A 72089-nucleotide genomic window follows, 5' to 3' on the forward strand; every position below is an offset into this window, starting at 1 on the left:
AGGCTGAATAAATAAAACAGATGGAAGAATGAAATAATATAGTAGAAAGATGGTTTGTATGAGCAGTGAACGTTTTGGAAGAGTTGCAAATCCATGTTATGTTGAGCTGTTGAGCACAGAGAAGGCCATAAGGGTAGCCTAACTGCATGGATCCCACACACAGGAATGAAAACATAACTAATTTAGTAAGTGGCTGGCCATAATTCATATCCAGAATCTCAGCCTTTTGCCCTTTTAAGAAGATAATCTGAAAAAGAAAGCTTGTTGAGAAACAAAATGCAAATAATGGAGCTAAGAAGAGAATATGTAACATGGATAGCTAAAATGGTTTGTAAATGATAATACTTAATAGCTTTTAACTGGAGTTTAGCTGATTCCAATGAGACAGGTCTTACATCCAGTGAAGATCAGGGTCAGAATTTTTTCCAAGGTGATTTTCTTCTTCCATGCCTGCTGCTGATCAGACTCCACACCATACTCTTGATCCCATTAATTTCTCCTGCTACTTATGGAGCTCCAAGCAAGGAGATGAAAAAAAAAAGAAAGGAAGTTGTCATCCAGGCAGTATAGAAGGTTGTTGCGCCTTCACTCACATCTTACAATGTGAGCAATGAATGTGGATATGTTTTAGGCTCTAGCCCCACAATTACTGGGTGGCACGAACATGTGCATCACACAGGAGCCTAATGCATGCTCACTGTGCATGCAAGTGCTCTCAGACACATGGTAACACTATTAACATTGGCTTGGAAGCAAAACTGACATCCCTGGTTATTAGCTGCAGCTTCATCACCTGCAAACCTCCACTGCATTTGTCAAAACAGTGAAAAGGACCACCATTGTCTTCCCACAGTAGAGCTGAACCAAAACTAGCCACTCTTTGTTTCTCCACCCTACCTGTTTCTTTAAGTGACTGGGCCACTCTTTGAACTTGCGTTGTCTGTGTTAGAGTTGTATGCCTCTAAGCCAAATAACCAGGAAGAGATAGATTTATTTTACAGGGGTACAAGTCTCTCACACCCATCATTCTTTGGGGCTTTGACCTCTACTTTTGAAACAAATTGAACCTACTGTAAAGTTGCATAATTTTGTGGTAACCTAAAATAGTTCTGCTGAAAACCTATTTAATTAAGAGGGTCTGATCATCCATGTTATTTATATAAGTGATTTGTGGACACAATAAAATACCACTGGAAAACAAAAACAGATGTCAAAGAATGGCCCACTCTGTTTTGTGTGTGCGCGCGCGCATGCGCATGTGTGTGTGTGTGTGTGTGTGTGTGTGTGTATGTGTGTGTGTGTGTGTGTGTGTGTGTGTATGTGTGTGTGTATGTGTGTGCATCAGCAGTGATAGAGATGATACTAATATGAGATTTATTAAAAGGCAATAATATTATGAAGCAAATTAAATTAATATAAAACTTGGTGCTGAAAGAATTGCAAAATATGTCCATAAGAGGCCAAGCAATGCAAATGATCCAGTTTGTGCTCATGTTGGGACTGCTGTATTTATTTATTTGTTTGTTAAAAGGCATGTCCAGTAAAAAATGTCTCTTTTCAGGATGAACGTGCTGTTAAGTTGCTTACTCACAGTCACATTGTTTGCAAGTAGAAACTGAAGGAATAAATCACAGGAATACAGGATGGAACACACTAACAGCTAACTGCCTTCATTATCTAAGGTAAACTGCCAGACACAACTGCTTTACATGAGAAAACAGATAAACTACTGTTACAGCTAGGACTTCAGAACAGGACAGCGGGCATCATGATGGTGGTGAACAGCTGACTGATCCCATGCATCCTTGCTGGGGTGATAGGAGCTATGATATCATCACAAAAGTCACATGAGATGTAAGTCAACAAAAATGTAGTAAGTGCAACTAAAGATTTGTAGAACACAATTCAAAGGTAAACAAATAACAAGTCAAGCACATCTGTGCTTGTTAGGTAAGAAAATCAGCATGTTGTATATCAACTAATTTGGTGTTTGTGAAATTAACATGGTTGTATCATTAAAATGTGTTGCAGCGGTATCACAATACATTGGCATGAAAATTAATACAAGGAATCTTGATCATGTTTTAAATGAAACCATGGAACCATCACATGTTCAAGTGTGCTGTGCATCAGTTCACCTACTATACATCCTCAGCTGAGTATTTTAAGACCAAGGATCGATCAGTCAGTAAGCTGAAACAGGAAAGGAAAAATACATATTAATTTGCTTAGCTGCTTTAAGTAGAAAAATATCACATCTGTTGCTTATTGCAAAAAAAAAAAAAAAAAAAAACCACCATGACTGAATAACTGTTTTTCACACTGGAAGCATCTTGGCTGTCAACTTTATGCCTTTCTCCTCTGAGATGTTTAAAATACAAATTGTCTATAATCAGAAATATACTTTATATGCCTTGTAGATTTCTGATAAAACTGTCCTCTTTTGTACAGAATAAAACAGAATTAGTATAATTTCTTTGAAAGACAAATCTTCAATATGAGGTTCTTATAAAAATAGTTACATGCATAATTTAAAAATCAATGGTAATTTTAGAAATGCTTAAACATAATTGATCTTCTGTGTATTACAAGAATATTAAAATGGCTGCATTGTTATCCTCCTTGGTGTTTCTACAACAGAAATGATTCAGAGCACAAATATGGTAGTTTGGCACTTTAAGATTAATAAAGGAAAGGTTTCTTAAAACATTGCCTTTTCAGCTGTGGCCAGTAATTGCATGAATGGAAATCTGTTTATTTTTGCCACAGCATAACACATAATACTGGCCTTTCACTAAATCTGACTTTTATGCAGTTGAATTCCTTTTCATTTTATATGAAATATTTTTAAGGACTAAAATTTGCTGAATAAATTGGAAAGTAATTTTCTTATCATCACTTAGATTAAAACATGTTGTTGTGTCTTTCGGCTTTTCCCGGTTAGGGGACGCCACAGCTGAACTCCGGTCTGCTAATGATTGTTAGTTGATTTTTACATACCAAATTGCAAGCCCTGATGCACAACCTTCAATGAAGGTACACCTATTCACGTATGTCTCCACACAGAAGACGCTCTAGCTGAGAGTCGAACCGGGCAGCATCTTACTGTGAGGTGACAACGCTACCGCAGCACCACCACAACGGATACATACACTTGTCAATTTACAAATTCTATCAAATAAGTATATCACTTAATTAAAGTACATATTTTTTCACTTGATACCAAGCATCATACCTCTCAACTGTCCCTGATTTTCAGGGACTCAAATTTTAGCTCTGTCCCTCTTAATCCCTTCTAAAACTAGTGACTTTTGGAGTAAAGGTGGTGAATTATACTTAATGAATAATGACAATAATTAAGAGTTATAGACTTCTTTTACTTCAGAAAATGTGTATTAATTCATATGCTCTGATTCTGTCAATGTTTCAAGTTAATAGCACTAATATTTCAAAAATGTCCCTGACTGTCCCTGATTTTTTCTTGACTTATCACTGATTCTGTTGAAATTTGTCCCCGATTGGTTGAAAGGTCTGCCAAGCATAAAGAACATGAGAAGAGAGGAAAATTAAATTTGAGATGCCACCAGATTCTTCTTTCCTTATAACTACATTCTGCTTTATTAACCCAGAATTAAGACTGCCTAAACAACTAACATTTTACATATACATATAAACAATTTGCTGACACTCTCAGATTAATTTGCTAAAGTTGTCTCAAAGTTCTAGCTCAGAGTTTATCATCATGGAAAACTTGTAGATTAAGCAAAACCTCATGTTGTGTTTGTAATGGCCTTACAGCTGTTGAACCATGTGTACATTTAAAAGACTATCATTTTAAACTTTTTTTCTGTTCCTCTTGCTTTAGCAGACTTGACAGTTTTCAAGCACTTTTAATGCATTATCTTTCTGAAGGACTAAAACATGTTCCCGAAGTTTGCTATTAAAAATATTGATAACCAGTAGGGCTGCCATGGTTTAAAACACACTTTAATAAAAAACAACAACCAAAGGATAAGCGCTGTTGTGTGCTATACGCGTCATCAGATCATAATGCGCATAATGAAATACAAATAAATTAAATACATTTAAGCAACCAGTCACAAAAGCCAATTATATATCCCATCCAATCAAACTACTGATTTAATCTGCACCCTTTAAGGGATGGTTTTAAACATACATTGGCATTGATACCTAGATATTTGTTAGCCTGTAATCTTAATAGCCACTGTAATTCTGCTTTTTCCAAATTGTTATTAACATCACCCCCCCTGATATTAACCTTTATACACTGTAAAACTTTAAACCTGTAGCTTCATTCATGTGTTTAACTAAACCATTATTTAAATTATTTGTCCTAATACCATACAAATGCCAGCTAATCCTATCTTTTAGCCTCTTCACTGTTTTCCCCACATAAAAACAAGAACAAAAATCACATGTGGCTAAATATACCACATGTGTTGTAGAACAATTAGCATAATGATTAGGTTTTAATATAAAATTCAAGTTGATATGCTGAGAAACATGTTGTTTAGAAATTACACTTCAAACTTTGCATGCACGACATGGATATGTGCCAGTTCTATGTGTGTTAGAGACCAATTGTGACCTGGAATTACAAAGTAAGTCTTTAATAGTTTGACAGTTCTTAAAAGTAAAACTGGAGGCAACTCTAACAATGTCAGCCATGCACTTATCAGTAGATTATGAATAAAGGCCAATTCTTATGAATAATGTCACAAATTAAGTTCACATCATTAGTATAGTTGGTAATAAACCTTAATTTATTGTGTGGTTGACCACTTCTATTGTCCTTGTTATGCTGTATATTAATATTGCCCATGAGGCTCCTATTAACTATGTCACCCTGAATTTTGTCTACATGACTTTTATTGTAACCTCTATCCATAAACTGTTCTGTTAATATGTCCGCAGCTTCTAAGAAGTCCTCTTCCTTGGTACACAACCTGGATAATCTATTAAACTGGCCTTTAACAATATTTGGGAAATTAAATCTGGGGTGCATGCTATCATAACTGAGTAATGCATTCCTCAAGAATTCCTTGCAATGTAATTTGGTGGAGACATGCCCAGAGTTATTCTTAATAAGTAACACATCCAGAAATCAATCTTAACATCAGAAAAGCTCAGGGTAAATTCAAAGAATTATGTGGTGAAATTCAAATGTTCATTAATTGATACAATAAAGAATCCCCACCAGACCATAAAAGAAAGATGTCATCCACAAAACATTGATAGAACATAATGTATTGTGAAAAAATACTATTCTTGAAAATGTGCATTAACTCCCAGGTATACAAAACAAGATTTGTGAGAATTCACACATGGAGTGCCCATAGTGACACCCCATTTTTGCAGGTAAATGTCATCCTCAAAAATAAAGATGCTATTATCAAAAATCAGCTCTAACAAAGTACATATTAAGTTCACCATGTCAGTATTAAACTCACTCATGGTAATTAAAATATTCTTGATGGCATCTATCCCATATTCACTGGGGATAGAAGTAAAGACGTTCTTAATATCCAAGGTGACCAACAAACAATCCTTAAAACCATTGCAACTAGAAATAAAATAATTTAAATCTATCAGAAAGTGATTGGTATCCTTTAAAACAATGGATATAGTCATCAAAAAATGTTTCAACTTCTCTTCAACAAATATTGACATGGGTTCTGGGGCCCAACCACCCCCTGCAACAATAGGTCACATGGGGGATTAAAGGATCCTTATGGATCTTGGGAAGTCCTTTAGTGATGGGTATGGCAGGATAATCCACACATATTAAATGGTGAGTAGTCTCATCTATAATTCTACACATTAACAAATCGTATAATGTGTCATGTATCTGTCTCAGCAACCTCTGAACTGTTAAGTGGTACACTTTAGAAAAACCTCCTCATTTAACATGTTCATCATGGCATTAAGATAATCAATGGCATTCAAAACAACAACAGCTCTCCCCTTGTCTGCCGGTCTGACGCATATATTGTAATTATGCATCAAATTAGCCAAAGCTTTCTGTTCAGAATAATTGAAGTTGAAGAAACTTTTTTTATGAGGAGCATATAATGTTCAACATAAATCTTCTTCATGTAATTGAACAAATAACTCAACATTGGGGAGCAGTTGTGGATAAACTACCATGAGTGAGTTTAATACTGATATGATGAGCTTAATATGTACACTAATCTTGTTTTGTAATTTCGCCTGAGCTTTTCTAATGTTAACATTGATTTTCTGGATGTGTTACTTATTAAGAATAACTCTGGGCATGTCTGCATCAAATTACATCTCAAAGAATGCTGGAGGAATGGGTTACTCAGTTTTGATAACATGCACCCCAGATTTATTTTCACAAATATTATTAAAAGCCAGTTTACTAAATTATCCAGGTTATGTACCAAGGAAGAGGACCTCCTAGAAGCTACAGACATGTTAACAGAACAGTTTGTGGATAGAGGCTATAACAAACATCCTATAGACAAAAGTTGGGGTGACATGGTTAATAGGAGGCTCATGAGCAATATTAATATACAGCATAACAAGGACAATAGAAGGGGTCAAACACACAATAAAACAAGGTTTATTACCAAATACACTAAGGAAGTGAACTTGATTTGTGACATAATTCGTAAGAATTGGCCTCTGTTAACTACTGGTAATTGCACGGTCGACATTGTTGGAGTTGCCCCCAGTTTTACTTTTAAGAACTTTCACACTATTAAATATTTACTTTGCAATTTCTGGTCACAATTGGTCTCTAACACACATAGAATTGCACATATCCATGTCGTGCATGCAAAGTTTGAAGTGTAATTTCTAAACAACATGTTTTTCAGCATCCCCACTTGAATTTTATATTTAAACCTAAGCATTGTGCTGATTGTTCTACAACTCATGTGGTATATTTAGCCACATGTGATTTTTGTTCTTGTTTTTATGTGGGGAAAACCGTGAAGAGACTCAAAGATAGGATTAGCTGACATTTGTGTTATATCAGGACAAATCATTTAAATAATGGTTTAGATAAACACATAAATGAAGCTGCAGGTCATCGTTTTTCTTTTAAAGTTTTACAGTGTATAAAGGTTAATATCAGGGGAGGTGATATTAATAATCATTTGGGAAAAGCAGAATTATAGGGCTATTAAGATTATAGGCTAACAAATATCTAGCTATCAATGCCAATGTATGTTTAAAACCGTCCCTTAAAGGCCACAGATTAAATCAGTAGTTTGATTGAATGAGATATATAATTGGCTTTTGTGATTGGTTGCTTAAATGTATTTAATTTATTTGTATTTGATTATGTGCATTATGATCTGTTGCAGCGTCTAGCATGCAAAAGTGCTTATCCTTTGGTTGTTGCATTTTATTAAAGTGTGTTTTAAACCGCGGCAGCCTTTCTGGTCATCAGTATGTTTTATTTTTTGCTCTTCATTTACGGCTTTGGCTGCCATCTTGTTGCTGTTGTTTTTTCATTGAAGTTTGCTATTAATTACTGGAGGTGCAACATTATTGAAAATAACTAAACTAGGTTGCATATTATATGGGGTATACATTTCTTTAAAATTAGTGAACTATCAGAAGATAGTTGATTTTCAAGTGGTAAACATTTATTCTATTTAGTTAACCCGGAATGCAGATATTTAGGATTGACAACATTCTCAGCGTCATTGTCTCATGTACTTACCTTATGCTACCATGACACATATAACCCTCAGGAGGGCCTGGTGTAGGCAAACAACTTGTGCAAGTAATAAGGACTAAAATTAAATGTGAAAAAATGTATAATAGTCGCCTTTATAAAGATACCTATCCCTGGAAATTACCTCATTGATAATAAATCGCTTTAAGCAGAACCAGTGGCCAGAGATCTGGGAACACATATCAACAGTAACTTGATCTTTACTATCATTTGCCTACTGTGTTGTGAAAATCATTCTATGTTGCACAACTTATAAGTAAGGGCATAACATCCAGGTCCAAAGAGGTCATTGTTCCTCTGTACTCAGCTTTTATCTGATTAGTGATTGAGTACAGCACATTCTTCAGTATGCACCTGACTAGGTACTTGAAACAGTTTGAGAATTCACAGAGGTTCCTCACAAAAAGAATGCAGGGAGTAAGCAACAAATCCTATCCAGACCATCTCAATGTCCAATCCCCATACTTGTTCTCCTACAGACTACTGAGAGGTGTTCTATAACTAGCCTACAAGGCATTCTCTGACCCAGATGAATGACGTTATTGCATATTTGCAAAACAAATAACATCAGAAATACCCATTCTGATGGACCTAAGCCTCACTTGCGACATAAACAGGACATGCTGGAGGGACACGTATATGTCTCAAGAATTACCACTATAATGGAAAAGGCCTCCCATCCATGTGAAACAAATCTCATGCTTAATCATATTTAAATGCAACTTGGATCAATAGATGAGAAATTGCAAATTTACCCCCTGGTTTTGCACCAATGTCCCTAATGGACAAGGCAGCCTGTCAACGTTTGATATGTACAAGCCTGTTTGGTAACTTCTAATATTCCTTGGGATACTGACACATGACAGCAATGTTCTGGTAAATTTGTGATAAGCTTACCTAGGCTTAAACTATCTGTTGTGCTGATAACCTAGTAACAACCTGGAATTAATTTATCTGCAGAAGTGAATAAGAAAATACATATATTTGTATTCTGGAGTATGTATACTTGTTTTTCAGATGTGGAACAATTTCTTAAATGAAATCATCAGGAGTTATTTTGCTGCATGGAAATATAGTGGAAAGCTTGACATGCTGGATCCAGAGCTTTGCTTTATACCTCAATTTAGGTGGTTAGCTGAAAAGCCTGCAAGATATAATGTGGTACATTTCTTCTTCTTTCTGCAGAGGACTACACGAAATTAATCTATAATTTATGTCCATCTAACCAAGGACAGTTGGGGCAACCTGGGATTAACATGGCTAGGCTTCTAAAGGATCTCGGGCTGCTAGCATAGTAACCTCCTATGAACCTATATATTTAACTTTTTTTTACTTTTCCTTAATTGCAGAAAAATGGCAAAGAAGTGATACAAGAGAACTGCTTTGTGCTCAGTGTTACGTTTTCAAAGGCACACAGTACTTCAGAGACTATAGATAGTTATATCACTGAGAAAACAATTGATGTAAAGACTATGAATTTGATGAGTTGCCTGTTTGATTAATAACAGACAGTTTTTGATATAAACAAATTAACTGAGGGAAAAAAGGTATGTGTAACATAAAGTGTGAGTCAAACAAATAAGCTAAATGAGAAATGAAGTGAGTTTGTTTTGCCAAAGAGAGAAAGAAAGTTATCTGAGCACATATTCCAGCAAAAATGGAGACCAAAGAAAATATGCAAATGAAATTCAAATCTTAGGTAAGGTTTGGCTATAATCAAGAAAGAGATTCTCTGTCCTGCTTTCCTACTTGTGGTACATTTTGCAGAGCTATGCAAGAAAATAATATATTTTTAAGTATGTATAAAAGGAGAAACAAGGAAATTCAAAGAAATTTGCATGTTGGTCAGCAAATGAAAAGATCAGTGCCAACATAGTGATGGATAACACTAAGAAAGTGATTAGAGTTGAGACACTGAAGTTGATAATGCCTCAGAAAATAATGAAACAAGAGTGCAGCTTAGACAGCTGGAAAAATGTTATGAATGAAGAAATAGTTTCTGTCTGGATTCTTTTAGGACACTAGATCTTTTTGGTTCTGATTATATGTCATATTTAAGATGTACTATGTAATCACTTAGGCTATGAGCTCAAAGATTACTGACATTTGAATTTAAAAACACAAGAACCAGCTCCAGTCTATCACTGTTTTAATGCTCCTGACAGTTTGAGAAAGTAAAGCATAAGTATGGAAACAATAACACACTTGAAAAAGGACATCTCAGATCTGTCCAGAGCCCTAGCAGTGATGTCCTGCATGACATTGTTTACATGATTAGAAAGAGTAGCAGGAGTGTATCACATATAAATAAAACCTGATGCTAAGGCACTGTAATATTTTCAAAAGAAAGTACTGGTAAGTCTGAAAAGTAAAACAGAGCAGGGACTGACGTAAATGGAAAGCATATAATTAAGAATCATTCACAGATAACATAATGGATGAAAGTGTGTAAACAGTAGTAAAGCAAGGCAGGAGATGCATTTGTATTGATGAGCAAGACTGGAATAAGGTCATCGTAAGAAAGCATTACACAAGTCTAGTAACTAAAGGCACAATGTCAAGAATTCTAAATTTTATCTGTATTCAATGCAAAATACAAATCACTGTTTTTTTTCTCAGATAAACTAAATGAAGCAATCTTCAAAATGTATATCAAAATAACTGCTCAAGGCTGGAAAATACGAAACCACAGACTAGCGTAACTTCCACTTTATTCAACGCTTTCGTAAAAAACTTCTTCAGAACCAAAAGAAATGTTACATCAAACATTCTTTTAAATACTGCACACAATTAAAATCAATTAATCAATTGCATTTTGTAAAATCGTAATTAAAGAGCCCTTTACAAAAAACAAACTCTTCATTCATCATTATGCACTATAGAATGGGCATAATTGAATGCATTACAATAACAAACATTATAAAACATATGCTTCACGATCTTTTAAGAAACATTTAATATTGATGGCTTCATTTAACCCAGGAAAACAATCTGCGTGTAATTTAATTTGCCATCTAGTTTCTCTTTGAGCCAAAAAATTCCTGTAATCGCCCCCCCTGTAATCAGGGTCACAGTGTTCCAGGATAGAAAACAAACATTTTTTAAAACCAATACATTCAACACTATGTCTGTAAAATATTTGGTTTTTGTCCTTTTTTCTAATATTATACATATGCTCCTTCATTCTAACATTTAATTTTCTAGTAGTCATACCAATATAAAATGATGAGCATTTGTCACACACTGCAATATAAACAACTCCTTTTGTTTTACAACAAAAATTACCAGGGACCCCTATAGTATTAAGTATGTGAGGAAGTTGAATATAAGGACCTTCTAAAATAAACCTACAAACAGAACAATCATGACATTTGTGCATACCCTTATTAATGTGCCCCTTCTTAATGCTACATATGCTTCTGTCTCTCCCCTTTTCAAATGCTCCTTTCAAACTATGTTCATTCCTATAAACAAACTTTGGTTTCCCCTTAATAGCTGCCATTAAATCAGCATTTCCTTTGAGGATCTTCCAATTATTGTTTATAATATTACTTATACCTATATTGTCAACACTTATGTTCATACTGAAACATTTTTACTTTTAATCATAGATTTTACAAGCAAGTTCAAGGAGTTGCGATGGGGTCCCCAGCAGCCCCAGTTTTTGCCAACTTAGTCATGGGGTGGTGGGAACATACCATCTTGGACTCCCTGAAAACTGAATTCAAGGTAATTTATTACAAAAGATTTATAGATGATTTAATTTTTATTTTATATGGAGGGGTTCGAGAAATGCAGTTATTCTGTAACAAGTTGAATGAGGTTTCTGACTTTTTGAAGTTTGTTGTGGGATGTTATGGGAATTCCATTAATTTTTTGGATGTAACTCTGACATGGAATGCATTGGGAGAAAACTTTACTAGTAGTATTTTTCGTAAAGAAACCTTTAAGAACAATTATTTACATGCAACCAGTCAACATCCGAAATTTATGCTGCATAACATACCCAAAAGCCAATTTATACGAGCTAGCAGGATGACGAGTGTTGATGAGACATTTATTAATGAACTTGAATTCATCATACAATTGTTTTTGGAGAGGGGGTACAGTGAAAGTTTGTTAAGGGAAGCAGCTAAGGACATTTCTAAGCAATGTGCAACTTTTTATCCACCCATTTTGAAAAATAGACCAACACCCCAAGTTAAGGAAACTGGAAAATATACTGAAATTTTATGTTTCAGTATGAACATGAGTGTTGACAATATAGGTATATGTAATATTATAAACAATAATTGGAAGATTCTCGAAGGAAATGCTGATTTAATGGCAGCTATTAAGGGGAAACCAAAGTTTGTTTACAGGAATGAACATAGTTTGAAAGAAGCATTTGAAAAGGGGAGAGACAGAAGCATATGCAGCATTAAGAAGAGGCACATTAATAAGGGTATGCACAAATGTCATGATTGTTCTGTTTGTAGGTTTATTTTAGAAGGTCCTTATATTCAACTTCCTCACATACTTAATACTATAGGGGTCCCTGGTAATTTTTGTTGTAAAACAAAAGGAGTTGTTTATATTGCAGTGTGTGACAAATGCTCATCATTTTATATTGGTATGACTACTAGAAAATTAAATGTTAGAATGAAGGAGCATATGTATAATATTAGAAAAAAGGACAAAAACCAAATATTTTACAGACATAGTGTTGAATGTATTGGTTTTAAAAAATGTTTGTTTTCTATCCTGGAACACTGTGAATCTAATTACAGGGGGGTGATTACAGGCATTTTTTTGGCTCAAAGAGAAACTAGATGGCAAATTAAATTACACGTGGATCGTTTTCCTGGGTTAAATGAAGCCATCAATATTAAATGTTTCTTAAAAGATCGTGAAGCATATGTTTTATAATGTTTGTTATTGTAATGCATTCAATTATGCCCATTCTATAGTGCATAATGATGAATTAAGAGTTTGTTTTTTGTAAAGGGCTCTTTAATTACGATTTTACACTATGCAATTGATTAATTGATTTTAATTGTGTGCAGTATTTAAATGAATTTTTGATGTAACATTTCTTTTGGTTCTGAAGAAGTTTTTTTACAAAAGCGTTGAATAAAGTGGAAGTTACGCTAGTCTGTGGTTTCGTATTTTCCAGCCTTGAGCAGTTTTTTTGATTTATTTTTTGTTCAGCTGCTTTGTCCACTTTTAATTTTGTCCAAAATGTATATGTTTAACACATTAGGAATAATAAAGATTCTTTAGACTTCTGTTTAGTATTCCATCAACAACAAAGGTATTTCAAAGATCTGTTGGACAAGTAGTCAAAGGACTGGAAGGTGTTTTAAACATAACTGAAAATCAATTGTTGTAGCATCCAGCAAAAGAAGAACATGACTAGAGATTGACAGCTGCTAAGAATATTAAGACAATATTTAAGTTAAATAAGAAAAAATGCCAGCAAATAAAGCTTCTCTAAATTGTGATTTTATTGTAAATTATGAGGGCATTACTTTCTTTTCAACAGACTTCTCTGACCCAGAGACTCCCCAGACTCTGGAATAGATTGTCCATACATGTCAAGCAGAGTGCCTCTTTGGCCCTCTTCAAAAGGAACCTTGACGATTGGATGGGAGAAAGGAAATTCACCCCGGGGATCATGTCAGTCGCCCTGCTAGACAGGGGTCCAGGGAAGTAAATAGTGTGGGAAGAAATAGCCAGGGAATTGTTATGGCTAGGCTTGTATAGGCCCTAAGGCTGATAGCCTAGTACCAACCTATGAACCTATGACTTCTTCAAAATTCAGTGCAACAAAAAAATACAACTATTTATATAATAATAAAATGGTTGTATGATAAAACCAGTCCAATTAAAAACACATAAATTATTTGGTTATATAATATAACCACTATATAAATTAATTTTACCAAACATCTCAAACACATGCAAGCAACATTTTAAATGACACAAAATATGGTAATGTAAATACACAACAATGAACAATATGGATTAATAAGATAAGATTTTAAATTGTAAAATTTAAATGGTCATTTAGACTTGGAGGTTTTAATGTCCCTGTTAATCTGCCAGTACAACTACCATGTCAGTAGCAGATTGTCAATAGCTCCAACATTTAAATCCCCTACAACTTCTTATAAAACAAACAAAAATATAACAGTGTTATTTTTTTTTAAGTTTCACTTTGAATTACTGCACAAATATAAAAGGGATGGAAAGAGGTGCAACTGAATGCAAGAAAAGCAGAAGAGCAAATTGAGGTTTGTACAAAATGGCAACATATAAGCATGTTGGATGGGAGAAAAAAGATGGGTCTCAACATGAAACTTGAACTGGTAAAATCACATGCTTCTGTACATTTTCCCCAGTTCCAGAACAACTGCATACCATGCACTTTTCTATAAATCCAAACCAGTGCATCAATATGAGAAATCCCATGGACATCTATATAATAATAATAATAATAATAATAATAAAAAATCTGATATAAAACTTACTAGAAATCCTTGTAATGCACATTCATAAAGTATTTGTACGAGGTACTTCTTAGATTTCAGAAGATATTTTTACATCCTCAGAAGTATGATCTGAACAGACATTATATGTACAGGATGGTTTAATTCTAACATATTTTCCAGAGAAATATGAAGAACTTGTGGAAAGATTACATTTACATTAAGCAACTTTGTAGTTAGCAGTGACAGAGGAAAATGGAAATAATTCCAGAGATGTACTGACACTGACATAGAAATGAAGTTACTGAAAGTCATTATCAACAAAAGTCTGGCTTCAGCAAAATTCAACTATAAGAAAATACACTCAGTCATATATTCCTTCAAGGAAAAAATATTTTCTACACAGTATATAATGTTAAAGCAAAATTATAAATCCAAATCAGCTTCAAAATGCTAATGATTCCATCCAAATATGAAAAATGTACAAGGGAAAAAAGAGAGACACTGTACTGGTTGCAATGTAAAGTTATATAAAACAACCAATGCTGATCTGTGGCTGCTATGTTGATTAGTATAACAAAATCAAAAGAAAACAGATGGTACTATACATAGTACCAGATCATCCAAGAAAGTGCACTGTTTTAGCTGGACTTATTTTAAACAAGCCATCTAACTTTTATGTGTGTATAATAAATGATTAATTTAAATAATAAAAAAATGGTGCACGATATGCACAAGTGGTAATATTAGTGCACTAAAGACTACACTATCAGGACAAAATATCCCTAATGCTGTTATATCTGACTATGGACTGTAATACAGAGTTCATTAATTTGTATTACATGGAAATGAGTAGGAATTCAACTATCTATACTGCCAGTCATGCTACAGACTAATGAAGAGAGCCACACAAGTAGTAAAGATGTACATGAGAAAGAGTTGTAGCAAAAAATAGTATTGTTATCTCATAATTGTAGAATATAGGAATGTTCCACTGTTGGACTTACACTATCTCTACCTCATTTGGTTATAAGCAGAAGGCTGTAAATCAGACTACATCAATCTGCCATGTTGATTACTTGAAAAAGTAAGCACAAAGTGTAGGGAATTCTACAGATAAATCATCAGAGAAAATAATATTACAATGATAAAAACTGCACAAAACTAGCAAATCAAAGTTATGAGATAACATAACAATACAAATGGCATGAGAAAATCCAAGGCCCGAAGATAAAACTGCCATTGAAATTGCAAAACCAAGATGCTTTGTTGTTCATGACAAAAATAGAAAACTGTGCAGTGAGACTTGCAGACCCCTGTTGAAGACAATTCTGGCAATCAAATATTCTGTAAAAAGTCTTGTGGTTAGTGTGGACAGTTAAAGCTGTGAGCTGTTTTTCCTGTGGGGCAAAATGTAATTCCTTTGCTTCTTATTTCCTTACTGTGCAATCTTGAGCTAGTCATTTACCCAGACATTACTCTTGGGTCACCCCTGAAAAGGGACTGTGTGCCCAGTGGGTTTACATGACAAACAAATGGGTATTAATGTTACTATTATTATTATTAATGAAGAAAATTAGACAACTCACTACTGGTCCCCTCAAAGAAACAAAGACAGGGAAAGCTGTTATAGTTTACAGCTGTAGGGGTTCCTCAAGTCATATCTCCAGGTAAATCTACAGTGTGTCTAGACCGTACCAAAAAAATCAGATGTTCAGTATAAATAGTCTTGTTAAAGGTTTTAAATGTGAAATACCGCTAAAGAAATCAGACAGATGGAATGTTTTGAGATATGATCATCATTCTAACACCAGAAAACTTTAATTTATTAAAACAATTAAATCAACCTTCAAATATGCACAAAATAAATGCTCCAATATAAAATGATAAATTGATCATGAATAGACAAATAGCCAATGGCATTCTTAATACAATTGTTTCTGTGATAGTGCATACATATGTGTGTGTGTGTGTGTGTGTGTGTGTGTGTGTGTGTGTGTGTGTGTGTGTGTGTGTGTGTGTGTGTGTCTGTGTGTGTATATATATATATATATATATATATATATATATATATATATATATATATATATATATATATATATATACATACATATACAGAGAGAGATGTAAGAATACAAATCCATTCTGTGATTTAAAAGGACAGCAATAGCTATAGGAAATTGCATGTCATATATAACACATTTCTTCTAGAGCACTCACTTTGAGTAAAGATCTCCTGGTGTGTTTTTTTCTACATTCTCTGTCATTTTACTTGCCATGTAAACTACCCATCTAACTTAACCACATGCTTTTTATTTTTAATGTTATTTTAACTGAATATTTATATGAAAGATTATATTTACATGTGGTATAGCCCCAACTTATTTAAATTTATACTTAAATACTCAACTTTTACAACTTTACCAGACAATACTACTTCCATATAGTGTATTTTATTCAATATTTTTTTCATTTTGCACAATCATAAAACATGTCCATGGGGGGGGGTGGCGGAGCCTGAATGGCTAACTGAAAAGCAGCATTTTTTGGAGCTCCATAGATTAGTACTAAATTCAGGAAATTAAATTATCTACTACTAACAAAACTACTACAAATATTTAGTTAATAGTCTAAAGCAACTAAATACAAATTTTGGTGGATTTCTAAAAGAAATTTCCTGTCAAATTACTTAGAAGTCTATACACAGCATCTGAAGAGATGAGCAACCTAAAGAATTCTCATGCTGACTTGACACTAAAAAAGGAACTACAACTGGTGACTACCACATTACAAGAATTATCAACAAAATGGATGATTTTAAGATTAATCTACAAAACCTAGAAGAGAACTCACAGAAGCAAACAGATGTCTTCAAAGAAATACTTCAGCAACACCAGTCAAAGTTAACAAACATTGAAACTTCTTTGACTGACTTTGATCAAAGGTTCAAAGAGGAGGAAACACAAACAGAGTTTCTCTTGAAGCAAAATACTTGGTTATCTAACAAACTAGATGATCTTGCAAATAGAGAGAGAAGGTCAAACATCAGGATTTTTGGTTTACCTTAGAAAACAGAAGGAGGGGACACTATCTTTCCTAAACTCTTGGATATCAGAGGTTCTAAATCTTAAAGAAGGTTCTTCCTTTGGAATAGAAAGGGCCCATCGTGCTCTGGGGAATAGAACTTCAGCAACAACTTCATCAACATCCATCATACCACCAAGATCAATTATAGTAAAATTCTTATCATTTATGGTCAAAGAACTGGTGCTAAAAACAGCTTGGAGGAAAAGTCCTATAAAATATAACCAGAACACAATAAGATTTGACCAATGAGTACTCCACTAAAGTGCTAGAACAGATAAAAAAGGTATGGCCTCTAATAAAAACTCTAAAACAGAATAATATTAAAGCTCAAATAGTCTTTCCTGCAAAAATTAAAATAATGCACCTAAGTGAGATGAAAACCTTCAACACTCTGGAAGAAGCCGTGCATTTCATTCAGAACAATAACATTATAACCATTTCTGAAGATATGGAATGGGCATCCCCATCCCTGAAGAGAACCACTGACAAGAATGGCTGGGCTGATGTAAAAAAAAAAGAAACATGAAAACTGAATCCAAAGTACCAACTTCTATGAAATCTCGCAAAGTGTCAACTGCAACCTAACTATTAAAAGCATCTAAATGGTCTCACTATGTATTAATACCTTTAATCTCATGCATTTATTCACAATATATATATATATATATATATATATATATATATATATATATATATATATATATATATATATATATATATATATATATATATATATGTATATATGTATATATATATATACAAGAAACGGTATGTTTCCTATAACTATTTATACATGTCTTATCATCCTATTAAGTTTCTCTTCTTCTCTTTGTTTTAATAAATAAATGTTAACATTTTCTACTACTTAATATAGCTATTTATTTCATCTAGTAATATCAAAGTTAAATTATTATGTTTTATAACTGTTTTTCAGCCTACTAGGTCATGTCTATTATTTAATTAATTAATTTTCCTTTTATTAAAATGCTTATTGTTATTTTCAGTCTGAGTCTCATACAGTAGCACTTATAGGCTTTTTTGACTATATTAATGAAATGTTCCTCGTAGCTACGAATCGTTCCCATTTTTAAATGGAGAAAAGCTATTGAGATCTGTCCATTAAAATTAAAGTAACAAGAAGGTATTTTCTCATTGCTGATGTGAATGAGGATGTTAAGAAAGAGACTTGTTTCGAGTTGCAGTTATTACATGTAGTAAATTGTCTATTATATAAATCTGGAGTTTACCTTGCTTATCATTTAGTAATGATAGGTTAAATATATATATGCTTTATCTGATTGGCTTTGATTGTTTCAAACTGGTGTGTGGTTGTCAGTCTAGGTGTGTATAAAACAGTTATTTTTTTTTTATTATTATTGTTTTTGCATTTTAAATATGCTACCTAAATTTTATTCCATGTTAAAATGTTAGATCAATTAGTAACTAACATACTGTGATCAGGAACAGTGTAAAATTATTTGAATTAAGTGAAATGAATGTCCTGCCTTTTGACGATGCATTAGAGTAATGTATGGAAAAGGTGATCCAACAAACTGCAAATACACACAGACTACACATTAATTTATATTCATTACAGTATTAAAACATCAACTTCCTTCCCTGGCATAAATGACAATTATTGCATACCTATTTATTTTGACCTTTGTTATACTGCCCACAGCCTATTGCATAATGTATACATTGCAGTCATTGATAATTAGCTGGGGTCTTCGCAATGGCCTTAAACAATTTGTATGCTTCTGGAGAGTATTGCCATAATCATCGCTGTTGATATTACGGCGAAAAACATTTTTTTTTGCTTCTTGCCTCAGATGCATTGATGAAGAAAAGTTGTACACCAGGGTTATGCCCTATTTGAAATCTTGTCTGGTCTATCATTGTGTGCTTGCTGCAAGGACTGGGGCTATTGTTGTAGCTAGAGGAAAAAAATGTTACTGAAAGTAGGGTTTGGATTTCTTAGATGGCTGCATTACTGAAATAGATGTTACTTGGAATGGCTTGATGATTGTTCCTATTTTGGGATGTTGGTTGACAGAGGAGTGATCTTCTGGGCAGAGTTTGTTGAAGTATCTGGTGACTTCTACTTGTCGGGGACAATTGGTGGGATTTCTCTGTGAAATAGAGGCTGGGAGCTGTTGTAATTCTGGTGATGTACTGCTTTGCCTTCTGAATTGATAATGAATGATGCGTTTTTTGTTGGTTGTAGTTGCAGATTATGTGGAACTGATGTACAGTTGTGTTGGGTCAGATTGGAGAAGCACTGTCAGTTGAGTGAATTGGTGTTGTATGAGGTCAGATAGTATGCAGAGAGTGGGGTTAAAGGTGCAATGGACACAATGTGAGCTGACCCTGGTGTCTTTGGGTCAGGGATGGTGTGCTCCTTGCGAGGGAGAGTGTAAGTGTTTTGAACCGTTTTTTTTTCTCTCTTCCATTTTCACGGCAGATGTTTGAGTGGGAAATAAGTGCTCGTGAAGTTTTATAAAAGTCTATTTAGACTGCAATTTGCATGAACTAGGGAAAAAGTTTTCTCCTATCTTTACAACTGCGGAGTAGTTTAATGTTGTCATAACAATGAGTAGATAAGGTTTTGATTGGCTGTTGGTATACTCGTACCCTACAGAAGCACGTTCACAACACACTTTAGAAAACAAGCTAGATTTCCCTTATCTAGTTATACCCCGTACAAGAGAATATAAAATTAAATCTGATTGTTATTTGAACCATATTTTAACAAAATCATTATTAAAGTAAACAAAGCAACTAAAATGATATAAGTATCTGATCAACACATTCATAGAAACTACTATGATTTACACCACTTAGATAATTTAAACATATGCATTTTTTGACTGTCTTTCTAAAGCATTACTATAACTATTAGCTGAAATATAATAAGATTAATCCTATATTTAGATTATAAGGTAATTATACAGTCTCTTTTAAATCTGATGAACAGTTCTTGAAAGCATATGTTTATATATTACAAGATGTGATATTCTTTTTTAATTTATGTTATTGCTTGCAATCCTTGTGTTTAAGGATTAAAGTGTCTGTGTGTTTAAACAAGTGAATTCATATCCAATATGGAAAGTTATGTTGATACAATTAGCTGAATAAGTTAATAATTAATATAATTCAGCTGAATTTGTTTTCTATGTTTAGATGGTAATGATATAGTAGTTAATTCATATTAAACAATGCCTTCTACAACCAAATGTTTTTAAATCACAATAATCGTTGTTTATTAGACTTCTTGATTATTTACAGTATATATGGAGCTCAAAGGAATGGGAAAAGGAAGTTAGAGTGATAGTTCACCAGATGTTTCAATCTGTTGGACTAGGAATGTATTTCATTCCATGGTGGGTAGGGATTAATGAGCTAACTACATTAACATTAGTATTTATTTTAGTTTTTAAATTGTTCATTATTTTTACTGAGCCTGACGTATATTTATTGAGTACCTTAGTGATAACATGATTCACTGAGATAATTGATTATGTACTAATCAATAATACTTTATTTTTTAAGGAGAGGATGCTTTCAGGTAAAGTCAGTGACACCTTTAAATATTTCCTCAAAATAATTTGATATGGACCTTTCTATATTATTGTTAAACATTAATGGTCTAAATAGTCCAAATAAAAGATTTAACTTGCTAAGATATCTAAACTTAAAAAGATCACAAATCATTTTTTACAGGAAACACATTTCAAGGGCAATGATAATTTCACATGGAACCCAAGTGAGTTCAAGACCTTAGCATGTTCCAATTTTAAAACAAAGAAGAGGGGGGTAATAATTATATGGAGAAACAATTTATTAAATCCTGAAATAATACATAAATATATAGACAATGAGGGCCTTATAGCTATAGTCATTCTGAAGTTTAGTAACAGGTTGTGGACACTAGTAAACCTATATTGGTTTCCGGGTATTGGGATGGGGACAGCCAAAAAGCATTTAGATTAAATTACAAGCATATTTAAAGGTAATTTAATAATGGGGGGACTTTAATTGCATTACAGATATGTCTGAAACTACTAATAAAGAATCTCCACGTCTAACAGCTACTGCAAAATTACTAAAAAAATGGACCAAATCCTTAAAATTAAAAGATACCTTTAATGTTACAGATAGTAATTCCTTGGTATTCTCCCATCAAAATTATAGATATGGTACCCAAACCAGAATTGATAAGATATATATTTCACAGGATCTTCAAACAAAAATTACTTCCTTTACATTAATTCCTTGCCCCCTCTCAGATCGTAATTCTCTAGTCCTAAAAGTGCAAATAAATTTTAAATCACTTGCTTTTCTTACTAGAATTCCTTAATATATTACAAAAATTAAAGAATTTAAGCAATGGTTAGTGAATGAACTCAATTTCTTTATAGATGTAAACTACAACTCGGAAGCGAATATAGTAATGGTATGGGGGTTCCTTAAAAGCTTATATCTATGGAAAAATGATTGCGTGGTATAAAAATCAAGGAATGGGAATCAGAACTTCAAGAACTACAAAGGAATCTCACATTATTTAAATCTAAAAAAATCTCCTAATTTATTAGAGAATAAGAAGACAATAGAAGACTTAAATAAAAGATATATTGAAATCTTAAATCACAAAACTAATTTAGCCATGGAGAGGTTAAAAATAAATTATTATGCCACCTCTCCAAAACACTTACATAACTTATCTGTTAAAGTTAAAATGCAATCTAAAGCTAATACTATTGTTAATATACTATATGAAGAAAAAGGTAAGAGAGTTTCGGAAATAGGAGATATTCTAAATGATGTCAAGTGTCATTTCAAAAATCATTTTAAAAATAACAATAATTTGCCAGAACATGCCCTTTTAGAAAATGTGTTTTCAAATATTAAAACAATCCCTGAAAGTTTACAAAATGAATTACAAAAATCCATTATGCACAAGGAAGCCATAGATACAATCAAAGAAAGTAAAACTAGTAAATATCCCGGAATGGATGGCTTAATCACAAAAATTTACAAACTATTCCCCAAAAATATAACTTCATTACTACATAAAACATTTATTGAAATTCAAACTCATGCATGAATTCCTCCTTCATGGAGATACTCCTTAATCATATCCATTTTAAAAGAAAACAAGGATGATAGTCAATGCAGCTCATATAGGCCAATTTCATTATTAAATAATGATTATAAAATATTTATGTCTATATTGGTTAACAAAATAAAAATATCATATGAATGAAATTATCAACTATGACCAAACTGGGTTTATTCAAAATAGACATCCACATGATAACATTAAAAGAATATTGACATTAATTTATTATGTAAACAAAGAAAATATAGAAACCTTAATAACTGGACTAGATATTGAGAAAGGTTTTGATTCTTTGAACTGGGATTATTTAATTAAAATCTTAGAAACTTATAAATTTCCCATCTCCTTCATTACATTTATTAAAAAGGTTTATGAAAACAATTTAACTTATGTTAAATTAGGACCCTTTACCTCAGAAGCTATACAAGTTATGAGAGGTACTAAACAAGGATGCCCTATGTCACCCATTTTATTTGCATTAGCTATAGAACTATTGGCAATGTCAATACTAAACAATCCAAAGATAAAAGGAATAAATATATTTGGTCAATATAACTCCAAGATCATGCTCTTTGCTGACAACATACTTCTTACAATACTGAATTCAAAAGAAACGTTAGTTGAATTAGATAATCTGATAAAGAAATTTCATAAGATCTCAGGACTCCGATTTAATAAACAAAAGTCTAAATACTTATTATTAAATAAAAAAGGATTTTCAAATAGATAAGAATCATATCATAGGAGAACATGTCTCAACAATAAAATACTTAGGGATAGACTTGTGTGAAAATATTCAAGATATATTAAATATTAATTATAGAAGGATCATAGCTACAACAGACTCTCTAGTGGGTAAATATAATAAATTATATAATAAGTTATTTATAGTTTTTGAAGATAGATTACAGTTAATTAAAATGATTCTTCTCTCTAAAATTTTCTATGTTGTGCAAGCCACTTTCTTAATTCCTGAGAAAACTCACCTTAAGAAAATAACATCATTTTTTCTAAGATTTCTGTGATTTCCTAAAATAAACAAAAATTGCATATACCCATCATATCAGACAATGGGACCAGGGAGGAATAAATTTCCCAGATATTGAATCTTATATAAGAGCAGCTTTACTTAAAAACTGTGGTTGAATGGATCAATCCAAATTATATGTTTAATTGGAAATTGTTACATACAACTATAATAATAAATGGAAATAATTTACTTAAAAATTCTACTTTTCTAGACAAGGTTAATATATTATGGTACTCACTGGCCTTAAATTATCAATACAATATAACTAAACTAACTAGGATAAATTTAATAAATAATTTATTTGACTATTTTAGGAAATTTATAAACATGAATATGGATTTAAAGCTTTGGTTTGCAACATTAATTCCCTTCAGCATTACTAAAAACTTTTCAGATAGAATTCATAGAGATATATTTCTCTCTTGGGAACAGAAAAATCTAATCTGTTGGTTACACTGTCTAAAAAATCAGCAAGTATGGGATTTACAATATATGATGTCAACTTACAAAGTGAATTCTCATGAATGGTTAATGCTTCAGAATATATTGACTTACTACAAGGATCTATGTAGGATAATAAATAATTATTCTTTTTCAAATACACCAAATTTTATATCCAGACTGTCTGAAATTTTATATAATAATAAGAAATTGGAAAATGGTACTTCATATTTATATAATCTAATACAAAATTACAAAGCACAACCTAAACCAGCATATTGGCAATATATTACTAAAGGATATATGATTCAGTTAACCTCAGAAAATAAATCTAATTTACTTCTCTCAGTAAAATTAACTTCTTGTTCTCATTATTGGAGAATATTTACCTGAAAATTCCTTCATAGATCCTTTTTAACCCCTGATAAAGTTTCAAAAATCAATCCTTCTAATGATGGGTTATGCTGGAGATGTCAACAGTATAATAAAGCTGATTGGTCTCACATTTTCTATGATTGCATAAAAATTAAACCCTTTTGGGAAAGTATTAACAATTTTTTGCAGGCGATTTATACAGATAATTTTGTCATAACCAAGGCTTTGTTATTACTGAATATAACTGATAATGCTTGTTCTTCAAATAAGACTGACCTTCATTTACTTTGGACTATAATAGCTATAGCTAGGTAATGCATAACAAAGAGATGGATTTCTACCACAGCTCCTAGCAAAGAAAATTTCATATGTCTATTGAAGAGGACAGCCTTAATGGAAATAAAAAACAAAGAATTACGACTGTTTCCTAGACCATTAACTAAAAACCCTTGGAAAAAAGCTCTAACTTTGATTGATACTTTGCAAATGGATCTAACCTCCTCATGAAGCAAGTACTATTTAACTTTAACTAAACTATATCTGTGTAGTTTATCACCCAAGTTTTAAAATGTCAGGCTAAATGTAAATTTATAGTTAATAATTATCTAACTTGATTGTAAACCGTAATAAGTTTTCATTTATTGTTTATTGCAAATTTAAAATAAAAATCATCTGAGTAAAAAATAAATAAAACATGCCCATAACCTATAGTGTATCGCTGTAATGGTACTTTTTCACTATGGATGGTCATTTCCAACCCAAATAATATTGGATCTATTAATCTAACTACTACTGTATGTTATCTGAACCTACTTCTGTTAGATATGAAGAAGTATAGGTTTTAAAATGGAAGTGATTAGATTCCAAAACTCGTGAAATTTGAAAAAAAAATACCAGTCCTTGATAAAAAGCTGACCGTGTATACTGCTTCTCTTGACCTTTCTAATGCAGCTAATACTTTTTCATATAAAGAAGTAGTTCAAAAATGAAAAGCATTAAATGTCAATTAGTATATAATTTGATACAAATGCACCTTAAGTTCCAGCATATGTTATCAGTTGAGTCCCAAGTCCTCTTCACTTGGGAAATTTATTTCTAGAGAGCTCTTTTCTGAAAAAAAGTATGAAATAGGCTGCAGATTACCAAACACATTGATAAATGAAAACTAAGGAGCTGAAGTTTTCCAAGATAGTATACACCCCTCCAACACACAGTGCAATAGCAATGACCTCTCCTTTGATATTTGTAAATGTAAGCTCATGTGTCTTTATGAACATGACAAAGATTATGATAATTTAATAAATGGTTAATCAATAAATGAATAAATAAACTAAATACCACCCTTGCTGATCTAAAAACAAAATGGTATATAGCAATTTAAAAGTTGAACAGTGTGCTTTTCAATAAGTCATAGAAGCATAGTCCATCATTCCAAATAGCATGCTAATTATTTCAATGAGGTCATTCTACAACATTATACCACACTGATCAACTTAAAAGACTTAAAACACAGATTCCAAACTAGAATAATCATAGCATTTAAAAAAAATTGAACTGTTAATAAAGGCTTCTAGAGCTGTCATTAATTTCTGTTTCTCAAAAGTTACTGGAAGTTACTTCTACTTGGTTTAAAATGTGTTGTCTAACTCACTTCTATTCAAATGTCTTTTCCTGGAAGCACTGCTGGGGGTGGGGCTTGGGGGTGCTGATGCCACATCATGGGACCTAATACAAAAAATAGATTTACCCCAGGATTCAATAAACTCTGTGTAGGAATAGTGTTATTCCTACATGGAGTGAATGGTGTTTGCATCTACATAGCCTTCTCAAGAGCGTATTAATGAAGACACACTACTGAGAAGGGATCTGCGGACATGAACACTGAATGATTGCAGGGGACATGTTGTAGTAGTCTCCGCAGATCCAACATGCCCCATGCACTCTCAAAGTGCCATATGGCAATTTTTAAATGCTTTCAGAGTCCAACAACACTGAAAGAAACTAATAAAACAGTAAAAATGTGTTCATAGACACTGAAATAGTCAGTAGAACTTGAAATAAATGCAAGGGGGGTGTGGCAGGTGCTGTAACACACACCCTGCATTGTCAAAGTGCCATACAGCACTTTACAGTACAAGTGTGTCTCAGAAACACAGCCATAACTGTAAACCTCTTAGTCCCCAAACTTTGGACAAAGGCCAACCAAATGGGGGGACAAAGGTACAAAAATAGGGGCATATTTGAAGTACAACTCTCATAAACTTAGAAAGTTGATAGAGGAACAGGGTTTGCATTAACCTACATTCACTGAAGGATTAGAAGTCTGAAACTCAAATGTATGCCATTATTTAGTGACTTCAATCCGGAGATCATCCCACTGATTTGCAGAAAACCACGAATGTTATGACAAACAAAACAAAATTATGAGCCAAACATCTGGACAGTCTGCAATAATCTGGATAGTTGAGAGGTATGCACACACCTCAACCTCTTCTATCAAGAAATCTGGATAAAGCCATGAAATAAACGTGGGACAAAGGTCCCAAAATAGGGCAGATTTAAAACATATTGCACATACAGACTTAGAAAGTTGATAGAATGACAGGTAGTGCATTACCAAGTATGAATCAGCATTAGTATTAATATATGTAATTAAAGTAGTTGTATTATTTTTTTTTTCCATTATAAGTGAAGTTTAAGCATACCTGATCGGGTTTGTACATCGCAGTGCTTTGCTCAGCATTCTTAAACATCTTATAGGAGCTAAATATAAATGCAAAGCTAACTTCCTCCTTGGTGCGATAATGTAGTGGTTAGAGCTCCAGCTTTGCATGCAGCAGATCATGGTTCAAGTAACAAAACAGGCCCTTCATTTTTACATGGGAAAACATTGTTAAAAATGTGTTTTTATTTTTAAATGATGTAGTAATTAATATTTGTTAACCAGGGTAGTGTAGCTGGTCCATAATTGAAGTGTCAGTGGATATATGCTGTGAAACCCCCATGTAAGCACATGTCCCATACAGTACAGTCACACCCCAGGATAATGTCATGTAAGTACATAGGAGGATGTCATGTAAAGTAAGATATATACACTTAATAATATGTCAGTAATGAGTAATTAATGTCCAATTCAAAACTGTTTTTGACCTGAAAACTGATCAATGCTTAGCAGTGCTTAGCTCTACTTAGCCAATTTCAGCATTGCTTACATGCCTATTCTAAACAGTATTCAGCCCAGCTGAGCAGATTTGTGCACCGTTAAGCACTGCTCAGCATTTACCCCTTTAAGCACTGCTCAACTCCCCTTAGTGGGTTTGTGCACCGCTGAGCTGTACTAAACATTTTCAAAATGGTCCAATGATGGCAAAGGGCAGGAATATGGCCTTATTTAAACCACACAGGTGGTAATAAAGCCAGAACCTGCTGTAGTTTGATCTCTGCAGGAACTATGTCTGGAGTTGGTGAGGAAGCGTGCTTTTGGGTGCAGCGCTGGGGCATCTTGGAGTCCAAGGTCATGGCTGGGCTCCTTGTTAAAGACAATGACCACAGATTGCTGCAGGGCCAGTACCAGGGCTCACAAGTACAAAGTGGAGGCCTGGGATCATCTGGCACATAATCTCACCAGTACTACTGGAATCCCCCGAGCTGGTGAGCAGGTACCGCATCATTATGCTGACCTAAAGCATAAGAAGGGGGCACTCTTATCCCAATGGATCCAACAAGCTTGGGACCAGAATGCCCCAGTAGTTTTTAAGTATCTCATCCATAGCTGTACCAAATTCTAGCCTGAGTATGTGATAGACAGGTATGTATAATGTTTGTTTTTTCCCCTACCGCTGCAGCAGAGAGGGCTAGCAATGTGGAGGCCCATGCAGACAGGCTGCCGAGACTGCACCAACAGGCTAGTGAGTACAGATCTATCTTGCAGTATATAGTGCAATAAATAAGAAGGAGTACATTGTTTACTGCCAGTAGGTATAGTGTGTTCTGTGTCTCCTGAATAAATAAAGTTTGTCAGACTAATATTGATGTACAAGATATGCAGTTGTAAAGCACTGTGTCATGTTACTCAAATAAAGATTTATACTACAAACTGCTGTGTTTACTCTGGAATGCTGTTGTAGAAATAGAATGTGTACAGGTTCTTCACAGCAAATATGACTTTGACAGCATGCATAAACTGAAGTTGTTCTGAGAACCAGCTGTTATGCAAAACTGCAGATTGTAGAGCTGTAAAACAAGATATAAATGAAATATGAAATATGTCCTGCAGTAAGATCTGAACCCTGAATAGTAATGTATAATGTATTATAGTATGTTCTCTGCAGCATTACTTTGCGTTAACCTTTGTTTTCCAGATTGTAATATCTTAAAGGAGTAATACACAGTACACTATCTGTCATGCATGACTCTCAGGATTACAAGGTCAGACTGTCTAACCAACAGAGTATTAGGTAGAAATCAGTCAAACAAAAGACTGCAGTTCCCCTGTTGCTCAGTGTGATGAGAAATAGCTTTGTTCCTCATTTTTGCACACCCAGACAAGGTTTGAATCCAGGGAGTGCTACTAAGATGTGTACATATTTACACTCAAGAAATCTTGAATATTTGTTGAAACAGTTAGGTAGTGTTAACAGATATTTTCTCCACAGGTCTTACAAGTAAGGAAATGTTTGTAGTAGCTGTAGGAAGGGTATACTAATACACTGTGTACAACTGTTCCACTGCCCAACCCCATGCCTGCAAATGACAGCAGGATAGGTACATACACCATGAACTCTTCCCGATACAGCTCTCTCAAGTGTCACTCTGTCAGGGCTAGTAGTCACTGCTGCCAATAACTTTGGACACAGATAGGAATCCAGGTGAAGTATCCCTTCTTTGTCATATATGTAACCAGGGCATGTACAAGTCCCTTCTAGTCATGTACCCAGAGTTGTCACAGTTTACCCCATACCATTCCAGGTTAACAGATTAGCAGGTATGTATGTGCTACAGAAGCTATGGGCCATAGGTAGATGTAAAGAGAGGGCAGACCTGTAGAGTATTGAGCAGTACTGTTGTGAAAAATAGAAGACTATACAGTTGATAATGGACTTTTTTCTTTCCCACCACCCCTTATCTGCATCGATAATTATTATTCATATACTATGGGTATGTTTTTCTCAAAACCTAACGTTGAGACTTGTATTTTATCACTGTTCATATATTTAATTGGTTGCATATTAACATGCCTTATTCAAATACCATTGTTGGTGGCCAGTTGCTGTCAATGTAACTAGCATGCTGTAACAATGCTTACTGTTGTTCCATTTATGCATGTGTTCTGTTTGCTATGCAATTATTTCAAATCTATTGTTTTGGGTTAATTTGAACACCCATGCATGCTGTTACAACTAATTTTGACATGTGTTCATGACTAACCAATAAATCTCAACAGTCAACACTATAACACATTCAGGGAGGTAGATCCCAGTGGATCCACCCTGTCTCACCTGATCTGGCCATGGCACCAGGCCCCAGCATGTCTGGGACCCAACCTGGAACTTCCTTCTCTGCTGGTCCTACACCACCTTCAGGTGGAACTGCCTCAGTGGGTGGGGCCCATCCCCCTGGTCATGGGTGCAGAGAGGAGCCCATCACCCACAGCAGGTTGTGGGGCATGGTGCACAGTGTCATATGCTCAGAGTTGGATGGATGACTGAGCCAGATGGAGGGATGCCTGGCAGACATCGAGGGGCAGACTGCCTCTGTTATCCATCCCCCAGCACAATCACCTTTAGGGCCGTGGAGGTGCAGTGGTGACTGCCCATGGGTGGGGACCTCAGTCCCACTGTTTCCATCTGGGGGCACATGGGCTTCCAAGTCCAAACCACCCTCCCTGTCCAAGGTGTTTACCTCCCTCATGTGTCATACACTACCCATCTGCTTTCTTGTCTGTCTGCAATAGCAACCTCACCTACCCAACCTACCTCACCAAATGTACTTACAGCCTTTCCCCAACATCCCACTTTCACCTTAAAAAAATGAAAAAAGGGCATCTGTCCCCACAAAAAACTTCACATCCCATGCATAGCTCTCCATTTCACCCCCATGTGCACTGATGTAAATAAATTCACCCTTGAATTACTCAAGCAATGTATGTCACCCACACTCCTCCCTGTGTGGTGCGAGCCTCTAATTTCCAAATTGTCCACATCATTTACAGCTGTTGCTGCAGATGAAATGGAGAGCTATGGTCCTTTCCTACACCTGTCCTGCACATACCTAGCTGGTTTTCCTAATGTTTTTCCCCCCACTTGCCCCCGTTTCCCCACTTTCATATCACCCTTTTTTCTTTTCATTTTTTTAAATTATTGTGGGTTTAAGTGGGAATAAGTGTCATTAAGTGAAGGCTAAGGGGACTTAAGCGTCTCTTAGCATCGCTTAACTTCATGCAAAACTGCTCAAACCCGCTTATAACTGCTTAAAAATGCTTTAATCAGTCTGTCTCAATCAGCCCTTGTTCTGCCCAGCAACAAAATAACCAGCACAGCCAGTTCCCAAACCCAGGAACCTGTGCACTAATATCACAGCAACATACCACTACACCATCTGACCTGCTGGGATTTGTGACGCTTTTACAAACATATTATGTATTACAGTCATTTAACATAAGGGGAAAATACACATCCCTGGCAAGTCTTAAACACAGGATGCTGTACACTCTAATCACAGCAGCTACCACTACTCCACATGAGCTGTGAGAATTAGTGATGCCTCAGTAAATATATCATGCAGGATGGTCATCCAATGTTAGGGAAAAACCTGTGGAATTAGTAATGTTTATATATATATATATATATATATATATATATATATATATATATATATATATATATATATATATATATATATATATATATATATATATATATATATATATATATATATATATATATATATATATATATATATATATATATATATATATATATATATATATATATAAATATATATATATATATATATATATATATATATATATATATATATATATATATATATATATATATATATATATATATATATATATATATATATATATATATATATATATATATATATGTTTGTGTCTTCGGCTTTTCCTGTTAGGGGTCACCACAGCGGAACTCCGGTCCGCTAATGATTGTAGTGGATTTTTACATAGCGGGTTACCAGCCTGATGCACAACCTTCAAAGGCGCCCCATTCACATATGCCTCCACACAGAAAGCGCTCTAGCTGAGAATCAACGGGACAATGTCTTGCTCACGAGGCGACAATGCTACCGCAGCACCACCACCGCAGTCCACACATATATATATATATATATATATATATATATATATATATATATATATATATATATATATATATAAATATATATATATATATATATATATATAAATATATATATATATATATATATATATATATATATATAAATATATATATATATATATATATAAATATATATATATATATATATATATATATATATATATATATATATATATTTATAAATAAATAAATAAATATATATATATATATATATATATATATATATATATATATATATATATATATATATATATATACACACACACACATATATATACTCAACCTCTCAGTACAAGCCATCTGGACAAAGCCTGACAAAGTGGGGGGACAAAGGCCAAAAGATAGGGACCTAACTTAAATATGGATTTTATAAGCTTGGAAAATTGCTGGAGTATCACTGTTTGTTTAACATATATTCTCTGATAGATTTCAAGTCTGGAACACAAATGATTGTCATTATTTAGTGACGTCAATGCTCGCATCATCCCAGTGATTTTTCAGACATCCATAACAGTTATGGGGAACAAACCAAAAATATGAGCCACACATCTGGACAGTCTATGAAAATCTAAACAGTGGAGGGGTATGAGTACAGTCATGTAACAGAAGGGAAAAAACACAGAGAGCTGCCAACCATTTCACCCAGCACTTTCTGAACTGCAGTCAGACCAATACAACACTACACCAAATCAGCTCTGGGGAATTGCTCCTGCATTTGCAAATATATCATGCATCACAGGGATGTAACTGTAGGGAAAACAGACAGCGGTGAGAAATTTTCTACTCACAGTCATTTGCACCACAGTCACAGCAACATACCAGTAAGCCAACTAACCTCTAGAGTATTGGAAAAGACACCGCCACAGGAATAAAGAAACAACTCCACATGAATTATTTAATACAATAAATAAAACCAAAGTAAAATGAAGCATTTTTCGTCCAGTCAAGTGACTGGACTTCATTAGAAAAATAAACAAAACTCAACACAGCTTTTAAATAGGATACACTCTCCCTCCTATGTGGTTATCCACAAATAAAAACACCAATAGGTTTTTAAAACCATAGTACCAAAATTAAAAATTATATGCTTTTACACTAAATTCCTTGAAGACATTTTTGTTATGTTTAAAGGGAATGCAGATGCTACTGATCAAATTAGTTACCTGAACAACAGTACCAGTTTCTTGAGTTCACTAGTAACTTTCAGGATGGAAGGATTGCATATCTAGATGTAGACCTTAGGAAAGATAAAATTAGGAAACAATACTCTGCAAGAATATATCACAAAAAATACTCAAATTATATGTTACACTTTACAAGCTCATACCCAATTCACCAAAAAAATCAGTTATTAGGGGTCATTTAGTGCAAGCAGCAAGAGTGGTTACTGATGATGAGGTATTCCTCGAAGAATGTGAAGTTTTAAAACATATGTTTTTACGTAGTGGGTACCCAGAATCAATTATCATGGATTTAATTAATGAGGTGCAACATAAAAGATGAACTGGGACCTATAAATCTATTTTAGGTATTGAACAAGTAACTAATATTACTTGGACTCAAGCGAGTTCTATGAATGACGAGGTTGATGGTCCTTTAGGGATGGAGCAGGTAGGGCAAATTCAGGCAACAATTTTTACTGTTAGTTTCATTACATCTTTCAGTTTGGATGCTTATTGTATTAGAAATATTTTGGTAAAGAACTGGAACCTACTTCTTACTGTAAGGGATGTAGTGGACAAAGTAGGTGAACGCCCTACTATGATCTTTAAAAGGGGTAGGAACATGAAGGCCCTGTTGTAGATGTGTAAGCACACTGTAACTAGAACACCAGGCATGTATAAGTGCAAATCTTGTAACTTTTGTAAATTCATGGCTTCTGGTTCCACTTTTACCATCAGAGACAGGATGTACAAAATTGATGGGAGATACAACTGTAACTCAAAATTAGTGGTTTACCTTGCCCAGTGTCAAGTATGTCCAGCATTCTACATCGGTAAAACCAACAGGAAACTTAGAGAAAGGGTGAATGAACACACCTATAATATTAGTAGGTGTAAAACAGAATGCTTTGGCAAGACATAGTGCTAATAATCCATCTCATGTATCCACTTTAGAATTATCAAGCAGATTGTACCTGATGTTAAGGAGGGTCCTTTCCTGTTATTGTTGGAAAAACAAGAGTTGGTATGGCAGTTACGGTTTGATTGTTGTAGACACCTGGGTCTAAATGAGATTACATTGATTACATGTATTCTGAAGCTGATAAGCTTTTCTAGGTAATGTTTTGTTACAACTAGTTTAGAAGTTTTTAACAGTGGTCAAACTGGAGTATTTTATTATGCATGTATTACTTGGCAGTAGTGACAGTCTACAACACATGTATTTACACTTATTTTATTTAGGTTTATTTTAGGATGTATGTTGACTTGTTACTTCTTGTTAGTTCATTAGTTATTATTATTACATAATTGCTAATGTGTATTTATATTTACCTAAAATTTGTATTTAATTTATTTTTAATTTTGGTACTATGGTTTTAAGAACTTATTGGTGTTTTCATTGGTGGATAACCACATGGGAGGGAGATTGTATCCTATTTAAAAGCTGTGTTGAGTTTTGTTTATTTGTCTGATGAAGTCAAGTCACTTAACTGGATGAAAAGCACTTCATTTTACTTTGGTTTTATTTATTGTATTAAATAATTAGTGTGGAGTTGTTTCGTTCTTCCTGTGGCGGTGTCTTTTCCAACAGTTTGTTGTTTTCTGGTTTGACCTCTAGAGTATAAAGGCTGTTTGAACCAACATATCCTGATTGCCAATCACACACTACTCCTAGATATACTGCTCCAAGTCACAGTGCACTTGGTATCCTGAGGTGTTAAGGGACATGTCTCAGTCTACCTCTACAAACATATACAGTTGAAAGACCACCAGCAGCTGTAGCAGGATGTAGTCAGATAGAAAAGGATCTATGACATTCACATCTGCCCCTCTCACTACTCAGTCCAACAAACATTTACACACTACACTGTTACACAATCTTGACAGTCTGTTAACAATGGCCAGATATACCTAACTCTCAACTGTACAGATTTCCACAGAATGTCCAGGGTTTGGGAACATATTTATGGCCTCTTCCTCATAACATTTCTAGGATTCTGCTAAATCTCTGGGATGATATCAGGAATGATGTCACTTAAATAATGATATACCATACCTATGAACCTCTTAGTGCAAGACATCTAGACAAAGCCTGACACACTTGGGGGACAGAGGCCCAAAAATACGGACATATTTTAAATAATTGTGCTATAAACTAAAAATGCTGTTGGAGTGACAGGGTTTGTTTTACCATAAAGTTTCTGAAGAATATGAAGTCTGAAACACAAATGGATGTCATTATTTAATGACTTCAATCCTCAGATTATCTTAGTGATTTGCCAAAAACAAAAATTGCCTGAGGAACAAACCAAACATAAGAGGCAAACCTCTGGACATTATGTGGGCATCTGTACAGTTGAGAGGTATGTCATATACCTATCAGTGTCAGACTTCAAATCACATAGAAAATGCATGTCCGACAAACCCTGTTAATCTAGCAAATTTCTAACTGTATAACAGCAATACTTACAATCTGTCCCTAATTCTGAAACTTTCTCTCCATGATTTTGGGCTTTCACCACATTCCTTGTTCTAAGAGGTATTTCCACCTACCTTCTGTGATGCTGTAGCTCCCACACCTTCCATAATGTCCTCCTCACAGGCAAGGAAAATGGACAAGGCCCACAGGAAAGACATAATTATAGCACTGTGTTGCCATGCCATTGGCTAATGGAAAGACAACACAGCTGTTTTGGATGCAATTAACAAGTGGGAGACACTAATTGCTGCACAGGCCATTGCCTGCTCAGGAGCATTACATACAAAAGGAAAGCTGCTGCGTATGCAAAGCAGGTCTGAACCTTTCTATGCAAAGTCAGACTGTGACTACAGAAACCTACATGTTTGCATTACTTTGAAACAGAAAACTCTGCAGCACTATAAGAGGTATGTAAAACAAGTAAGCATGTAATGGAATGCAGAAGGGGGATGCAATAATAGTAAATAGGATATTAAACAATAGGTTTCAACAAGACTTGCTGGACTGACATTTTGCTGTCCATCACCTACGGCCTTCCCCTGATGGCTCTGGTTGCAATGACATAGAGCACAGCTCTGGCCCCTGAGTCACCCAGCAAAGGTCAGCTCATATATGACTACTACTGAAGTGTGTGTTGTACAATACTGACTGTGACACTGCCAGGGCAGATACCTGGGATGCTGTAAATATTTATATGTCACTTGTGAAAGCTACTATGATACATATGCTCATATTACAAATGTAAGAGACCTATATAGGGCATGTGCATGGTAAACAACTGGTGCAGAAGTGTGTCTTGAACTGTATGTTATATATTGAGTTCATACCTTTCAACTGTCCAGAGTTCTGCAGACTGACCACATGTTTGCCTCATATTTGTAGTCATTTTCTCATACAGTTGTGTTTTGTCTGGCAAATCACTGCCAAATCACTAAAGACTGAAGTCATAACATAATAGAACACATTTGAATGTCAGAAGTCATATCCTTCAGAGTATTAATGTGTGTTGCAGCAATATTTCTAAAGCGTCACTATTTTTGGGCCTTTGCTCCCCCCTTCATTTATGTGCGCCTTTGTCCAGATGTCTTGCCCTAACAGGTTGAGAGTTATAACTGAGCTGCAAGATTGTAAAAACAGTGTGCCATACTTGCAAAGAACAGAAATGTATATCAAGTATTACCTGTGCACATGTATGTAGTAAAAGTAGAAGCTGTAAGCCTCAAACATAGAGACATGAGTTTCAAAACGTCAGGTAACTATCCTGTACTTGTTTTACAAATGTGTAATTTGAGTTTCAGTGCATCAAACAGACATAAATGTCTACAGCAACAGGTTGTTGTATTGCCTTGAAACAGAAATAATTGCTAGTTCGATTATAATTAATAGCTTGAAATTGAAAAAGTCTTTAACTCTGTCATGACTATATGGATTGTGCAGTGGTGCAGCGGTAGAGTTGTCGCCTCATAGCAAGGAATTCTCTGGTTTGTTTCTCGGCTGGGGTGCCTTCTGTGTGGAGTCTGCATGTCCTCCCTGTATTTGTATGGGTTTCTTTTGGGTGCCCTGATTTCCTCCCATGTTACAAAGACATGCATCTGGAGCATCTCTCCCTGGGCCACCGCTGAAAATTGGCTCATTCCAAGTCGGACTTTCCCGGTTAACAAATATTAAATAAATGAGCATAGCTGCATGGACTCAGCAATATGTAACTGGACAAAAACATCTTCCCAAAGGTAGATTAAACCTCTGTGGTGGACAGTAGCAATACACAAACCCCATAATAGGTGGAATATTGGCTGTACAGGGCCAAGAAGGAGCAGGTGGCAAATTGGAAGCAATCTCACTTTTGTCTGAACAAGCAAATACGGTCACAGGTGAATTACTCTAAGGCTAACTTTGAGTGCAAATTGGACACATCCACCAAGGCCACTCACAAGGCCTTCCACACATATGTCTGCAGTCTCAGAGGCAACACCCAGCTCTGTACTAGTGGTCAATAACAACACATACAGATATGCCAGAGATATAGCCAACCTGCTGCAGACATGTAAGTGAAAATCTCACCCCCTATCCTCCCACCAGTAAAGGAGGACATGCACAGGACCTGCTCCCATGCTGTTATCATCAGGGAGCAGGTCCATAATGCCCTCTCAAGGGCAACAAACTGAAGTCTCCATGGGACCTGCTAACATCCCTGGCTGCATCCTACATGAACTCAGGAATGAGCTCTCATCTCCATTGCATACTGTAGTCAACCAAAGCCTGAGCACCAGTGTTATCTCATCTGCACAGACGACAGCCACTGTCACCCCTCTACACAAAGGTGGAACATCCACTGGCCCAGTCAGTCATATGCACATCAGCCTAAGTAGCCTGATCTATAAGACCATGGAAGGCATTACCAAGGACCTTATAAACAGGGACAAAATGCTTGAGTCAACACAGTTTGGTATTATCAAAGGGTGATCAGGCCTGATAAACCTGGTCAACTGCTTTGAAGCAGTCAACAAACAATTGGACGAGGGGGAAAATGGTGCATACTGCCTACCTTCACCTAGCCAAAGTCTCTGACAATAATCCCCAGTCAGCCATAATACATAAGCCCACTCAGATACGCATCAACCTGTATGTTACAAAATGGGTAGCTAACTGGCTCAATGATAGTACCCACTCAGTCAAATTATTGGAAGCCACCCCTAGTAGTAGGCCCTTAAAGAGTGGTGTACCCCAAGGATCTGTCTGGGAGCCTCTACTATTTGGGATATACTGCTCTGAGGTGCAGGACAAAACTAGTGGTCTGTGGCTGACCAGATTTACAGATGACTGTAAGATGGCCACTGTCTTACATCCCCCTAGTGATGTGGGCATCCTCCAGGAGGCTCTTACTCAAATTAAAGACTGATGCCAGAAGCATTGCCTCAAACTGAATACCAGAGACTGCATCATTATCCCTGTTGTGGTAGATGTCATCCACACTAGTTATGACAGTAACAATAATGTACTGAGCATACAATCAGGCATGAGGCATCTTGTGCACCAAGGCTGATAGCAACCTGGCAGTTTCCCACCATGTTGGCACCATTATACGGAAAGCTGTTGACATGTCCCACTTCACAAATAAGGGTATGTCATCTAGGAAACAGAAAGCCATAGCATCCCTGTACACCTTCCTTATCAGACCCATTACCGAGTACAATGGCTCACTTGGCATGCACCTTGCCAATCACATGCAGCAGATGCAGAGACCACAGACGTTCCTGACCAGGAAAATCCAGGGTCTGCAACACCTATCCTATACAGATAGGCTGAAAGCCCTGTCGCTCTACTCAGTGTCATACAGACTGATCATAGGTGATGTGTGTCTGGCTAACAAGGCCATTCCTAAACCAGCCTTACTGAAGTGTATGCATATCTGTAAGACAAACCTCATTCATGCAACCCGCATGCAAGGCCCTCACATGGTCTGTGAAATGAATAGTACTTGTTGGCAGGATATATTTGTGCCTCAAACAATACACTGTAAAATGCACTCCCTCCCCATGTCTAGCAGAGTACCTCTTTAGAATTATTTCGGAAGAAGCTGGATGACTACATGGGAAACACAAGACATCCCTGGGATCCCATCTGTGTCCCAGTTTGACAGGGGAAACAGGTGGTGACTTTGAAGGAACATGGGCAAACATCTGGGCTAGGCTTATGAGGACATCTAGGCCAATATCCTAGTATCATCCTATGAACCTATGCACCTAGTACTTTAATGTTTCCTGTATGTATTGCAGACTGTCCTGCAATGTTGTTACATATGAATCCCTGTGAGTCTGAACTATGTAGTTACTGCATTGATAGAGTATTCTCTTGTTCCTTTATTAGTTATTGTCACATATTGTTACACCTTATCATTGTGTCAGGTCTGTATAACACTATGTCAGCCCTTAGAGTACTATAGCGCACTCCAATAGCCTTGGTCTTGGTCACACTTACCATTTTTCTAATAGGCTCATCAAACGATAAGATTTGTCACCCTTTGTTGAGGGCCTTACAGTAGCTGTTACAGAGATGAATTGTGGCAGTCAGAACTACCTTAAAGTATGGGCTGAAGGGCCTACAAGTAGCCAAGTTGTGCCAAACTTTAACAGGAGTGTGTGTGTGTGTGTGTGTGTGTGTGTGTGTGTGTGTGTGTGTGTGTGTGTGTGTGTGTGTGTGTGTGTGTGTGTGTAATTCAAAACTCAAATAGCAAAGTGTGTGTGTGTCAGCTACTTGGCCAGGGACCAGAAGTACTGGTTGGACAGAGAGGCTGACAGATGTGTTGGACTGACCGCTCTGCTGAGATGTTAACGTCATAGGTGTGCCAGTGTTACTGGAGTTGTGGAGAGAGAAGGAGAAATGATCCCCAAACTGCCTGTGACTTTAGTGTGCTTTGAAGGGTAATTGTACTTTAATGTGCATGTACTTGTCATTCTGCCATTGTGTACATCCCTCACTGGTGGTAGTGGCGAGTATTTAGGCTCCCTGATGATTGGGCCAGTGCAGGGGTGACACACTGACAGTATGTATTGGTGGATACAAATGGCATATCACATCATGTATTGCCATTGAGCCCTCTCAGTCTGACTATGTCATACAGGGTTATTTCACAGATTTTCCAGGTTTCCTTGACCATTCCTGACATACTTTGCCTAGGTGAGTGTGTACTCCCACCCTTTCCTGTAGCTAGTCTAGTCCAGATACAGATTTGCTGTATCCAGGACTGTTTGTAAGCTCCTGAGCCCCCAAAGCCTTTCTGTGTTGGAGGGAAGCCTTCTAGCTTATCAATTGGAGTGGTAAGTACTAGGTATCCTATCTACCACATAAGGAGGGGTTCTGGCCCAGAAATTGCAGTTATTGGCCGTTTGGGCAGTTTTTCCATCTCTCTCTCAACTTTGATTTAAAAGCCCGCATTTGCATTTCTTTCCACCCTTTCCTGTAACTAGTCTAGTCCAGATACAGATTTGCTGTATCCAGGACTGTTTGTATGCTCCTGAGCCCCCCAAGCCTTTCTGTTTTGGAGGGAAGCCTTCTAGCTTATCAGTGGGAGTGGTAAGCACTAGGTAACCTATCTACCACATAAGGAGTGGTTTCTGGCCCAGAAATTGTAGTTATTGGCCGTTTGGGCAATTTTTCCATCTCTCTCAACTTTCTGATTTAAAAGCTGCATTTGCACTTGTTTTCCTGTAACTAGTCTACTTCAGATACAGATTCTTGGTTTTAGCACTTGAATTTGCTTATCTGTGCTCAGCACTTGTTCAGAACTTGTTATAAGCACTAAATAAGCTGCAAATTACTACAGCACTTAACCTTCCTCATTACCTAGAGGAAAACAGTTTTTGTACTTACTTTCCTCACTTACTTTGAGAAAAACAGCTCTTTTACTCACTTTCCTCACTTGTCTAGAGGAAAATGTTTTTTTATTCAGGCATGTCCAAGGGTCAGCTCCCAGTGTTCTCTCCTGTCTATCTGATGAATCTGGGCATCTTGGGGCAATGTTGCAATTGCCTCATGTACACAAACAAACCTCTCCTCCTACCACCCAACACTACAACCTGTGAGAGATGCACTTATCTAGTCAAACTGGAGGTAAAGCTCTCTCCGTCCAAGACTGAACTTGACAGTAAAGAGGAGAAGGTAAACACTTGCACCACACCACACTGATCACATAGTCCCACTAAACCTACACCACCAAAATCCACACATAAAAACACAAAAACATTTGCAGAGGCCCTCAGTAATAATCTGCTCAAGCAACAGAGACCTCCAAAGCATAAATGCAATCAACCTCCACCCTCCCCAACACAATCCAAATGACACATAGCCCACAGACTCAGTGTGCCAATCAATCACAGCCCATAAGGCAAAACAACATACTCAACACACTAGTCATAGGTGACTCTATAGTCAGGCACACTGATGTCCCACTCACCAGGCTAAACAAGGAGAAGGTTACTGTCAGCTGCCTGTCAGGTGCCAGGATCTGTTACATAACCCATGTACTCAGGTCGCTCCACAACAAGTACAAATATGACTCTGTCATTGTCCATTTTGTTGTGAATGACCTGAGATGTACCTCCATGGACTACATGAAAAGAGACATGGAAGAGCTCTCCAATATTGTAGCCCAGGCAGATATGACCCTAGCCATGAGTAGCATCCTGCCATTGCCCAGAATGATACCGCAGTACAAGGATAAAATGATTGACTTCAAAAATTGGCGAAGCTTCTGTTGTCATTCTAAGGGGATCCAGTATCTGTCTGCCTGGGACGACATGGTCGACAGACCATGATACTTTGCCAGAGATGGCCTTTTACCCATGGGATTCCCGATACTGGCTAAGGCTCTTGGCACCCCTATAGTGCCTTTTTTAAGCAAGGTTCAAATGACAAATTCACCACCATAACAGGAACAGGCAAGCAAAAACTGAGGGTAATGCTACTCAGTACTAAAAGTCTAAATCTCAAAATGCACTCCCTTGAGGCAATCCTTAAAATGGAGAACATTGATACCTGTGCAGTGACTGAGACCTGGTTCAAGGCTCCAGAGTGCACCCCTGAATTACCAGGCTATAACTCATACCACACTTTTTGGCCATCTAACCTGGATGGGAACACCAAAGGAGGAGGTGTGTCCATATTCATTAGGATATCCACACCTCCAGACCAGTTGCTTAGCATAATGCAGCCGACGTTATCCATGTGCAACTAACTATGGGCAAAACTGCAATCCAAATTGTAGCTTGCTACAGATCCTTCACCATGCCCCAGGATTCCCACTCCTCTTTTCTTGATATACTGGAAAATATTAGGGTTCAACCAAACACCCTAATAATGGGCGATTTCAACTACCCTACCATTAACTGGCAAAACTACTCATGTACTAACTCCTCCGATCAATGCTTTCTGGAATTCATAAATTCCAATGCCCTGGATCAACTTATCCACACCCCCACCAGGGGCAATAACATCCTAGACCTAGTCCTTACCAACATGAGTGATCGGTGTTCCACACCTGAAGTCAACTTCTCATTGGTCAGATCCAACCATAAGCTAATTACCCTAGATATCCACATTCCACCCCCACCCCCCATTAAGGAAACCACAGTAAAAAATGTCTACAAAGCCAACTTCATGCTTCTTAAGACAGAAGTGGAGAACTTCACGACACCCATGTAGATGGACAATAAAGTTATGACTGCTGAATCCTACACAGATGCACTCTATAAGCACTTACACTAGTGCATGGATCATGCTATCCCATACAGAACCAAGACGCTATCCTAGAAAAAAATGAAACCAATCTGGTGGCCCCCTGCAATAAACAAACTCTACAACAGAAAAAAGAAACTGTTGCAAAAGAGAGTAAAATCCCATGAGTGGAGGAGCTCCCTGGTCAGCCTCAGTAAAAAGCTAAGATCCCTTATAAGATCCTCCAAAGCTAGCTACGAAAACAAAATCACCACTGATTCTAAGGACAACCACAAAGCATTCTATAGCTATGTTAGGAATCTCAATGGCAACATCCAGATCTGCTCTGAGTTACAGCACAACAGCACGAAAATTACTGAACCAACTGATATTGCCAACATCCTGGCAGATAGGTTCAATGCTAACTTTACTTCCCTCTCACCCCCTAAAGGGCCCATATCTATACAGGAAGAATGCACAGTCCCTGAAATCACAACTACGCAGGTAAAAGCTGCACTCTCTAAAGCCAAAAACATAGCATCCATGGCACTGTGCAACATCATAGGCTGCATTTTACACGAACTTCAGAACGAACTGGCTCCCCACCTAAGCACCATGTTCAATCATAGCCTCACATCAGGCTTTGTGTCCACTGAATGGCGCACAGCAACAGTTATGCCACTCCATAAAGGGAGAACCATCACTGATCCCAGGAACTATTGCCCTATTAGCCTGATGAGCCTGGTCTGTAAGGCCATGGAACGTATCATCATGGAACTCATAAACAAAGACATTGGTAACCTCCAAACTCTGGAACCTACACAGTTTGGGTTTCTGAAAGGCAAATCATGCCTCCTGAACCTAATCAACTTCTTTGAGGCAGTCATCAAAGCTGTAGATGAGGGTAAGGTGGTTTATACAGCCTATCTTGACCTCACCAAAGCTTTTGACACCATCCCCCATTCTGGAATTATAGATAAACTCACTAAACTAGGTATAAATCCTTAAGTCACAAGATGGGTTTACAACTGGCTCACTGACAGAACCTACACTGTAAAAGTTGCAGACTTCAAATCTGACTTCAAACTAGTGGAGTAACACAGGGTTTAGTCCTGGGACCTCTCCTGTTTGGTATCTACTTCTCTGAAGTACAGACTAACACAGAAGGTCATAGGCTAATGAAGTTCACAGATGACTTCAAACTACGAGCCATAGTCGAGGCCCCAAATGATGTGGACATCCTACAGAAGGGCCTCACAGAGACAGATGCCTGGTGTCAGAGCCATGGCCTCAAGCTCAGTGCCAAAAAGTGCATTGTCATCCCTTTGGTAAAAACTCTGTACCCATGAACTACCACATAGGCAGCAGTCTACTTAACACTGAATGTATGATAAGAGACCTTGGGAACCAGGTGGACAGTAGTCTCTCCTTTGATAATCACATTGCCACAGTAGTCAGGAAATCCTTCTACATGGCACACCACATCACAAAAGGGTTCTCATCCAGGAAAAAAGAGGTCATTGTTCCTCTCTACTCAACACTCATTAGACACATTATAGAGTACAACACCCCTTTTGGAATGTACCTTACAAGACAACTGCAGCAGCTGGAAGTGCCACAGAAGTACCTCACGAAGAGGATTACTGGCCTCAAACAGATGCCCTACACTGATTGTCTCAACAAACTCCAGCTTTACTCTGTAACATATTGCCTACCCCGAGGTGATCTCTGCCTAACATATAAAGCTATGTCAAACCCAGAGCTGTTGGACATGCTGCACCTAAGAAATACCAATCCCTCCGAGCTACACGATCTCAGCACCTAAACCTTGTCACCACAATAAACAGGACATGCTGGAGGGATAGATTCCTGTCCCAGAGACTTCCCAGAATCTGGAACAAGCTACCCATCTATGTCAAGCAAAGTTCCTCATTAGCACTCTTCAAGAAAAATCTTGATCAGTGGATGGGAAATAGGAAATACACCCCAGGGATCACTTCTGTGGCTCTGCTTGACAAGGGTACAGAAAAATAACTTTCTTGGGTGGTGTAAGCCAGGGAATCTTGTTGGCTAGGCTTACTTGGGCCCTTGGACCAATAGCCTAGTACATACCTATGAACCTATGAACACCTGTATCTGCTTGCCTCACACCTATGGCTAGCACACCTGATGATCCCTGCAGCAGGGCAGCAAGTTATAGGTAGTAATAGTGGGTGGATGCTAGCACTGGGTCAGCAGCAGTGTGTATATACTGAGCATACAATGTAAGAGAAGGATACAGTACCAGATACCCAGGTGTCATCATTGTGCCCCCAGTGGTCTGGCATGCCACAGACACATTCCCCAAACTATGTGGGCAAACATCTTGCATTGTTCAACTGGTGTGCAGAAATACACATTTGTCTAGCAGTGGGGTCTACATCTCTCAGGCACATGTATTCATTCCACAAACATCTGGGTGCTGAAGATGTCAGGTGCCTATTTGGAGGTCACCCTACAACACATATGCACTGATCTCAGTTATTGTGTAGCTCAGATGTTCCTGGAATTTCCACATGCACCTGTAGGTGCACTCACCTATTTGTGGTATGTAGGCTTGAATACATGGTACTGTAATGCTGCCCACAGGGGACAACCAGCAGTCGATGCCACTGATGTGTGTGGACACTTAACAACACAGTCTGTCACAGCAGACATGCCATAATGGTATTCCATACACCATACCAGGGTACTAGGCTGTGGGACCTGAGCAGCCATATCCCTAGGCCACGTTAGCCCATGTGTATGCAAGGCAGCAGCTGATGTCCCCATCCAACAGGGGCACAGGTGGTAACCCAAGGGTATGTGCCATTCACCATCCAGTAGACCATGTTACACCTGCAAAGGTGTAGGTACCTACTCTGACTGATTTGGACAGGGTGCCCATTCCCCAGAGGGTGAATGTGTATGACACACCCAAGCTGCCAACAAGGCCAGTCCAGGTCACTCAGCAAATGGAGGCTGTTTGTCTATGTGTGTGTGTGTGTGTGTGTGTGTGTGTGTGTGTGTGTGTGTGTGTGTGGTAACAGAGTGGAGCATGATCTGCACTCATGCAGCAGTCCCAGCAATGTGGAGTGTGTGATTGCCTGGCATGCTGGCATGCCAGAGTGAGGTAACTCTTGAGGGGTATGCATGACACTGGGGAGAGGGTTGCTCTCACAGCCTATAGGTGTACGGTAGATATCTGATGGGTTGGTTGGCCTGGTAGAGAACTTCTGTGATGTCCCCAGCTGCTGCATGTGCTATCTGATGTGAATGATGAATGGAGGATTATGCACATTAATGGTCCTCATTGGGAGGAACATTAAACATCAGGATCAGGAGTACAATGCATGTTGTAATGCCAATATGGTGAAATTACCCCCCCACACACACACACACACACTGTGCTGATAGATGACAGGGGTATGATGTGGGTGTTAGTGGTAGATAGTGGTAGCAAACATGGATGTTCAGGATTTGTGCATAACGATGCCCAATGTATGAGGTCCTGTGATGTGTTTCCCTGTTCATGTTTTTCAGGTGGAATGTCTCAACAGTGGCAGCCACCATAGGTTAATAAGTTCATAGGTAGGTACTAGGCTATCGGCCCAAGGGCCTACGTAAGCCTAGCCAACAAGGTTCCCTGGCTTACGCCATTTTCAGATGATGAGACTGCAGCAATTGTAGACGCCATGTGACTGCATCACACATTCCTGTTTGGGAGGGGGAGATGGCAGCTGCAACAGTGGCTCCCCCAGTGGCCAGACCTAGTGGCCACTGCGAACAATCTGTGGCAGCATGGCACAGGGCCACTGACCTCATCCACCATGCCCGGTAAAGGGTTGCAGCTGTGGCCAGGGACCAGACAGCCACAGGTGAGGGTCTTACTATGCAACCCCCACTTACACCAACAGAGGAGTTTTTCACCAACCTTGGGGCAGCCACCGCACCTCAGGAAATCATACAATCCTATGACGTGGAGGTGGGTTGCACACAGTCAATAGGTAAGGAATGTCCAGGTAAGGCCCCAATGGACATCACTTCAATTCTGTATCATTCATACTGGCATCCTTGGAGTATCTGCAGTCATATGTCATGTCAAACTGCATTTGTGGGTGGGGTTTTATAAATCACACAAGTGCACATCTATTGTGAATGACAGCAAATTGTGTGGTATCAGATCTCATACTGTACATGTTCAGAAATGCATAATTTATCCTGTACCAGTGCCACATGTGAGTGTGCTGGCAATACCTCTCCCCCACAACTTCATAGGTCACTCTGGTCTGGCTGGAGAGCAGCTGCCTGAAGCCAGTAAGTATGGAAATGTCTTGTTGTGGCTCACCTATACCCTAGGCATGTTAAAGCCATGCATTTTTCCATAGACACAACTGTTACGCAGCCATATTGCAATATGTGCATGTTCACTTGTGGTGGGGTTAACTGCAGTGCATCACAGGAGCCTATTCACAGGAGTTGTAACACATGGGCATGCACATTTCTGTAGGTGTTGCCACTATGCTATACAGGGGTACATCAATATTGTGTACATGGGTGCAGTGTGTGTTAGGTGAAGGTCCATCACATACTACCACTCCTCATGTATCTCAGAGGTGTATATTAGTAGCAACATTAAGTGGACATAGTTGCACTGCATGTTGTTGAGGGCCTCTCAGGAATTCGTCTGCTGTGGTCTGATTGTGTGTTGTGCATGTCATCATTCAGAAATTGTGTGGTCTGTATAATGCCTTTGTGCCTCCGTTTCCTGTGTGTGTGTGTGTGTGTGTGTGTGTGTGTGTGTGTGTGTGTGTGTGTGTGTGTGTGTTTGTGTGTGTGTGTGTGTGTGTGTATGTGTGTGTGTTTGCATACATGTGCATGTGCGTTTGTGTGTGTGTGTGTGTGTGTGTGTGTGTGTGTGTGTGTGTGTGTGTGTGTGTGTGTCAGCAAACATTATAGTGCAAATATTAATCTACATGTTGTCTTCTCCACACAGGCAAACATGGGGGTTGGAGTCTCTCCCCCTCACAAATTAATGTCAGTGTCTTAGCAGACTCTGATGATGATGGTGGTGACAGTGAGGCACAGGTGGGGTTGTCAGGGGCTGAATCTGTGCCATTGGTTGGCATCCCACTTTCACCCACAATGTCCCTGCACACAGTTCGTATGCCCCCACATACCCAGTCCCCCAGCAGCCACAGATAATAGACAGTTGGAGGGTGGTGGCATGGAACAGGCTAGTGTGGTGACTATGGCAAGTATGAGTGTAGACAGTAGCCATAGCCAGAGAGCAGGCAAGGTCCCAGATAGGCGGATGGACAGGGGTTCTCAAAGGAGGACTGCTGCCCATCAAGCGCCTGTCACAAGTGTCACAGCAGGTGTCACCAGATGCATGTTTTGGTCCATCATGGATGCACAGGCATGTTCTGAATGCAACACCAGACAGATGTTCAGGGTCATGAATGCAACACTTCCTGTCATGCATGATGACCTCCACGGCCTTGGTGATGCCACATGTTATTATGCTTCTGACATAGATAGACGGTGGGGTGAGACATTGTCATTACTCGACCATGCAATGCCTGTGCTTGAGCACGTGGTAGGAGTAGGGCGTTGGCCACTTGGACATAGGTCATCAACAATATCATCTGGGAGTCCATGTGGCTGTGCAAATTCACACTCCCACAGTGGCAGTAACACCAGTACTACTGAAGGGAGAGTACTATCCACAACACAATAGAACAGACCATGGGAACATGGTCCTGTCCGGTCCAATCAGTGACACGGATCCAGCAGACAGCAGTCACCAATGGGGAATAGTACTGCATCTGGCCTTGGGCCTGGTGCTGCCAGTGGGACTCCTGGCAGAACCAGTTCCCTTCTCCGAGGCTGGAGACAGTGAACTATACATCCTGCCATGTACAGTCCATGGCTGTCCAACATACCACTGTGTAGAGCAACCACATGGCTTGACTGTGTGCATACAGATACTCACACATCTCTATCACAGGCAGGTCACCATCAGACAAACACACAACTCCTCTGCATGGCCCAGTTGAACAACACCCCTCCAGACACACACACACACACACACACACACACACACACACACACACACACACACACACACACACACACACACACACACACACATGATGTCAACTGTATGGCCCAGCCTAGGCCTCTGGCAAACCCACACCACACCCTGTGGAGTTCTATATTACAAGACTGAAGCTTTACATAATTTAATAAGTAAAGCTCTAACTTGTAATATTGAAACCATAAATTGTCGAACGGCCAATTTAACCCAGGGAAACACTTCCCTTGGCCATTATGTGGAATATGCCCATTTCTCCAATTTGGAGCCATCTCGGAGTTGGTATATTTAGGTAGGTGGGTATGGGGGGCATAGCCCTCTACATCGAAGGAGGGTGAAGCCCCTCACTTGATTTCGGATGTAAAGTTTTTTTTTTTTTTATTGGGCCAAGGAAAGTGTTTCCCTTGGTTGAATCAGCCGTTCAACAATTTTAGCTTTCGATATTACAAGAACAAGCTTTAGTTATGCAATTAACTAAAGCTTTGATGTGTAATATTGACGCACCTGCGCATGTGATGATACCTGCGCCACATCCCTGTTATCCATACCATCAATGCAAGGACGTGTTAATATGAGTCTGATGCACAGGCTGAATATAGTAGAGTGTAGTAATGTAATGCTGTGTAAGGTGCTGTCTGCTGGCAATTGTTTTGGGTGCACATCAAAGTGTATGTACCTTTTATAGCCATGATGCATTATTGCTGTTAGTGCTACCAACTCACTGTAGTCTCACATACTGTATTCTGCTTGTGTTCCAGGTGTCTGTGTGTCTGCAGGCTGTGGGGCTGCTGACATTACCAATGATGAGTATGGCAGACTGGAAACACAGTGACCTTTTAATAGCCAAGGTAAAGCTGTATATGTACATGTTAACCAGGAGTGTATGCATGCAACAATGTGTGAGGGACACTGGGGGCAGACAGTGTGACCTGGCACACATACCCCTTGACAGAGCCAGCTAGCCTTCATACATGTCACCTGTGTGTTTTGTAGTACCACAGGCTCATATATACAGAGGAGGTTACTTGAGTACGAGCACTAGGTCACACACAAGCCTAGCCATTACTTTAACCCCAACTGATTCACGTATCTTGTGCACACCAGGTAGTCACAGGGCCTTCACATGTCTACATATTGCACACACATATGCAACATATGTGTACCTTAACATGGTAGAGCCACTTGGAACACACACCAGCACTGGCTTTACATAAAAACAGAAACCCAACACTTACCTTTGCAGAGGCTCTCAATAAAAATCTACCCAAACAGCAGAGACCTCCAAGGCAGAAATGCACTCAACCACCACAACACAACACTAATCATGAGAGACATAACTCTCCTAAACAGTGTGCCATTCAACCAAAGCCCCTAAGGCAAAACAGCATGCCCAACACACTAGTCAAAGGTGACTCAATAGTGAGGCACACAGATGTCCCACTCGCCAGGTTGAATAAGGAGAAAGTAACAGTCAGCTGCCTGTCTGGTGCCAGGATCTGCCACATAATGTACAGACTCAGGTCCCTCAACAACAGGCACAAATACAACTCTGTCATTGTACATGTGGGTGTGAATGACATGAGACGTACCTCCCTGAACTGCATGAAAAGAGACATGGAGGAGCTCTTGGATTATGTAGCACAGGTGGGTATGACCCTAGGCCTGAGCAGCATCCTACCATCACCCAGAATGACACCACAGTACAAGCAGAAAATTATTGATTTCAACAACTGGCTAAGTTTCTGGTGTCATTCTAAGGGGATCCATTATCTGTCTATCTGGGATGACATGATTGACAGACCTCAATGTTTTGCCAGAGATGGCCTGAATCTGCCATGAATGGGCTTCTGGATACTGGCCAAGGCTCTTGCCTCCCCTATAGTGCCTTTTTTAGGCAGTGTTCCAAAGACCAAATTACCACTGTAACAGCTACAAATAAATGCAATCTGGGAGTCATGTTGCTCAACACTAGAAGTCCAAATCTCAAAATGCATTTGTTCAAAGCACTCCTTAAAATGGAGAACATCAGCATTTGTGCCATAACAGAGATCTGGTTCAAGGCAGCAGAAAGCACTCCTGCACTACCAGGCTATAACTCATTCCACACCTTTTGGCCCCAGAACTTGGACTGAAGCTCCAAAGGCAGTGGTGTTTCAATATACATAGAGAATGTGCACACCTCCAGACTGGTAGCCCAACATAATGCATCTGAGATACCTCTGGTACAGCCAACATTGGGTAAGACAACGATTCAGGTCATGGCCTGCTATAGGTCCCCAACCATGTCCTAAGACTCACACTCCATGTTCCTAAGCACCCTGGATAATACTAGGGTCCAACCTAACACTGTCATACTGGGTTACTTCAACTACCCCTCTATTAACTGGGAAAACTACTCATGTACCAATACACTTGCCCTGGACCAGCTCATTCTTACCCCCAGTAGAGGTAGCAACATCCTTGACCTGGTCATTACTAACATGGGTGACCGTTGCTCTACAACAATAGTCAACTCCTCCCTGGTTAGATCCAACCACAAACTAATCACCTTGGAAATCCACATCCCTCCCACCCCACCCACAAAGGTAACCACCATGAAAAACTTCTCCAAAGCTAAGTTTTGGCTCCTAAAAACAGAGGTGGCTAACTTCATTGCACCCCATACAAATGGAGATCAGTTGCATGACCACCGAATCATACACCAATGCACTGTACGAATACATACACAAATGCATGGATCTTGCCATACCCAATAGAACCAAGATGCTCTTCTCCAAAGAAAGGAAGCCAAAATGGTGGTCCCCTGCAATAAACAAACTTTATAACAGAAGGAGGAAACTGATGTGAAATAAGGTGAAGTCCAAAGACTGGAAAAACTCCCTTACCAGCCTCAACACAAAGTTGAGATCCCTCATCAAATCATCTAAAGCTATGAAAACAAAATTGCAGTGGATAGTAAAGACAACCACAAGACCTTCTATAGTTATGTAAAGAATCTCCGCTGCAATACCCAGATTTGCATTGAGATACTGCACAATGATACCTCCTATACCAAGCCAATGGATATTGCCAATATACTGACAGATTCAGTGCCAAATTTGCCCCCCCCCAAAGAACCAGTCACAATACCAGCAGATTGCCAGACACCCAGTATTACTGCTGCACAGGTTAAAATAGCACTGTCCAAGGCCAAGAATACAGCTTCTATGGGACCTGACAATATCCCCTGGCTGTGTTCTATATGAACTACAGAATGAACTGGCACCTCACATGTGTGCCCTGTTCAATCACAGCTTCACCTCTGCCTTTGTCCCTACTGAATGGTGCACTGCTACAGTCATCTCTCTCCACAAAGGAGGAGCAATTACAGACCCTGGAAACATTCACCCCATTATCCTGATGAGTCTGATATGCAAAGCTATGGAACACAACATCTTTGACCTACTAAGCAAGGATATAGGGAATCTCCAAACTCTGGATCCCACACAGTTTGGTTTTGTGAATGGTAGATCATGCCTGCTCAGCTTGGTCAACTTCTTTGAGTCAGTCATCAGAGCTGTGGATGAAGGGTAGGTGGTTCATACAACCTACATTCATCTGGCAAAGGCCCTTGATATCAGTTCTCACTCAGGAATCTTAGAAAAACTCACTAAGCTAGCCATTATCCCCTATATCACTAGGTGGGTTACAAACTGGCTCACAGGTAGAACCCACAGAGTGAAACTAGCTGACTCCAAGTCAGACTGCTGAACAGTCACAAGTGGTGTCTCACAGGGTTCGGTCCTGGGTCCTCTCCTGTTTGGTATTAACTTCTCTGAAGTCCAAGCCAACACAAAGGGATTCTGGCTGGCAAAGTCTGCAGATGATTGCAAGTTGGGAGCTATTATTAACTCCCCAAGTGATGCTGACATCCTACAGAAAGGCCTCACTGAGACCAAAGACTGGTGTCAGAACCATGGCCTTAAGCTCAGTGCCAAAAAATGTGTCATCATCCCCTTTGGGAAAAATCTGGTTACTATGAATTACCACATCGATGGTAGTCCACTGAATGCAAAAGGTGTTATAAGAGATCTGGGAACACAGATTGACAGCAACCCCTCTTTTGACCACCACATTGCCACTGTGGTCAGAAAGTCCTTCTATGTGACAAATCACATTACTAAGGGTTTTGCATCCAGGAGGAAAGAGGTCATTGTCTCCCTCTATTCCTCCCTTATTAGGCCAATCACCGAGTACAATGCCCCATTTGGAATGTACCTCACAAAACACCTGCAACAACTGGAGAGGCTGCAAAAGTACCTCACAAAGAGGATCCTAGGCCTTAAACCTTTGTCCTATATGGACAGACTCAAAAAAACTCCAGCTATTTTCTGTCTCATATCACCCAGTTAGAGGTGATCTCTTATTGATGTACAAAGCCATGTCTGACCCAGCTTTGTTAGAAATGCCACATCTAATCCCCACCTGGGATTCACTGCATAAAGCAATTTCTACATTCTCTACCGAAGCTGTATATCTTAACTAAGTAAATCCTCTGGGAAGCAAGAATCTGACTCCCTCCAGCTTTTCAGTTGTAATAGTTTGCACGGGATTCTTTCCTGAGTGACCCCCCCACCACCTGGGATTCACTGCATAAAGCAATTTCTACTTTCTCCACTGAAGCTGACTATCTTAACTAAGTAAAACCTCTGGGAAGCAAGAACTCCCTCCAGCTTTTCAATTGTAATAGTTTGCACGGGTTTCTTTCCTGAGTGACCCCCCCCCCACCTGGGATTCACTGCATAAAGCAATTTCTACCTTCTCCACTGAAGCTGGCTATCTTAACTAAGTAAAACCTCTGGGAAGCAAGAACCTGACTCCCTCCAGCTTTTCAATTGTAATAGGTGAACTACAATTTAGTTTTTGTAAACTGCTGAGGCTTAATGGTGTATGCACAACAACAGTGAAGGGATATAGCCAATTGCCACTAGATTGGGCTATACTACTTTGAATCAGCCTTATACTCACACAGTGTTCCAGTCCCAAGCATTTACTTTTTAATTTGGTAAAGTAATTTTGCTACCTCCTTATTGACTACATTTGCTAGTTTATCCCTAGGATCCAATTAAAATTAGTCTGAAACTTGGTGTACAATTAAAAAAGAATAAAACAAATTAAAGTACAGCAAACAACACTGCTTACATACAATCATAAAAACCAAACCAAAAGCCCAAGGTAACTCTCAGAGTCAGTCCTCACCTTACACTGATAGTTTTTTAGCCCTTCTCCCTGTGGGGGAGGGATCCATAAGTTCCTGGTTAATCCTGTCCTGACTGCTCTCTTCTCCATTCTCCCTATCTGCCACTCCCACCCCCTGATTATCTTCATTACTCAGCCCCCTCCTAGGGTGCCATCTTTAATCAAACTCTCTACTACCTGACTCACATTCATTTCATCCTGTAGCTGTTGTACCTTCCCTACCCCTCTGTTTGTTGTGCTTGCACAGTAAGTAAGGTACTTTGCATTACTGTCCTCCCTTTGCTGTTAGCTGCTGATTTATTTGGTTATTACTGTTAACTACTGATGTATTTGATGGTGCTAAGCTGTAACTGCTGTTCAGAACTCCTATATGTTTTGAGAGCTAGCTAATGTTCTAACTTACAAACTGCTTGTTTTTTTATCTTGTTTTATGAAGGTAGAGCTTTAATTGTTGAATATCTGACAGGCATCCTGCTGTTTTGCAGAGGTCATTCATGTTCTGATTACATTTGTAAACATTCCTATGGCATGCTACTGTACTAAGAAGACTTACAGGCTGGACTTTATAATAGCTTTTATAGAAGGCTAAGTGAATGCAGTTCATGTTACTGTTAGTTAATATTGAATAACATAGCTCTATAATTATTGTCTTAAAACAGCCATACTTTGCTTTGTGCATTATATCCTGTGTGCATTCACTGAAGTATACAGCTGTTATCACTGGACTTAGAGGCTGTATGTTACTGCTCTTAGTCTGTGGTTTTACAGAGCTGATACTGTATGCACTATAATCAATTTTAATCATAATGTATGCAATATAATTAATTTTACTCTCCAGCTCTATTCCTTGCATGCTCTCCACTTCACATTTTTGTAACCTTTGCACTAATTCTGCCTTATTTACCTTTATTTTTCAGATTGCACAGTTTTCATTCCTGAGTGACCCCCCTCCACCTGGGATTTACTGCATGAAGCAATTTCTACCTTCTCCACTGAAGCTGGCTATCTTAACTAAGTAAAACCTTTGGGAAGCAAGAACCTGACTCCCTTCAGCTTTTCAATTGTAATAAGTGAACTACAATTTAGTCTTTGTAAACTGTTGAGGCTTAATTGTGTGCACAACAACAGTGAAAGAATCTAGCCAATTGCCACTAGATTGGCTATACTACTTTGAATCAGCCTTACACTCACAATTAGGTAAAGTAATTTTGCTCCCTCCTTATTGATTACATTTGCTAGTTTAGCCCTAGGATCCAATTAAAATTAGCCTGAAAATTGGTCTACAATTAAAAAAGACTAAAACAAATCAAAGTACAGCCAATAACACTGCTTACATACAATCATACAAACCAAACCAAAAGCTCAAGGTAACTCTCAGAGTCAGTGTTAGCCCCGTTCTGCTCACCCTCTCTGCGCTTGGCTTGTTCCTCTCCCCTCCCTGCCCCCAAATGTCACCCGCCCCCACAAGTGCTAAATTTAAAACAGACTTTGCCACTCCCCTCCTGCTAATTACCAATCAGCACCTCACACATCATCGGGCAACCCTGCCCCCTTAACCCATTTCCTCCTCTCTCATTCTTCCATACCCTTTTAGCACAGTCAGCCATCAAATTTGGCTCGTCCCCTAATAAAATGCAAACAAGCAAAAAAACACTAATTACCCAAATGCCTATACTTTTTCTATTTTACCATCTCTCTGCCTATGAACAAACACTTGACCATGATATTCACTACCCAAATGGTCAGACACCCACGACTTCAGACATAACACCAAACACTTTACCTTCCTCTGCACACCGAATATACCACCCTCTATAAAATACTACCCCTGTACAGCCACAAAACATAATCCTAAAGACAGACTATATAAACCTTATATACAAACTCCTAAAGCTCAGAATATCCTGTCACAATAACCTTATAACACATGGAGACATTCATCCCAACCCTGTCCCAGTCACAACCAATAACCTCCACTCCCCTACCACAATCCCTACAGTCAAGCTACCCATGAATACTCCCACTAGTTCCATCCTAGCATTTCACCTAAATATTAGAAGTATTAGCAATAAGATTCCCAACCTACACGTCCTCCTAGCAACTCACTCCCCAGACATTATGTGTCTTACAGAAACCTGGCTAAAACCCAGTACTACTGACAATGAGATACTACCTCCAGGATACAATATTCACCGGTTAGACCATGCTACAAGGAAAGGAGGTGGGATAGCAGTCCTTTACAAAAATACTCTAACCATTAATAGAGACACCATTCAACCTCCCCAATTCAATAATGCGGAACTCCTCATATCCAAGATACAGATTAACCAAAACAAACACCTGAACATCGTCTGTGCATACATTCCACCAGGCAACAACCTAAATACCCTAGAATATCTCCTTTACTGGTTATCCACTACCTATCACCAAGAAACCATAGTTCCTTGTGATTTTAACACCGACTGGCACCCCTGCTCCTCCGACCCCCCTCACTCATATAAACTTATCTGGGTTTAAACAGACCATAACCTCTCCCACTATGATAAACAAACCAACCAACAAGGCAAATATTCTAGAATGGATCCTAGTTAATAACCAACCCCAACTATACACAGCTGGTACTCTCTCAGATTACCTCAGTGACCATTGTCTAACCTATATCATAAAACATAAGGCAGGGAACCCTCACGAGCCCAAATATAAAACCTTTAGAAACAGAAAAACTTTGATGCTGTTATATTCTAAAATGAAGTAAAAGCAGCTGACTGGTCAAAACTAAAAAATCTAACATTAGAGGAGGCCATAGATCACTTTAACACTAAATTCCTAAGTATCCTTGATTCCCATGCTCCAGCACATACAATAAAAACTAGATCAAATACAGCACCATGGCTCACAAAAGATACCAAAGCAAAAAACAAAACTAGAAAAAGAGCCTAGGCCAGCCGGAGAACAACCAAAGCCCCACTTGACCATCTAAAATATCGTGAACTCAGGAATGATACAAAAAAATCTATTTTACTGGATAAAAAAAGCTTCTATGAAAATCTCCTACAATAACACCACAACAACCCTCAAAAGTTCTGGTCAGGCTTAAATCAACTACTTTGTCCAGGTCACTCCACCACCCTAACCCCGGCTAACTACACCCATAGCTCCCCAGAGACAATAGCTAGCACCTTTAATAACTTTTTCACTGAAACAATCCAATCCCTAGCAAATCAACTAACCCCCTCTAACTTAAACCACATGCCTAGTCTACCTAATAATCACCTGGAATTTGGCTTTCAACCAGTATCCACTAGTTTTATCAAAACACTTCTAAAAAATCTAAAACCTACCACCCTCGCTGCTGACCTCCTCCCTGCAGAGTACCTGCAAATAGCTGCAGATGCCATTGCATATCCCATATCTATCCTCATCAACAGAAACTTATCCAAAAATGCTATCCCCTCCCTCTGGAAAATATCTCACGTCATCCCACTCCATAAAGGTGGTAGCTCCTCAGACATATCAAACTATAGACCCATTGCCATTCTTTCCCCACTAGCCAAAATAATGGAGAAATGTGTACACAAGCAACTAATGCAATACCTTTCACAGAATAACTTACTATCCGACTCTCAACATGGTTTCAGGCTATACCACAGCACCACCTCAGCCCTCCTTTTCTTTACTATTGCCATAAACCAAAACAGGAATGACAATAGGCTAACCTCTGCCTTCTTTCTTGACCTATCAAAAGCCTTTGACATGGTCAACCATGAACTTCTCATTCTTTCACTAAAATCTATTTCCCTCAACAAGCCTGCTATCCAATGGTTCCAATCCTACCTGACTGGTAGACAGCAGGTGGTACTATGGCAGGGCAAACTCTCCAGCCAGTTACCTCTCACACTTAGTGTCCTTCAAGGGTCAATACTAGGTCCACTACTCTTCTCTATTTTTATCAACAACCTCCACACTGCTATCCCTAAAGCCTCCTGCATCCAATATGCAGATGATTCCACTCTCATCTGCTCAGCCACCTCCCCATCCGACTTGCAAATCTTAACCCAAAATACATTTAACACAGTCAAGATCTGGCTCACCAATCAACACCTACTTCTGAACCCCAATAAAACTAAACTTCTACTCTTCTCTCCCACTAGCAGATCCACCACACTTTCATTCTCTGTCACATCTAACAGTGGTACCACTATTTCCCCAGATAATCACACCAAACTGCTAGGGGTTATCATAGACAATAATCTCAAATTTGACCTACAGGTCAACAAAACCATACAGACCATCAATAAGAAGCTTGGATCACTGTATAGAAAGAAGATATTTTTAACCCCACTGGCTAGGACTGCAATCACCAGATCACACCTACTCTCTTATATGCCTCGCCTGTACTCTCAAACCTCAACAAATCCAAACTAGGTAAGCTGTCCCATAGCTACAATCATATTGCCAGATTTGCCACTGGCTCCACCAATAGAACCCACCATTGCCAGAACCTTAAACAACTAGAGTGGCTAGAACTGCCCAGCTTAATTCAATTCAATCAACTCTTAATAGTGCACAAAATTTTGTATCACCCTGAGGATACCCCCTCACTTAAAAATATTATTAAGCCACATAGCAATCTAAGATCCCTATGGTCAACCGATAAACTACTGGTCCAAACCCACAAAGCTGATAACTCTGCTGGTGAATCCCTGTTTGCCAACTTCATTAGCAAAACCTGGAATTCGTTGCCAAACTATATAACCCTACAATCCTCCAAATGTCTCTTCAAAAAAAACCTCAAACAGTATCTCAAAGTGAATTGGCTATGCCCATATACCAACCCTGATTAAGTTATAAACTAAAAGCATATTCAGCAGTTATCATAACTTGTAACTATATCACCAAGCTCTGCTTCCAATCTGATGTCTCTTACTTTTAATTGTCTGTCCATGACAATTGTGAGTCCCTACTAGGGAACACTACTAACCCATTGTATATAATCACTTTGTTTTTATAATTGTTTGCTAACTTTTGTGTAATCTATGTAAGTTTGTCTTTGTGGAGCTTTTCTCCCCAGACCTCCGCTAAAAATGGACATGTATCCAGTCAGACTATCCCGGTAAACAAATGTAAAATAAATAAAATAAATAAAGAAATCCCAATCCCTTTGCATCACATGCTCCAGAGACCTCAACCTCTCTACCACAATCAACAGAACATGCTCGACAGACAGATTCATATTCCAGAGACTGCCCATGCTATGGAATACACTTCCCGTACATGTCAAGCAGAGCACCTCATTGGCCCTCTTCAAGAGAAATCTTGATAAGTGGATGCGAAATAGAAAATTCACTGCAGGGATCACTCCAGTGGCTTTACTTGACAGAGGCACTGGTAACTAAGGTCGGGTGGCATGATGCCAGGTTAATCCTATGGGCTAGGCTTGCAAAGATTCCAGAGCCATTAGCATAGTACACACCTATGAACGTATGAACTTATGACTTTATCCAGTGTGGAGTGCGGGACACAACTTGTAGTAATGTGACAGTTGATACCACATAGCATGCCCACACCAAGTGCAACACACAGGACTTCCTTTGGTTTGCTACCATGACACCTTCTTTGTGTGACATTACCTTAGCTTACAGTATTTCTTATAACATTAAGGTGCTTCTTCTGTGCAATAACTGCTATATGTGATCAGTACAGAACTGTGAGACATGCTTCTTGTCCTACAGTTTTGAGACCTCTTTTCACTGTTTCAGTTGTTGTCACAGGTTACACCTTGCTTATCATGGACTGTAAGCTGCAGGGTGGTACAGACATACCTCTAAACTGTACAGACTTCCACAGAATGTCCAGATTCTTGCCTCATATTTGTGGTCCATTTTCTCAAAACCTGTGTTTTTCTGGCAAATCATTGCCAAATCATTGCTGGTTGATGTAAAAAAATAATGGGAGACTTTATGAGTTGCAGATGTCATACCATTCAAACTATCTATGCTAATGCAAAACCTGTTATTCTATCACTTTTATAAGTTTGTAGAATCAATATTTGACAAGTGTCCCTATTATGTGGCCTTTGTCACTCCATTATTTTTGGCTTTGTAAACAATTTGTGCTGTAAGAGCTTTGGAGGTATAAGTACAGAGGGTGGCCATACCTCTGACCTCTGCATATGTCTGCAGGTTGTCCTGATGTCTGACAAATAATTTATTTCCATCTGTCATAAACCTGTGGTTTTCTGACCTATGTTTTCGAAAATCAAGACAGACTGACATTGCAGATTAATGATGGATATTGTCATGTAACAACACATACCCTTTGTAAGGTACGTTCACATGCATGACCTGTTCTGCTATCTATTTCCCATGTGTGACAGCAATATGTGAAGGGTGTGCTCAATGTTTGTCCCAGCCTCCCATATGGCTTTAACCAGATGTCTTTCTGTGAGTGGTTGAGAGGTATGCTGGTACATACACACACACACACACACACACACACACACACACACACACACACACACACACACACACACACACACACACACATGCACACACACACATGCTGCACACACACACACGCACACACATACTCACACATGCACACATATACACACACACACACACACACACACACACACACACACACACACATTCATGACCTGCCCCTGCTGATAGCTGAACCTCTTCTGGCCCAGTTTTATAAATGATACTTCTAGATACATAACAGAAACACCACCGAGGTAATGTAGTGTTGTAGTGTCTGCCACTACTATTCAAGTGAGTGACAATTGCAGGGGTTGTTAGGATTGCCAATGGTGGATTTAGAGGCCCTTAACATAGTAGAGTCACCTGAAACACATACACTGCTGCATGGGGACATGCATTGAAACACACATGCACATGGAGTTGACACTTCCCATATTAGATGACTCAACTATTTATGTACAATACACAGTGATATGACTATTGCATGCACCACAGTGTCTTTGTGTTAGGAACTGTGTAACTGTGCTTGTGAGGTGGATGACTTCTGTAGAGGCTGCAACTAGGTTGGCAATGGGGGAGTTAGGGTGGAAGAGCACACAAAATGGTATAACCATCATGTACACACAGTAAAGACAGACACAGAGGATATGCATACAGAAACACATTCACAGTTGCCAGTAGATTAGTAACTCTATGTATCCACTTTTATGTACTATAGTGCTACGTACACATTACAAGCACCACAGAGATTATATGCTGGGAAAATAACTTACCACCTCTTACAACAAGCAATCTTGGGAATGCCTTCATGGATGGTAGATTAAAACACACAAAATAGCAACTAGTCTCATACATTGGTCTTGTATACCTGGACAAGTGATAGAGTAACTGACTATGTATCAGCATAATGTTTCAGACAGGTACAAAGTTTGATGCTGACATGTCTGTCACTGTGATAACTGTGACATATTTGGCAATAATTACTCATAAATGCCCATTGTTAGGGGACACCAACCACATATAGGTTGCAAACATCTGGATATTCCATATACATCTGTACAGATGACTGGTATGACCTGTATAGTTTAACAGGGTGCATGCAAGGCAGATGCCATTAACTGCTTCTTTAAAGTAATGCCATGGGGAGGGAGTCAACAGGCCTTAAAATGGTATAACCAACACACACAGGGGATATGCTTCACACACAAACACACACACTACTATAGTTGCCAGTACTGAGATTAGAACCCCTATCTGTCTAATTATTTGGACTATAGCATTACACTGTTATTGCACATGCAGCAGAGCTTATAGGGCTGAAGAGTGTATACAGGTACTTCTAAGGTGAATGTCATCCAGCAGGCCTTGTAAAATAGGGCAATGGGAAGTGTATTGGGTGGAACACACCTCAAAATGGTATAATCCTTACCTCCAGGGATATGGCTCACACACACACACTTACATTTAACAGGATTGAGATTCAACCCCTACCAATCTAGATATTTGTACTACAGTGTTACACAGTTATCACAGACACCACAAAGCTTATAGGACTAAGGGTTGTCCTAAGGTACTTCTAAGGTGAACGACATCAGCAGCTCTTTTAAAGTATGGCAATGGGAAGTGTACTGGGTGGGAAAGGCCTCAAAATATTTTAACCTATAAACATACACAGTTATACAAACACACCTTTGCCAGAACTATGATTAGAACCCCTGCCTATCTAGTTATTTATTCTATACTGTTACACAGTTAATGCACATGCCATGGAGCTTATAGGACTGACGGCTGTCCAAAGGTACTTCTAAGGTGACTGACCTCAGCAGGACTCCTAAAGTAGAGTAATGGCAAGTATAGTGGGTGGAAATGGCCTAAATTTTGTTAACCAACAAACACCCATACACACTCACATTTTCCAGAACTGAGATTAGAACCCTGCTTAGCTAGTTATTTTTTCTATGCTCTTATGTAGTTATTACATGCGTCATGGAGCATATAGGGCTGAGGGTTGTCCAAAGGTACTGTTAAGGTGATTGGCATCAGCAGAACTGCTAAAGTAGAGCAATGGGAAGTTTCCTGGGTGGGAATGGCCTAAAGTTCTTTAACCTACAAATACACACACACTTACATTTGCCAAGATTGAGATTTGAACTCCTATCTATCTAGTTATTTGTACTATACTGTTATGCTGTTATTGCACACACCCTACAGCTTATAAGGATGAAGAGTGTCCCAAGGTACTTCTAAGGTAAATAACATCAGCAGCCCTTGTAAAGTATGGCAATCAGAGGTGTACTGCATGGGAAAGGCCTCAAAACACTTTAACCTACAAACACTTATGCACATTCACATTTGCTACAACTGAGATTAGAACCCCTGTCTATCTAGTTATTTTTTCTATAGTGTTATGTAGTTAGTGCACGTGCCACAGAACTTATAGGGGTGGTCACTTTCCAAAGGTACTTCTTAGGTGACTGACATCAGCAGGACTGCTGAAGTAGAGCAATGGGAAGTGTACTGGGTGGAAATGGCCTAAACATCTTTAACCTACAAACACACTTACATTTGCCATGACTGAGATAAGAACCCTTACCTATCTAGTTATTTGCATTACAGTGTTACACAGTTATCACATGCGCCACAGAGTTGATGAGTGTCCAATAGTACTTCTAAGGTGAATGACATCAGCAAATCTTGTAAAGTAGGACAATTGGAAGTGTACTGAGTGGGAAAGGCCTAATAATACTTTAACATACAAACACACACACACACACACACACACACACACACACACACACACACACACACACACACACACATGCATGCACACACACAGACACACACCCACACACACACACACACACACACACACACACACACACACACACACAAAGGCAGGTGATGTGATATTACAACACCTACCTCAGAAGTATTACGCAATGGAGCTCACCTTCATGCTGGCACATGTGACTGGTTACAACTGGTATGCAACCATCTGCAGCAGGATATCACCCTATGCCTTTTAGGGTATCCCTGTCTATGATTCACTCACCATGTGTGTCTCCCTGTATCTCTCTCTCTAACACTGTCTGTCTCTTTCTTCCTCATGTCTGTGTGTGTGTGTGTATGCTTGAAATATTGTTCTATGCTACCCATATATATGTCTGTGTATCACAGGCAACAGATAGAGATATATCATATATGGGCTACCTACAGCTAGCTGAGGGTAATCCTGTCTGATGAGTGTGGGTAGAGTCAGTTAAGGTGTACATAACTGTCTGTATGCAAAGACATCTATGCACTATACAGTTATATACTCCAATGTGGGTTAACACATGGGCTGTAATTCTCAAAGTGTATGAACATGACCACTATGACCTTTTATAGTAAGAGTGGGACTCCATTCCAGAGATAGTTGTACTCCGGTCCAATGTTTTCTGTGCTACAGCCATACCTGTCAACCTGTTAGAGCAGGAAGTCTGGGGATAGCCTGCCAACATGGGGGGCAATGGCCCAAACATAGGGAGATACTGTAAATACTGTTACTATTAAAGTAGAAAGTTGCTAGAGTAACAGGGTTTGTTTTAGCAGACATCTTCTGACATATATGTCGTCTGACACTGAAATGTATTGTATCATTACTTACTGACAGATATCCTCAGATCATCACAGTGTTTTACCTAGGAAATACAAGATGTATGATGCACAGACTGAACCTGTGAGCCAAACTATAGATATTCTTGCCCAATCCAGCCAGTTGAGAGGTGTGGCTGCAGCCGATTGGCTGATGAAGCTGTGTAAACAGTCCAGAACCTCAGTGATATACTGGCTGGGGATCTCCTGCTTATGAGCTATACTTCTTAACTGAAAATCCATATCCTGGTGTGGGTACAGAGTGCATTCTACTGAGCAGAGATGTACATTATATATGTGGTATATTTCACATAGCACTGTGATTTCCATTTATGTCAGTGGCAGAGCAGTGCAGAGTGATGTGGTCAACCACTGACAGACATTTGTTTATAAGTTGATAGGTTGATATGAGTAAAAATGAAAATGCAGAAAACCAAAGACCAGGAAGGAACCGGACCACAAATATTATAAGCTTTGTTTGCTTAATAAAACACCACAGACTTCATCAGAATAAATACAAAAACTTGAAACCACCATTTAAATACTTGTCATGTACAAAAAAATCATCCAGTGATAAAATGCTTCAAATAAATTATTTAAATAGCCATTGTGATGTCGTACAAATTTAAAAATAGACTACATTTTTTAACATTGCATATGTATAAACAAATGAAAATGTATATATATATATATATATATATATATATATATATATATATATATATATATATATATATAATCAACAATAACAAACTACTGCACAGTGTTTCATCAAATAAAGCCCATTTTGTGAACAGCTTGGCTCACCACATCAAAGGCTTTGTAACTGAAGAAAACATTTGATGTTAATAGATTCATTTAGTCTTGGAGGGTAGTCTGCTCTTAAAGCTATCTGTCATTTAGTTTTCCTACATTCTAATAAGGCTTTAAAATTACCCACCAAAGGACCACAAACTACTTTGTCTAAAACAAAGAATGTAAATTTCTTAAAATTGTTGCATAATAAAACATGTCACGCCAGTGCATTATTCCTGTCTTTATTTCTGTCTGCCAACACATGTTCATAAATCCTTCTACTTAGTGACCCGATGGTCTTGCCAAAATAAAAACTGGTGCAAGAATTACATACTGCAAGATAAACAATACCCATAGAATCACATGTAAACCTGTCCTTTACCCAAATAACTTCCTTTTTTTTTGCAATCTGATTTTTTATTAGCATTATTTAAAGACACAAGTACATAAACTAATATAAGTCACACAATGCAAATAGGTTCAAAACAAATAAGTGAAAAATCTTCATACATTCTGCTTAGGAACAAATAGAGTCAGTTCTGATATAATAAAAAGAAAAATTAACCTTCTTTAAACAAGTGAATAGGATATTAGCTAACATAGATGTAACAAAAATTTACTGACAGGTAATTATTTATGCAGGTGTGTGAAGGAGTATCAGTATGCCTAAAACCCATTTGATTTAACTATATACAATATATACATACGACTGTCACTAAATGAATGGATGTTAGTATAAGAAAGCTAGAATATAGTGCCTGCACAAGTGTAGGAGAAGATATCATAGGAGGTTATGATAGTTGTAATCATTCAAGGGTTCTGTTAGAGATAGATATTAAAGAGAAAAGGTATTTACCACAGAATTAGCATTCCACATGAACAAGGTGAGTTAGAGACAAGGGGATTAAGATGAGGCCCGAGGGACTGAAAGGAGGGATAGAGGTCTGCCTAAGTAGGATGTTGATTGAGAGCATCGCCAAATAACTCCCTTAAAATGTTTCAAATCAACAGAACCTGAAATGGCTATGTACATACATTGCCTGCAATGACCACAAGCAAAAGTCCTAACAGGGTCATTTACCCCATTGTGTGATCTCTTAGAAGTACTTTCAAGTATATTTCTTATGTCACAAAATGGGCTTTATTTGATGAAACACTGTGTAGTAGTTTGTTATTGTTGATTATTATATATATGCATTTTCATGTTTTTATACATATGCAATGTTAAAAAAAATTGTAGTGTATTTTTAAATTTTCATGACATCACAGTGGCTATTTAAATAATTTATTTGAAGCATTTTGTCATTGGATGATTTTTTGCACAACAGATATTTAAATGGTGGTTTCAAGTTTTTGTATTTATTCTAATGAAGTTTGTGAGGTTTTATTAAGCAAATGAAAGCTTATAAGTTTTGTGGTCCGGTTCCTTCTTGGTCTTTGGTTTGCTGCTTTTTCATTTTTACTCATATCATCCTATCAACCTATAAACAAATGACTGTCAGTGGTTCACCACATTACTCTGTACTGCTCTGCCATTGACATAGCTGGAAATCACAGTGCTATGACTATAACACTTGATATCACTTCCCTTTATACAAGTATAGATCAAGAAGTTGGAATTGATTTATTTAGGGAATATTTGACTGGTTATATTGACTTTGACAATGTTAAGATCAACACTTTGTGTGCCTTGATGGAAATGATTTTGGAAAGTAATTTTTTTAAGTTTGGAACTAGCATTTTTCAGCAAATCTCTGGTGTGGCTATGGGTTCTAGAGTGGCTCCCTCTTTTGCTAATCTAGTTATGTGGGAGATGAAATTTATTGTGACACATCCTTTGGCTAAGAACGTTTTATTTTACAGGTGTTACATTGATGATTTGTTTTTTTTTTTTTTTTTTTTTTGTGGCAAGGGAACATTGACAGCTTCCAGCTATTCTTGCAAAACCTGAATTGTTCAACCAGTTTTCTAAACTTTACCCTGGGAGGGTTTGGGAAAACAATAGACTTCCTGGATATTTATTTGGAACTACTTGATGACAGTTTTAGTTTCAGTAGTAGTATCCACAGGAAATCTACCTTTGTGAATCAGTGCCTGCACAGGGACAGTCTTCACCCCCAACATCTGAAAAGAGGGGGTGTCAAGGGACAACTTATAAGGTTGAGTCATTTGACCAGTAAAGATTCTGTTTTTGAAGGTGAGGTTAACAAGCTGACTAGATTTATTACAGCCAGGGGATATGATTTGTTTTGGTTACATAACATTGTTGCTGAAGTTATAACTCTCAGAGACAGTTTAGCTAGGGACTAGCTAAACTGTCTCTGAGAGTTATAACTTCAGCAAGAATGTTATGTAACCAAAACAAATCATATCCCCTGGCTGTAATAAATCTAGTAGGCAATTTCAGTGTAGCAAGTAGGGTGAATCAAAACAACAAGGTGTTTGAGCTTGCCTTCCCATTGCCCATTTCAGATGGAATGGACCTTATTAGGCATGTTATTAAGGACAATTTGAAGGTGTTGCTTGGTCATTCTGAATTGGTGAAAGTCCTGGGTAATAAACCTTTGTTCACTTATAAAGAGGTATGTAACATAAGAAGTATACTTGAAAGTACTTCTAAGACATCAAACAATGAGGTAAATGACCCTGTTGGGACTTTAACTTGTGGTAATTGCAGGCAATGTAGATACACAGCCAATTCAGGTTCTGTTGAGTTGAAACATTTTAAGAAAGTTATTTGGGCAAAGGTCATGTTTACATGTGATTCTGTGGGCATTGTTTATCTCACAGTATATAATTCTTGCACCAGTTTTTATGTTGGCAAGACCATCAGGTCACTAAGTAAAAGGATTTATGAACATGTGTTGGCAGAGAGAAATAAAGACAGGAATAATGCACTGGCATGACATGTTTTATTATATAATAATTTTAAGAAATTTACATTCTTTATTTTAGACAAAGTAGTTTGTAGTCCTTTGATGGGTAATTTTAAAGGGTTCCTATTATGTGATTTAAGTTTTGAAACTTCAAACACAACAATATCAAACTTGTCTGTTCGAACTTTCAAAACTTCGAACACAGGAAAAAAAAATATGAAACAGTAAACTAACTGTTGCAAGCAGGAGGGCAAGCCCCCCTACACCCCCCACACTCCCCGCTCTTTAAATATACCAACTCTGAGATCACACTACAGTGCAGTAAAGGTAAATATTCCCTTTCCGCACTATAGTGCAGTCTTGCAGTTGGTATATTTAAATAGTGGGGCTGTGTGGGGGTGCAGGGGGGCTTGTTTACTGTTGCATGTTTTATTTATTTTATTTTTTCTTTGTTCAAACTTCGGCTATATGGTTTCAACCATATAAGGTTTGAACTTGCTGAAGTTTGATAACGTAATAGGAACCCAATTTTAAAGCCTTATTAGAATGTTGGGAAACTAAATGGCAGATAGCTTTAAGAACAGACTACCCTCCAGGACTAAATGAAACTATTAACATCAAGTGTTTTCTTCAGTTACAAAGGCTTTGATGTAGTGAGCCAAACTGTTCACAAAACGGGCTTTATTTGATGAAACACTGTGTAGTAGTTTGTTATTGTTGATTATTATATATATATATATATATATATATATATATATATATATATATATATATATATATATTTTCATGTTTTTATACATATGCAATGCTAAAAAATGTAGTGCATTTCTAAATTTTCATGACATCACAGTGGCTGTTTAAATTTATTTGAAGCATTATGTCATTGGATGATTTTTTGCACATGACAAGTATTTAAAGGGTGGTGTCAAGTTTTTGTATTTATTCTGATGAAGTTCGTGGTGTTTTATTAAATGAACAAAAGCTTATACGTTTTGTGGTTCGGTTCCTTCCTGGTCTTTGGTTTGCTGCTTTTTCATTTTTACTTTGTTCTTTGGAGTTGTTTAGCAGTTTTTGGCTTATATGAGGTTACTAGGCTATTGGGTCTAAAGCCCTTATAACCCTTGCAGATGTGAGTGCAGCCCATGTTAAGACATGTCAGCACCCAGGGCCCATGTCCAGTAGGGACACAGTTGGAATCACAGGACTGGATTTTCTGTTTCCCATCCACTTATACAGGGAGCACTTCACAAAGGGGTATTGAGGCACTTGGCTTGATGTGGACAGGCAGTGTAGTCCACAGATGGGGGAGTCTGTGGGACATGTATCTGTCACCCTAACAAGCCCTATTGATATCACATACAAGGTTGATGGCGCACCTACAGGTTGTATGAGTGGCTCTTGCCTTCCAGATGTGCAACAGTCCAATCACGGCATGGTCTGGCTTGTTTTGTATGCCAGACAGAAGTCACCTCTGAGGAGTCTGTATGGAACTGAGTAGAGAGACAGTGCTGTTATCTGTGTAGGGTAGGCATCTGGGGTCCTGGAATCTCTTGGTGAGGAACCTCTGTGGTCTCTCCAGCTGCTGCATGTACTTTGTGAGGTACATGCAGAAGGGGGCATTGTACAAAGTAATTGGCCTTATCAGATTACAATACATGGATCTCATGACCTCTTTGTCCCTGGATGAGATACCCTTACTTTTGAGTTGGCCCATCTATGAAGCTTTCTGCACAATGGAAGCAACATGGTGCACATACTTCAGGTTGCTATCAACTTGGGTGGCCAAATGCCTCAGTACTGATTGTGTATGTAGGACATTGTTAATGTGATATGTGGGGACATCTGTCTCCCTGATGGGGATGATGATGCATCTGCAGGCATTCAGCTGGATGATGATGCATCTGCAGGCATTCAGCTTGAGGCCATGTTTCTGACAGCAGTCATTTGTTTTGGTGTGACCCTGTTGTAGGACATCTATATCACTTTGGGTATTGATGACTTTTTCCATCTTGCAGTCATCTGCCAACTTGGTCAGCCATATGCCAGTGTTTTTGGCTGGCACCTCAGGGAAGTATATCCCGTATACCAGAGGCCCCCAGATCAATCCCTGTGGTATGTCACTCATGACGAGTGTACTGCTTGGGTTGGTTACCCCTATTATGATCATGTGGGTTCTATCAATGAACCAGTTTGCTACCCATCTGGTAATGCATGGATTGCTCCCTAGTTAATGTACTATGGCCAACTAAGGAACAGTGTGTAAGGCTTTGGCCAAGTCAAGATGGCCAGAGTACACTATCTTTCCCTCATCCGTGTCTTTATTGGCTGTCTCAGGGAAGTCATACAGAGTTCGCTGACATACCTCCCCTCAAAAAAGGCAGACTGTGTGGGGTCACGTATTTGGAGTTTGCAAATGTCTCTGTTAATGAGGTCCATGATGATCCATTTTATGCCTTGCAGATCAGGTTAGTTAGGCTGATGGATCTTTAATTTCCTGGATTGGTGAACACTCCATCATAGTGTACAGGGAAGACAGTGGCTGTATGCCACTTGGCTGTGACAAAGGCAGTACTCAAGCTTTGGTTGTGTAGGGTGCATAATGATGCTGCCAGTTCATGCCTGGGTTCATATAGGCTGCAGGCTGTGATGTATTCACTTCCCATGGAGGCTGTCTTCTTGGCTTTGAGAGGGCAGTGATGCCCTGTTCCCTAGTGATAAGGGTTAGGGGGATCAGGTACTGGGGATGTCCTGCTTTCCTGATTAGGGAGCAGTGGGGAGACATTTTCCCTGATTCTGTCAGCCAAGTATTCCTAATTCCATGTATCTGTGTGTGTGTGTGTGTGTGTGTGTGTGTGTATATATATATATATATATATATATATATATATATATATATATATATATATATATATATATATATATATATATATATATATAATGTATGTATGTATGTGTGTGTGCTGGTATAGTACTTTTGTGTACATTTGCATATTGGTGCCTGTTTCTCCAGTGGGGTAGGGGGCTGTTCATCTGTTTATACCATCCCTCTGATGGTTGTGCTCAGTTTGGGAGACATTTTCATTTTACCATGGCTAGATGGGGGTCAAGAGAGATGGTGATATTGAACATGACCACTTTTTTGATGGATCTTGCCAGGGAGGATGATACCATAGGGGTGCTGCAGTGGTTAATCATGTTGGTTACTGCCAGGTCCAACATATGTATCACATCTTTTGTGGGTATCAAGAAACTGGCATAAAGTTTTTGCATTGATAAGATGGGGAATCTTTGTGCATTTCTGTTCTGGCATGGTTGGTTTTCCAATCAGTGGTTGGGTAATATAAGTCAGCCAGGAGCAGGGTAACAAGTTGAATCTTGATAGATTTGTAGAGGGCTAGATATCTGGAGTGGGTATCCTGAGTCAGATATTTTTGTCTGTAGCTACCTATAATTTGCATGGGGTCTTGTCATCAGTTGACTGCACTTGAGTGTTTTGTGTGTGTTAGACCATTTGACCTGCATGGAGGTGTGTGTCTATCTAATATATCTTTATACTCCACCTCATATTTTGGGGTCTGGCTGTGTGATAGGATGAGTGATCAGGTAAGGATGGGTTGCTCCCCACTGCTGTGGCCCAGGTTTCTGTGAGTGCACAAATGTCACCATCTGCCAGGGTTACAAATTCTTGCAATGAGTACATTTTCCTGTTTAAACTGCTAGTGTTTAGCATCATGGCCTTTACTTTGCATTTGTTAGTGTTATATGTTGGTAATATTAACCTCCTGACATTCCCTAAAAAAGCACTATTGGGGGAGGCAGAGGCCTTTGCCAGAGGCCAAGCCAAGTGAGACAGATGCAGGCCATCTCTAGCAGAGCAGTGTGGTCTGTCGGTCATATGTTCCCAGGCTGCCATGAAGTGGATCCCCCTGAGATGACACCAGTAAGTAAGCCAATTGTTACTGGCAATCATTTTTTTTTTTTTTTTCAAAACAAGTTTATTGTTTTAACATATAAGAGAAATATCATAACAATTTTATACAAATAATTAAAAATAGGTATTATTATAATATTCAACAAAACAACTAAAGTATTTACAAAGACATCCACTACAATCAGATCAATTAATTAAACTAAAATACTGTGCTATTGAAATTAGAATTTTTTTAACAAATTTTGTAAATTATCCCATACAATAAAATGTAATGTTTTTCTAGTTGTTCTCATTCTAATTGTGCTTATTTCCATATGACACATTATATTCATAACATTTTTAAATTCATTGAACGAAGGAGGTGTATCTGAAATCCAATTTCTAGTTATTATTTTCCTAGCCACTGCTAGGATAGACCATAACAAGGGAAGCTTAATCTTTTAACACATTGAGGTACAGGTGTGTTGAATAATATAAGAGACTTAGAAATAATGAAATTATCTGTAAAAGAGCCTGCAAAATTCATTAATTGACTTCCAGT

The sequence above is a fragment of the Protopterus annectens genome, chromosome 6.part1 (genome assembly GCF_019279795.1).
Source record: "Protopterus annectens isolate FY-2018-M chromosome 6.part1, PAN1.0, whole genome shotgun sequence".
NCBI lineage: Eukaryota > Metazoa > Chordata > Ceratodontiformes > Protopteridae > Protopterus > Protopterus annectens.